The sequence below is a fragment of the Sorghum bicolor genome, chromosome 5 (assembly GCF_000003195.3).
Source record: "Sorghum bicolor cultivar BTx623 chromosome 5, Sorghum_bicolor_NCBIv3, whole genome shotgun sequence".
NCBI classification, from domain to species: domain Eukaryota; kingdom Viridiplantae; phylum Streptophyta; class Magnoliopsida; order Poales; family Poaceae; genus Sorghum; species Sorghum bicolor.
The window spans coordinates 71,484,013-71,555,507 of NC_012874.2; the positions used below are offsets into that span (position 1 = coordinate 71,484,013).

The 71,495-nt window shown below is 43.4% G+C and overlaps 6 protein-coding genes across 10 annotated transcripts; 2 read left to right on the forward strand and 4 right to left on the reverse strand.

The window, feature by feature from the left end:
* LOC8076367 (E3 ubiquitin-protein ligase EL5) lies at positions 25,789–26,460 on the forward strand. The gene has a single exon (XM_002450012.1). The coding sequence runs from the start codon at positions 25,789–25,791 to the stop codon at positions 26,458–26,460; it is 672 nt and encodes a 223-aa protein (XP_002450057.1).
* Positions 35,138–35,621, reverse strand: LOC8076368 (protein STIG1). The gene has a single exon (XM_002451268.2). The coding sequence runs from the start codon at positions 35,557–35,559 to the stop codon at positions 35,140–35,142; it is 420 nt and encodes a 139-aa protein (XP_002451313.1). The 5' UTR covers positions 35,560–35,621; the 3' UTR covers positions 35,138–35,139.
* On the reverse strand, positions 41,682–44,664 carry LOC8086026 (vacuolar protein sorting-associated protein 2 homolog 1). Its single transcript, XM_002451269.2, has 5 exons — positions 44,329–44,664; positions 43,513–43,643; positions 42,730–42,834; positions 42,263–42,523; positions 41,682–42,162 (listed from the first exon to the last, which is right to left on the reverse strand). Exons 1-5 carry the CDS (start codon positions 44,363–44,365, stop codon positions 42,022–42,024), a joined length of 675 nt encoding a protein of 224 aa, XP_002451314.1. The 5' UTR covers positions 44,366–44,664; the 3' UTR covers positions 41,682–42,021.
* Positions 45,452–48,341, reverse strand: LOC110435699. Its single transcript, XM_021461635.1, has 2 exons — positions 45,908–48,341; positions 45,452–45,811 (listed from the first exon to the last, which is right to left on the reverse strand). The coding sequence occupies exon 1, from the start codon at positions 48,318–48,320 to the stop codon at positions 46,242–46,244; it is 2,079 nt and encodes a 692-aa protein (XP_021317310.1). The 5' UTR covers positions 48,321–48,341; the 3' UTR covers positions 45,452–45,811; positions 45,908–46,241.
* LOC110435698 lies at positions 48,462–54,546 on the reverse strand. Of its 5 annotated transcripts, none has more exons than XM_021461632.1 (13): positions 54,393–54,546; positions 54,120–54,184; positions 53,621–53,740; positions 52,433–52,509; positions 52,164–52,343; positions 51,929–52,075; positions 51,753–51,857; positions 51,579–51,653; positions 50,828–51,433; positions 50,603–50,743; positions 50,446–50,514; positions 49,422–50,372; positions 48,462–49,339 (listed from the first exon to the last, which is right to left on the reverse strand). In XM_021461632.1, the coding sequence occupies exons 4-13, from the start codon at positions 52,497–52,499 to the stop codon at positions 48,477–48,479; spliced, it is 3,204 nt and encodes a 1,067-aa protein (XP_021317307.1). In that variant the 5' UTR covers positions 52,500–52,509; positions 53,621–53,740; positions 54,120–54,184; positions 54,393–54,546; the 3' UTR covers positions 48,462–48,476. The 5 variants fall into 5 exon arrangements, with proteins under 5 accessions (XP_021317307.1, XP_021317305.1, XP_021317306.1 ...); XM_021461630.1 differs by adding an exon at positions 52,921–53,032 and having other exon boundaries at positions 51,579–51,857; XM_021461631.1 differs by having other exon boundaries at positions 49,422–50,369; positions 51,579–51,857.
* Positions 58,511–60,618, forward strand: LOC8086027. The gene has a single exon (XM_002450013.2). It carries the CDS (start codon positions 59,210–59,212, stop codon positions 60,029–60,031), a length of 822 nt encoding a protein of 273 aa, XP_002450058.1. The 5' UTR covers positions 58,511–59,209; the 3' UTR covers positions 60,032–60,618.

The window sequence follows — 71,495 nt, forward strand, 5'->3', positions numbered from 1 at the left end:
CGAAAGTGTGGGGTTACCTATTATATGGATAAGTTCAGAAAAAACTATGCAACAATGTAGCATATTGCCTTGCATGTGACACATTCTACTTGTTTTATGCATCTCCCAAGGACCACTAGTCAAAACGATAATCAGCCCCGTGTGATAGAGCCAATGGGCCTGAGCCGATACTGCCTTGCATGGGACACCTATTATAGATTTTTTTTGCCCTCCATCTCCTGTTTGACGCACTAGGTGGGGAATGTGGAATGGATAACACTATATTGTATTGCTTCGTCTAGTTCTGTTCCTCCATTCTATTATTCTCAACAAAATAAAAAAGTTTATATTATCCTAGAAGGATTCTTGTTCAGAGTTTTATAAATGCATGGTATGCTTATACATTTATCTAAACTATGTTATTGATTGACTGATCAACCTTGCAGTTGCAAATGATGGCCAGAATGCCCTTGCTGTTTTGTAGTTGTGTCTGTGGCGGGAGGACGCCGGCGTCTCGTCGACCTGTGGGCAACCGCGCCCTCAGCGGTCAACTGGCAGGAGCCGCTGGGACAGGAAGGCATCCCACCATGGTCATCATGGTCGCATGACACCAAAAGCAAGGTGTTGTTCGACACCTCCTTGGTGTTCCTCGTCGTTTGCTTCTGTGTCCTCCACCTCTTCTGCCGCCACAAGTAGAATGCACATGGTAGCAGCCGGTTTGTTCTCAGACCCTGGAGCAACAACAATGATGGCGAAGCTGCCAGTGCTCCACCGCTGCCGCTAGAGGAGCAGCAGCCGCTGCCCGCAAGCGGTAATCGAAGTGCACCACAGAGCATCAGCGGTGAGGATGACAGACGCAGCAGCCGCCCGCTATGACAGGGGTCCCCGCAGCCGACGTGGAGTTAGCACTAGGCGAGGTGCAGTTGACCCTAAACTGTAGTGAATACACTGCTTTCCTTGTTTTTTCGTCTTCTTTTCCTGCTAACAAATCTTTTTTTCTCCTACGCGAAGTGTAGGGTTACCTATTAGAAGTGTGGTGTTACCTATTATATGGTTGAGTGCCCTGGGAAGGTCCATGGCCGTTGGATCGGGCACAGACAGCTCATGATTGGAGGGTTTTTCTTGGCCCTCCTTCTCCTATTTAGTGCACTAGGTGGGAATGTGGAATGGGTAGTAACACTATATTGCATTGATTCGTCCTGTTCTGTTACTCCCTTTTCTATAAATAAAAAAGTGTATGTAATCGTACAAATATTTTTATTTAGAGTTTCAGAAATGGTAAATTTATTCATCTAAATAAACAATGTTCTTGATTGATTGACCAAACTCGCAGTTGCAAGATTATCGTGGACCTCAATCTGTGTGATGTTGACGGTCCTTAAGTATCAAATTTAATTATCAAATAAACAAAGAAAAGGATCCAAATGAAATCAACATCTAGACTTAGGGTTTTATCTGACAGAATTCCACGAGTTTTGGTGTTTGTCTATTTCTGCAGGGGGTTATCAGGAAATACAGAAGAAAGGCCCACACGTCGGGATTACATAGAGATATTAACATGCTGCGCAATTATCTTACATCTAGAAGACTCCAGAAGCCACGGGAAGGAAGCGGAGACCAAACGGAGTCAGGGACAGGGCGCCCGCCCAAGTCCTTAGGGCGCCCGCCCACCTTTTTCGGCCAATCACGCTCAATCTCGCGGATTATGCTCCACCGACCTAAAGGATCAAGAATAACCGTTCAATCAATATCGGTTTGATCCGACGGCCCAGGTTCACTTGAGGGGATTATAAAACCAGACCCCCTGGCCCCTAGAGGAGGAACCCCCCTTGATCATTATTCATTATTCATAGACAGAGCAAAAGCTAGGGTTTAGAGATGAGAGCTCTCCTCTCTTCTCTAAACTAGAGTAGATCTAGATAGTAGCGAGATGGAGAGCGAAGGAGGATTAGAGGAGAGGCCGGCCTGTCGGTTCTTCCTCCGGTTGTACTTCGCCATGATCAAGCTCTAATCAAGCTTGCTCATGGGATGACTCTGGTAATCTACTTCTAATTCATTATTCAATTACTAATCATGTATGTTCTGGTTCACAACTCTTTTGTACTTCTAATATATAGGACCCTATAGGTTAGAGTTGTAGTATAGGTGTAAGCGTGGTGCTTAGACCTAGATTACTTGTGGATATCCCCTGACTAGCTGGATCGTGTGGTAGGCCGCGTAGGTGACAGTTACGTTGGTCCCCTGTAGTCCACCTCTCGTTAGCAGGACGGGTAGGGTTTATCGGCCTAAGGATAAGCATCCTTTGTGGTGTACTCTTATCACGTGGTTCGTCCCAGACATAGACATACCCCTTTGAAGTAGAGAAACCATAGTTATCCTCTCTATTCTGCTACCATCGCCCATATACTAGAATTGCTCTATTCTCTATTCCCATATTATCACTCACTGTTATCTTACCTTTAATATTGTTCTTATTCGATTCTATCATCTTTCCTATTTACACCTATCTATCTATCTTGGTTAAGTTAGAGCGTAGTTGGTTCTCCCGTTTCCCTGTGGATACGATAAAACCTTTAACCGGGTAAAAGCTTCAACGGTATCCGTGCGCTTGCGGATTATCTGTGTGCGTATAAATACCATAGTACACTCTAGTGCCATGCTGGGGATGACAACCTAGTATTCAAGTGGTGTTAGCAAGTGTCAACATGTGACAATCTCAATCTGCATCGCCGTTTCCTCTGCCTGATCAATTGATGGCCAGAATGCCCTTAGTGGCTGTGGCTGCCGCTGGAGGATGCTAGTGTCTCGTTGACCTGTGGCCAACTGGGACAGGACTCTGGCAATCCCACCATGGTCATCACGGCCGCGGCGGGGCCAAGGGACGGGAATAATACATTGTTTTTTTCTTATTTTTCTCTTTTCTTGCTAGACTACAAATTTGTTTTCTTCCTCCCGTGCGGAAGTGTGGGGTTACCTATTATATGGATAAGTTCATAAAAAAATTATGCGACAACGTCGCATATTGCCTTGCATGTGACACAGTCTGCTTGTTTTATGCATGTCCCAAGGACCACTAGTCCAAACAATAATCAGCCCCGCATGATAGAGCCGATGGGCCTGAGCCGATACTGCCTTGCATGGGACACCTATTATAGATTTTTCGCCCTCCATCTCGTGTTTGGCGCACTAGGTGGGGAATGTGGAATGGGTAACACTAAATTGGATTGTTTCGTCTGGTTCTTTTCATTCTATTATTCTACAAAATAAAAAAAAGTTTATATTATCGTAGAAAGATTCTTGTTCAGAGTTTTAGAAATGCATGGTATGCTTATACATTTATATTAAACTATGTTATTGATTGACTGATCAACCTCGCAGTTGCAAATGATGGCCAGAATGTCCTTGCTGACTGCAGTTGTGGCAGCGGTGGGAGGACGCCGGCGTCTCGTCGACCTGTGAGCAACCACGCTCTCAGCGGTCAACTGGCAGGAGCCGCAGGGACTGGAAGGCATCCCACCATGGTCATCATGGTTGCATGACACCAAAAGCAAGGTGTTGTTCGGCACCTCCTTGGTGTTCCTCGTCGTTTGCTTCTGTGTCCTCCGCCTGTTCTGCCGCCACAAGTAGGACAATGCGCATGATACCAGCCGGTTTGTTCTCAGACTATGGAGCAACAACAACGATGGCGAAGCTGCCAGTGCTCCACCGCTGCCGCTAGAGGAGCAGCTGCTGCTGCCCACAAGCAGTAATGGAAGACGCAGCAGCCGCTCGCTATGACGGAGGTCCCCACAGCTGACGTGGAGTTAGCACTAGGCGAGGTGGAGTTGACCATATACTGTAGTGAATACATTGCTTTCCTTGTTTTTTCGTCTTCTTTTCCTTCTAACAAATCTTTGTATTTCTCCTAAGTGTGGGATACCTATTAGAAGTGTGGTGTTACCTAATATATGGTTGAGTGCCCTGGGAAGGTCCATGCCGTTGGATCGGGCACGGACAGCTCATGATTGGATGGTTTTTCTTGGCCCTCCATCTCCTATTTAGTGCACTAGGTGGGAATGTGGAATGGGTAGTAACACTATATTGCATTGCTTCGTCTTGTTCGGTTCCTCCCTTTTCTATAAATAAAAAAGTGTATGTAATTGTACAAATATTTTTATTTGGAGTTTCAGAAATGGTAAATTTATTCATCTAAATAAACTATGTTCTTGATTGATTGACCAAACTCGCAGTTGCAAGATTATCGTGGACCTCAATATGTGTGACAATCTCAATCTGCATGGCCATTTCCTCTGCCTGATCAATTGATGGCCAGAATGCCCTTACTGGCTGTGGCTGCCGCTGGAGGATGCCAGTGTCTCGTTGACCTGTGGCCAACTGGGACAGGACTCCGGCAATCCCACCATGGTCATCACGGCCGCATGGGACCAAAATGTCATGTGTTGTTGGGTGCCTCCTTCGCGGCGATGGTCATCGTTTTCTGGGATGTCTACTGCCTTTTCTGCCACTACAAGGAGGACAACGAGCAGGATACCAGCAGGTTTGTTCTTTGAACCATGGAGCAACAACGACGATGCCAAAGGTGTCAGTGGTCTACTGCCGCCTTCGCTGCAGGAGCAGCAGCCACCCGAAGGTGGGGATGGCAGTGGACCGTTGAGCAACAGTGGTGAAGAAGGTGACAGAACTCCGCGGCGGTGGCGGCGGTGAGTGTGTGCGCGTGTGCATGTGGTGTGTGTGTGTGTGTGTGTGTGTGTGTGTGTGTGTGTGTGTGTGTGTGTTTGTGTGTGTGTGCATCAAACACGCATATTGTGTCACATGCAAGGCAATATGTGATGTTGTCGCATATATTTTTTTCTGCGCGCGTATGAAGTCCAGAAAAAAATATATGTGACAACATCGCATTTTGCCTTGCATGTGACAAAATCTGCGTGTTTGATGTATGTCCCGAGGACCACCAGTCAAAACGATAATCAGCCCCGCGTGATTGAGCCTATGGGCCGGAGCCGGCACTGCCTTGCATGAGAACACCTATTGTAGAATATTTCTTGTTTTTTGCCCCCCCCCCGTCCCTGTTTGGGGCACGACTAGGGTGGGGAATATGGAATAGGTAGCACTATATCATATTGCTTCGTCTGGTTTTGTTCCTCCCTTCTATTCTACAAAATAAAAAAGGTCATATAATCGTTAGAAATATTCTTGTTCAGAGTTTTAGAAATGCAAGGTATGCTTATACATATATCTAAACTATGCTATTGATGTTGATTGATCAACCTCGCAGTTGCAAATGATGGCCAGAATGCCCTTGCTGGCTGCAGCTGCGGCTGCGGCGTGAGGACGCCGGCGTATCATCCACCTGTGGGCAACGGCGCCCTCGGCGGTCAACTGGCAGGAGCCGCTGGGACAGGACGGCATCCCACCATGGTAATCATGGTCGCGTGACACCAAAATCAAGGTGTTGTTCGGCGCCTCCTTGGTGTGCCTCTTTGTTTGCTTTTGTGTCCTCCGCCTCTTCTGCCGCCACAAGGAGGACAACGAGCAGGATACCAGCTGGTTTGTTCTTGGACCGTGGAGTAACGACGACGGCGGCGGCGAAGCTGTCAGTGCTCCACCGCAGCCGCTGGAGGAGCAGGAGCCACTGCCCGCAAGCGGAATGGCAGTGCACCGCAGAGGAACAACAGCGAAGATGACATACCTCCACAGCGACGGCAGCGGCGGCGGAGGCAGCAGCCGCCCGCTGTGCCGGAGGTGCCCGCGGCCGACGTGGAGTTAGCGCTGGGCGAGGTGCAGTTGACGCAGGCCGGCGTGGAGTGGATGGTTGCAACTCCAGGGCCAGAGTCCGCAGAGCCAGCACCAACGCTGAAGTGCACGTTCAGTAAGGCTGAGGGGTGAGCGGAGGAGACATGCTCGGTGTGCCTGTCACAGCTGGTCGACGGCGAGAAGGTAAGGGTGCTGACGGCGTGCATGCACTACTTCCATGCCACCTGCGTCGAGGCATGGCTGCACAGGAAAGCCAACTGCCCAGTCTGCCGCACTCCCGCCATGGTCGTCGCGGTCTGAGGCCGCCGTCGCCGGCAGACCCAAAACTGAGCCTAGCCTAACTAGGAATCAGGTGGCTTGGACTTTGGACGAACCCCAATATCTCCTACTGTTTTCTTTGTCTCTCCCGAAGATGGAATGACAAATTTGTATGTACTTTGGTTAACATTATTAGTCCATCAACCCGTGCTCTCGCACAGCCTAGAATCTTATAAGAGACAAGAGATATTGGAATTAGCTATTGTTTAATTTCTCTGGATGATATGTAATACTTATATTAAATTTTACTTTTTTCTTTGTTCCTTTTCTAATAAAATAGGCACGCCTAATACTTTATAGTGTTTATTTAATTGCGGTAAACTTTATAGTGTTTATTTAATTGTGGTAAACTTATCAATTATTGATCGATATATTTTTCATCTATATATTACTATATCATGATCTATGTTTTGATTTTCACATTATTAGCCTTACTGATTGGTATACATAAGGATTTTAGGTCGTAGACTACACTCTTAAGTACAATGATAGCCTAAATAGTTATTTTAAACCGAGACCACATGTCCACATTGCTTAAGATTAGTTATGAGCTTGACGGGAGATCTAGAATGGATAGTTGTGCTAACTGCATGAGAATATTAAAGTTTAAGCTTTATAATGACTATTTGTACCAAAGAAAACTCAAAGAATAGGAAGATATAGATGCTTGTAGTTTAAGCTTTATAATGACTATTTGTACCAAAGAAAACTCAAAGAATAGGAAGATATAGATACTTGTTTTTGTGTGTGTGCGCGCGCATGTGCTTTTGGTTAGTCAATCAAAAACAGTTTATATATACGACTAAGCTTACCACAGGGATGCATGTGTTTGTGTGTGTGCACACATGCGTGCGTGTGTGTGTGTTTGTGTGCGCTTTTTTTAGTAGTGTTTGTTGCACCATTTGATAGGAGATTTGAACGTTGGTTGTTCCTTTCTCACCATGTTGTCTTTTGTCAAATAGTTTGTTTTTTACACCCTCCATCCCAAATTATAAAGGCATTCCAAGAATTTTAGAGAGTCAAATCATTTTAAGTTTGACCTCTAGAATTTTTTATATTTGAGGATAAATTTTGAAAGCCAGAATAAACTATATTACACGGCAAAGGAAGTAGTATTATATAATCGGAAAAGTTGCTTCGCAACAGGTCACAAGTCATCGCGACCGTATGACTCCCTCTCATGCCCGTGGCCTGTGTGAACCCTCCTCACCGACGCGCCTCCTCCCTCCATCCCACCCCCAAGCTGTGGAGGCGATGCTCCTCATTGATGTGGCTCCTCGCTTCCTCCCTCCCTCCGGAGTCGGCGACAGCGGTGCTAGGAATGTAGGGTGGTTCCTCCTCGTCCTCCTCCCAGATATGTGAGAACCAAAGACGAAGACGACGACAGTAGTGGCTAGGGTTCTGACAAGAAAGAGGTCGCCAGAGAGGGAGAAGAAGCCAACTTTGGCAGGCTATAGAAGGGCTCAGTCAGGGGAGTCAGGCAGGCTATACGGTGGGTAAGGAGATCAGGTGGTTCAATGGGCCTGGTGGTGGCAGCGGTGGTTGACCCAGGGAGGGTGGGGGCAGGAGCTCGGAGGTCGGCATCATCGGCGAACATGACCATGGTGGCACTCTAGCAAGAGGGGCGAGAGGGGAATAAGGCATCTGCCGTGGGTACTAGGGTTCACCGGAGCCCCCACAACGGGGTGGTGGCCGGCAGTAGGGCCAAGGGAGGGGTGGAGGTGGAATGGCACAAGGATGGAGAAGGGGCGAGGGATGAGGCCTGTCACGAGGTAGATGACGGGGTAACACTCTCCTAGAGCACGCGACTTGTCATGTGTTAACACGCTGCTTATAGAATATATACTCCTATCTGTCATCTACCTTTATCTACGTTTTTTATACCGTTTCTGCTCCCAAAGGGGACCATAATGCCTGTTTCTGTACGGGATACTGTATATAGTATCATTGTTCACTGTTGTATCGAATACTGCGTAGTAGTGTATACATTGTTTTTTTTTTCTTATTTTCCTCTTTTCTTGCAAGACTACAAATCTGCTTTCTTCCTCCCGTGCGAAAGTGTGGGGTTACCTATTATATGGATAAGTTTAGAAAAAAATTATGCGACAATGTCGCATATTGCCTTGCATAAGACACAATCTGCTTGTTTTATGCGTCCCAAGGACCACTAGTCAAAATGGTAATCAGCCCCACGTGATAGAGCCGATGGGCCTGAGCCGATACTGAGCCGATACTGCCTTGCATGGGACACCTATTATAGATTTTTTGCCTTCCGTCTCGTGTTTGGCGCACTAGGTGGGGAATGTGGAATGGGTAACACTATATTGTATTGCTTCGTCTGGTTCTGTTCATTTAATTCTATTATTCTACAAAATAAAAAAAGTTTATATTATCATGGAAAGATTCTTCTTCAGAGTTTTAGAAATGCATGGTATGCTTATACATTTATTTAAACTATGTTATTGATTGACTATGATCAACGTCGCAGTTGCAAATGATCGCCAGAATGTCCTTGCTGGCTGCAGTTGTGGCTGCGGTGGGAGGACGCCGGCGTCTCGTCGACCTGTGGGCAACCGCGCCCTCAGCGGTCAACTGGCAGGAGCCGCTGGGACAGGAAGGCATCCCACCATGGTCATCATGGTTGCATGACACCAAAAGCAAGGTGTTGTTCGGCACCTCCTTGGTGTTCCTCGTCGTTTGCTTCTGTGTCCTCCGCCTGTTCTGCCGCCACAGGTAGGACAATGCGCATGATACCAGCCAGTTTGTTCTCAGGCCGTGGAGCAACAACAACGATGGCGAAGCTGCCAGTGCTCCACCACTGCCGCTAGAGGAGCAGCAGCCGCTGCCCGCAAGCAGTAATGGAAGTGCACCGCAGAGCATCAGCTGTGAAGATGACAGACGCAGCAGCCGCTCGCTATGGCGGAGGACCCCGCAGCCGACGTGGAGTTAGCACTAGGCGAGGTGCAGTTGACCCTATACTGTAGTGAATACATTGCTTTCCTTGTTTTTTCGTCTTCTTTTCCTTCTAACAAATATTTATTTTATCCTACACGAAGTGTGGGGTTACGAAGTGTGGTGTTACCTAATATATGGTTGAGTGCCCTAGGAAGGTCCATGGCCGTTAGATCGGGCACGGACAGCTCATGATTGGAGTGTTTTTCTTGGCCCTCCGTCTCCTATTTAGTGTACTAGGTGGGAATGTGTAGTAACACTATATTGCATTGTTTCGTCCTATTCTGTTCCTCCCTTTTCTATAAATAAAAAAGTGTATGTAATCATACAAATATTTTTATTTAGAGTTTCAGAAATGGTAAATTTATTCATCTAAATAAACTATGTTCTTGATTGATTGACCAAACTCGTAGTTGCAAGATTATCGTGGACCTCAATCTGTGTGACAATCTGAATCTGCATGGCCGTTTCCTCTGCCTGATCAATTGATGGCCAGAATGCCCTTACTGGCTGTGGCTGCCGCTGGAGGATGCCAGTGTCTCGTTGACCTGTGGCCAACTGGGACAGGACTCCGGCAATCCCACCATGGTCATCATGGCCGCGTGGGACCAAAACGTCATGTGTTGTTGGGTGCCTCCCTCGCGACGATGGTCATCGTTTTCTGGGATGTCTACTGCCTTTTCTGCCACTACAAGGAGGACAATGAGCAGGATACCAGCAGGTTTGTTCTTTGAACCATGGAGCAACAACGACGATGCCAAAGGTGTCAGTGGTCTGCCGCCGCCTTCACTGCCGGAGCAGCAGCCACCCGAAGGTGGGGATGGTAGTGGACCGTTGAGCGACAGTGGTGAAGAAGGTGACAGACCTCCACGGCGGTGGCGGCGGTGTGTGTGTGCGCATGTGCATGTGTGGTGTGTGGGTGTGTGTGTGTGTGTGTGTGTGTGTGTGTGTGTGTGTGTGTGTGTGTGTGTGTGTGCGCGCGCGCGCACGCGCGCGTGAAGTCCAGAAAAAAATATATATGCGACAACATCGCATATTGCCTTGCATGTGACACCATCTGCGTGTTTGATGCATGTCCCGATGACCACCAGTCAAAACGATAACCAGCCCCGTGTGATTGAGCCGAAGGGCCAGAGCTGGTACTGCCTTGCATGAGAACCCAAATTGTAGGATATTTCTTGTTTTTTGAACCCCCCCGTCCCTGTTTGGGGGCACGGCTTGGTGGGGAATGTGGAATGGGTAGCACTATATCATATTGCTTGGTCTGGTTTTGTTCCTCTCTTCTATTCTACAAAATAAAAAAAGTTCATATAATCGTTAGAAATATTCTTGTTCAGAGTTTTAGAAATGCAAGGTATGCTTATACATATATCTAAACTATGTTATTGATGTTGATTGATCAACCTCGCAGTTGCAAATGATGGCCGGAATGCCCTTGCTGGCTGCAGCTGCGGCTGCGGCGGGAGGACGCCGGCGTCTCATCCACCTGTGGGCAACCGCGCCCTCGGCGGTAAACTGGCAGGAGCCGCTGGGACAGGACGGCATCCCACCATGGTCATCATGGTCGCGTGACACCAAAATCAAGGTGTTGTTCGGCGCCTCCTTGGTGTTCCTCATCGTTTGCTTTTGTGTCCTCCGCCCCTTCTGCCGCCACAAGGAGGACAACCAGCAGGATACCAGCCGGTTTGTTCTTGGACCTTGGAGCAACGACGACGACGGCGAAGCTGTCAGTGCTCCACCGCCGCCGCCGGAGGAGCAGGAGCCACTGCCCGCAAGTGGAATGGCAGTGCACCGCAGAGCAACAACAGCAAAGATGACAGACCTCCATAGCGATGGCAGCAGCAGGGGAGGCAGCAGCCGCCCGCTGTGGCGGAGGTGCCTGCGGCCAACGTGGAGTTAGCGCTGGGCGAGGTGCAGTTGACGCAGGCCGGCGTGGAGTGGATGGTTGCAACTCCAGTGCCAGAGCCCGTAGAGCCAACACCAACGCTAAAGTGCACGTTCAGTAAGGCTGAGGGGTGGGCGGAGGAGATATGCTCGGTGTGCCTGTCAGAGCTGGTCGACGGCGAGAAGGTAAGGGTGCTGACGGCGTGCATGCACTACTTCCATGCCACCTGCGTCAAGGCGTGGCTGCATTGGAAAGCCAACTGCCCACTCTGCCGCACTCCCGCCATGGCCGTCGCGGTCAGAGGCCGCCGTCGCCGGCAGACCCAAAACTTAGCCTAGCCTAACTAGGAATCTGGTGGCTTCGACTTTGGACGAATTCCAGTATCTCCAACTGTTTTTTTGTCTCTCGCGGAGATGGAATGACAAATTTGTATGTACTTTGGTTAACATTATTATTCCATCAACCCATGCTCTCGCACGGCCTAGAATCTTATGAGAGACAAGAGATATTGGAATTAGCTATTGTTTAATTTCTCTGGATGATAAGTGATAGTTATATTAAATTATACTTTCTTCTTTGCTCCTTTTCTAATAAAATAGGCACGCCAGATACTTTATAGTGTTTATTTAATTGTGGTAAACTTATCAATTATTGATCGTTATAGTTTTCAAAAATATATTACTATATCATGAATCTAAGTTTTGATTTTCAAATTATTAGCCTTACTTATTGCTATACATAAGGATTTTAGGTCGTAGACTACACTAGTAAGTACAATGATAGCCTAAATAGTCACTTTAAACCTAGACCACATTGCTTAAGATCAGTTTAGAGCTTGACAGGAGATCTAGGATTGATAGTTGTGCTAACCGCATGAGAATATTAAAGTTTAAGCTTTATAATGACTATTTGTACCAAAGAAAACTCAAAGAATAGGAAGATATAGATACTTGTAGTTTAAGGTTTATAATGACTATTTGTACCAAAGAAAACTCAAAGAATAAGAAGATATAGATACTTGTGTGTGTGTGCGCGCCTCACGCGCGCGCATGTGCTTTTTTAGTAGTGTTTGTTGCATTATTTGCTAGGAGATTTGAGCTTTTGTTGTTTATTTCTCAGGATGTTGTTTTTGCCAAACTGTTTGTTTCTTACAACTTATTCACTATATCATGTTACCCATCCATTTTTTCACAACACCCTGCATCTTTGTTTGACAAATTCACTTGTTCTCCTGGGACCAGGTGTGAGATCCGGATATACACAATCAGTTGAGCAGCTGTAGTTTAGGAGAACAAGTGTGAAATTTATATACTGTCCAAGATAGGGTCCAACGACACTGAGAGAAAGTACGGAGGTGGAAGGTATCATATGCAAATTTTAGCCACTGGAGAGAAACAATGTCTTGATGGAAGTATCAGCAGAAAATAAGTTCCAATTACTCCCTTCATTGTTGAACTCATATGGTATTTTGTGGAACATAGTCTGGTAGTTTTTGATGTTTACGTTAGAATTGAGGATCTCTGTTTATCATCTAACCAGAATAAAATCTATGCATCACCTATTTTTTTCTAGTATCACTGGTACTGCAGGTCCTTTGTCTTGGGTTGTTCTTTCACCTTTTTTGCATCAGAAGTAATGCTCTACACTGTTAGGAGGAAGCTTACATTATGTATTTATTTATCATACCATTTATGTGTATATGTTTCACAATTTCCTAACATGCTGTCTTTTTGCTTTTTTAACGAACTAGGGAGGAGAGCTGCCGATTATATGAAAAATGATATGAGCTCAAACTAGGTAAAAACAAGCAAATACAATAGAGCGAGACCCCAAAATGTTGTGCAACTACAACAAACATGGTGGGGGCCGCCGGGTAGACACTAGCACGTACTTGCCTAATAAGGATATATTATTATATGAAACACCACAAATAGCAATTCAGACATTTTTTAGATATCCACAAATTTCCTCAAATATTAAATACGAATTTGGATATTTTTTTCTAATACTCAACACTGTAGTGAATATATCCAACTACTAGCTGAAGTACGATCCAACTAAAAAAATTTATTTCGCCTATATTTATTAGGGCTGTTTGGAGGGCTCCGTTCGGTGTACTCCTATGCAAGAGTCAAAAGCCCTATTGAAGCCTAAAATCATGGGTCCACCTGGCATACGAGAAAATGGCTCCTCACATGTTCCATGACAGGAGAACTCCTCACCTATTCCATGCTAGAAGCACTCGTTGAGCTGACATTAATTGTTACTTAATTTGTTATTAGCAGCATTCTATGCCCGTCATACATTCCATGCTAGAACGCTCCTCCTGCATATAGTTTGGTGCAGGGCCCCCACAAATTAAAATAGACACTTGAGCCAGTTCACCTGGCATACGATAAAACCACTTCTCCTAGCCTCACCCATTCCATGGTAGGAGCACTCCTCATCTATTCCGTGCCAAAAGCATTCCTTGAGCCGGAACCACACCAAACAGGCACTTAATTATTGCTATATTTTTTTTATTATTTGCAACATTCTATGCCTCTCATACATATTCAATGCTACAACGCTCATGCCTATATGTATATAGTTTGCTGCCTATTCCATGTCAGAAGCACCAAATAGGCACTTAATTATTACTTTCTTTTATTATTAAACAAGCCAAACAGGCACTTAATTATGACATTTTTTATTATTGGCAACATTTTATGCCTGCCATACATTCCATGCATGCTACCAGCCTTAGCAGTGAACACGTACCAAACAGGCACTTAATATTATTTTAATATAATTAGTTATATTAAAATAATATTATTTCAGTAAAAATTTGGAGGTGTTGCCAACTGTGGAGTCACTAGCCGCCTGTAATTAACCTCATTTTACATTATAGGCAAGCTGTGTGTAGCAATACTTATTAGCCTTGGAGGGGTGGGCTTAAGCGACCTGCGCTGCTACTGTGCTGTTTTCTGGTCCTTCGTCTGTAGACTGTGGCTTGTTTCGGTAGCTACTTGTCCATGTGAAGCCGATCTGGGCTGGTTGTGATGTGCTCCACGTATAGGGAAAAAACATGCTAGCCACACAGCAGGACAGGTAGCTAATTAACGCTACATGTTGATTTTCATAAACTGTATTATTTTATTTTTTTTATATCTTTTTTTTTTGCTGATCCATATCATTAGTTTTCCAATTATTTTGTGAAAACTGAAAACATATGCTTATCTTAACAAAAATGTGTGAAACTAAATGTGGTAACAAGTAATGAATGGTTTGTGAAGAACAATTTCCCCATATAAAATGATCAGTAAAATTTATCGATGGTTCTATGCAACTTTATATATAAGACTAAAAACTCGAAAGTTGTAGATCTCATCAAACAGTAAACCTTTCTTAAATTAATTGTTGTGCTAGTATAGTAAGGTTAGAAAGTAGGATGTAAAAATTTTGTACAATCAGACAAGAACACATCTTTAGACACGTGAGTGATTCTAGCTAAGCGATAGGTCTAAATTTCACGAGAATTATAGATTAGACCAATTCATTTCAACTTGGATGCAGTATTTTGATGGACCAGTACAAATATTGATAAATACTGTTTAAAAGAGCTACAGCCAGCTATAACAACAACTTTGGCTGGATATTTGTTATCTTACATCTAGTACACGCGAAACAAAATTAATTAACTAGAGGGGTACACCAGCTAGCGAGCTACTTAGGTTCCCGTCGCCATGTTCAGGCCGCCTTTGGCAGTTGTGGGAGCACGGCAGAGCAGGCAGGTCGCATCACACAGCCATGGCTCGACTTCGATGCAGGTAGTATGGAAGCAATGCAGGCCAGCCGTCTCCGGACCAGTACGTGCACTTCAGCGCTGGTACGTACCTGAGCTGGTGCCAACACTTCTGTGCTCATAGCTGGGCAGATTCACATGAGGTTCACGGTGATCTACCAACTACAATGTCTATTAATTAAGAATGCAGGACATCAGTTTTTAAAAAAAAATCAGTGCATCTCTATCTCTATCAATATCTCCATCTCTATCTCTATCTCTACTTTATACATATACTGCTAAATAGAGGATTGTTTTCTTCTTTTATGGCTTCTAGAAGACTCGATCAAGCACTTATAGATTTTAAAGCTATCGAATTGATATCTGGGAAAAATGCTGCATCCTGAAAAACCAATGACTGCTACCTGCAAAATAGCACCATTCTAAGCTTATATAGTTTGACAAAAACATTTCTTTCACTACAACAGATTTCATTTTCGCAGCATCGGTTTCACCACCGGTTTTTATAGAACTGGTGGTGGCGAAGTTTCACCTCTGGGTTCAAAGGTTGGTGGGGTACTGTGAGGCGACAAACAATTGGCAGTGAAAATTGTTTTCATCACCGGTCACCATATAATCTGGTGGTCAAAATTGTTTTCACTGCCTGCCAGTTGTCATATGATCGGTGAAAATCATTGTGGTCATCGCAGTCGGATCATATGCCAAGCCCGTGGTGACGGTTATAGAGATATATACACTTTAAGAACAAATTGATGGTTTCATTATCGACCAAGTCTTGAATCTGAATGGAGACCATTGCGTTGATATAGGGATATATATTTGTGTTTTAGTTGACTTGTGTTTAAATTTATATCTCGTATTCCAAAAACACTGTGGTCAGATTTAATGTATGTACTCATGACTTGATCCAGATGTATATTTTGATGCATTGTGTAGGTCTTAGACTTGAGGTTATATTTAAATTAGTTTTCTAGGAATGTATTATTACCACCAGCACTAGACAACCCATTGGTCATATGGTAGAACATGCTGTGATGATCAAGCCATCACTGCTGAATTAAATGGTCCACGAGCGGTGATGAGCTCTTCATCATGGCCAGATCAAATGACGCACTAGTGGTGATGAGCTCTTCATCACCATCGGATAGTATACCTCAATGGCGTTAAAATCACTTCATCACCTCCAAAATAAACCACACGCCAGAGGTTATGAGCTATTCGTCAGTGCTTGATCATATTCCTGACCAACAGTGATGTCCAACTTCATCACCACTGGATGGTATGCCAGATATGTGATAATTAATGTCCAGTTCATCACTACTGGATTGAATGCTGGACCGGTGGTGATGGAAATAACATCACTATGGTGATGAAGTTTATGAGCGCTAGTTCTGAACCGGCAGTGATAAGCTTTGTTATCAGTAGCCACTTTTTACAGATGTCGGTGAAAACATGAAGAAGGTTATGAACTTGCAGTGATGAAGTTTATGTAGTATGTTTAAATTCAATACAACTAGCTCTATATACTTATTAGTTTTGAACACATCAGAATTTAATTTTTTGTGGCATTAAATTCTAAGACATCAAACATTTCTGACATATTATTAGGCGTGTGTAGCAAGAACCTACCCAAGTGATCAACACTTACTCAACATACATGCTCACATTTCTTTTGCAAGATTTATCCCAAAATGGTTACATAACAAGTTCTGGTGCATTCAGTGCTCAGCATATGCTTTGTGTGGCATATATGCACATATCCAACATTTTACTTTCAGAAAAGTGACTGTTTAGATGTCTTATGATGGATTTTTATTGGAAAAAGGCCATTTGGATTTTTAACTGTTGGATATGAAATTTATGGTCCAAATCTCCTTCTCCAACCTCACCTTTTTCCTTTTCTACATGTAAGCACAGAACCACCAAATCCACTATTGCCACTTCTTTCTCCATTTGTTGTGCGGCCCTGCCTCCAGCTTCAGTGGCACCAAGCCGCTGAATCCCCTGCCCTGCAACCACTCTCACAAGAAAATCCATCGAGAAACCATTGTGTCATGTTGCGCTCCACTGCCTCCACTACCTCCTTGTTCACCTGCAGCAGCACCGTCGACACCTAAACTGCTGCAAACCCTAACCACTCAAACAACGACTACCCCACCATGCCTTCTCCCCGGCTTTGCCTAACTTCCACCACATCTATGGCAGGCGGTGGTAGGTGGCGGCATCTCCATTCCTTCCACCACCCACCACACCTCTGCTGGGCCGATAGCCTCCCCTAGCATCACTCTACATCCGAAAAGCCACAAAATCCCCCAACGTCTCATCGTACCACCAAAACCCTAATGCCGCTAACCAGAACCAAGTCCTCTAGATTTGGTCCTTGTCAGAGAAAAAGAATAGCTCATTGCTCACTAGAGAAGGAATTCATTGGTAAGTAATTTGTCAGAATTCTTCCAACAAATTTCTATCAGCAGATATTTAGCATATTTCATCCAGTAGGACCAGTACTACATTAACCTTGATATTTTAGGAATTATACTATATTAAATAAGTAACAATTTTCAATTTGATTTCGTAGAATGCAAATCATCAGGACAAAAATAGTAGTAATAAACCAATAACTATGCATGCTAAAATGGATCACAATACTATTAATTTTGTAAATAAATGTTGCAACATGGAAAGTTTTTCTACTCTTTGGGCACTCTCTTCAACTATAAATTTGGTATGGCTACAACTTCCATCTACACACATAGTATTATATAATAGGAAACTTTACTTCGTGACAGGTCACGAGACATCGCGACCATACGACTCCCTCTCGCGCCCGAGGCCTGCGTGAACCCTCCTCGCCGACGCGGCTCCTCCATCCATCCCACCCCTCTGGCAGCGGTGGTGGCGCTCCTCACCGTCGAGGCCCCTCCCTCCCTCCCTTCCCTCTAGGGTCGGCAGCGACGGCGCTAGCAAGGTAGGCCGGTTCCTCTTCCTCCTCCTCCTCCTCCTCCTCCTAGATCTAGTAGTGGCTTGGGAGAAGAAGCCATCTCGCGGGCTATAGAAGGACTCGGTCATGGGAGTCAGGCAGGCTAGATGGTAGGGAAGGAGATCGAGTGGTTTATGGGGCTTGGTGGTGCCAACGGCGGCCGAGCCAAGGAAGGGTGGGGCTCGATGGCCGAAGCTCGGAGCTCAGCATCATCGGCGAACCTGACCATTGTGGTGCTCTAGCGAGAGGGGGGAGGGGAAGAATGCGTCTGCCGCAGGCGCTAGGGTTCACCGGAGCACCGGAGCATCCGCAGGGGGGACAGGGAGGAGGAGGGGCGTTGGCGAGGGTGCAGGAGGGGCAGAGGAGGAGGGGTACGGGGTTGGAGAAGGGGGACGGTTGGAAGCCAATCACGAGATAGATGACGGGGTAACGCTTTGTTGAAGCGCGTGACCCATCACACGTTAACGTGCTCCTTGTATAGAATTAATATATACTCCTATCTGTCATCTACCTTTATCTATGGTTCTTATACCATTTCTTGTCCCTAAAGGTACCATGATGTCTGTTTCTGTAGCAGGTACTGTATCGAGTACTGTGTCTACATTGCTTTTTTTCCCTTATTTTTCTCTTTTCTTGCTAGGCTACAAATCTGTTTTCTTGCTCCCGCATGACGTGTGGGGTTACCTATTAGAAGTGTGGGGTAACCTATTAGGCCTTGTTTACTTCCAAAATTTTTCGCGAAATGAACATTGTAGCACTTTCGTTTTTATTTGACAAATATTGTCTAATCATGGACTGATTAGGCTCAAAAGATTCGTCTCGCAAATTACAGGTAAACTGTGTAATTAGTTTTTATTTTTATTTATATTTAGTGCTCAATGCATACGTCTAAAGATTCGATGTGACGGAAAATCTAAAAATTTTGCAACTTCTTTTGGGAACTAAACAAGGCCATGGATGAGTCCAGAAAAAAAATATGCGACAACATCGCATATTGCCTTGCATGTGACACAATCTGCGTGTTTGATGCATGTCCCGAGACCACCAGTCAAAACGATAATCAGCCCCGCGTGATTGAGCCGATGGGCCGAAGCTAGTACTGCCTTGCATGAGAACCCCCGTCCCTGTTTGGAGCACGACTAGGTGGGAAATGTGGAATGGGTAGCACTATATCATATTGCTTCGTTTGGTTTTGTTCCTCCCTTCTAATCTACAAAATAGAAAAAGTTCATATAATCGTTAGAAATATTATTGTTCAGAGTTTTAGAAATGCAAGGTATGCTTATACATATATCTAAACTATGTTATTGATGTTGATTGATCAACCTCGCAGTGGCAAATGGTGGCCAGAATGCCCTTGCTGGCTGCAACTGCGGCTGCGGCGGGAGGACGTCGGCGTCTCATCCACCTGTGGGCAACCGCGCCCTCGGCGGTCAACTGGCAGGAGCCGCTGGGACAGGACGACATCCCACCATGGTCATCATGGTCGCGTGACACCAAAATCAAGGTGTTGTTCGGCGCCTCCTTGGTGTTCCTCATCGTTTGCTTTTGTGTCCTCCGTCTCTTCTGCCGCCACAAGGAGGACAACGAGCAGGATACCAGCCGGGTTGTTCTTGGACTGTGGAACAATGATGACGACGGCGAAGCTGTCAGTGCTCCACCGCTGCCGCTGGAGGAGCAGCAGCCACTGCCCACAAGCGGTAATGGCAGTGCACCGCAGAGCAACAACGGCGAAGATGACAGACCTCCACAGCGACGGCAGCGGCGGCGGAGGCAGCAGCCGCCCGCTGTCGCGGAGGTGCCCGCGGCCGACGTGGAGTTAGCGATGGGCGAGGTGCAGTTGACGCAGGCCAGCGTGGAGAGGATGGTTTCAACTCCAGCGCCAGAGCCCCCAGAGCCAGCACCAACGCTGAAGTGCACGTTCAGTAAGGCTGAGGGGTGGGTGGAGGAGACATGCTCGGTGTGCCTGTCAGAGCTGGTCGACGGCGAGAAGGTAAGGGTGCTGACGGCGTGCATGCACTACTTCCATGCCACCTGCGTCGAGGCGTGGCTGCACAGGAAAGCCAACTGCCCACTCTGCCGCACTCCCGCCATGGCCGTCGCGGTCAGAGGCCGCCGTCGCCGGCAGACCCAAAACTGAGCCTAGCCTAACTAGGAATCAGGTGGCTTGGACGAATTCCAGTATCTCCTACTGTTTTTTGTCTCTCGCGAAGATGGAATGACAAATTTGTATGTACTTTGGTTAACATTATTAGTCCATCAACCCGTGCTCTCGCACAGCCTAGAATCTTATAAGAGACAAGAGATATTGGAATTAGCTATTTCTATGGATGATAAGTAATACTTATATTAAATTATACTTTTTTTCTTTGTTCCTTTTCAAATAAAATAGGCACGCCTAATACTTTATAGTGTTTATTTAATTGTGGTAAACTTATCAATTATTGATCGATATATTTTTCATCTATATATTACTATATCATGAATCTAAGTTTTGATTTTCAAATTATTAACCTTACTTATAGTTATACATAAGGATTTTAGGTCGTAGACTACACTCTTAAGTACAATGATAGCCTAAATAGTTACTTTAAACCTAGACCACATTGCTTAAGATCAGTTTAGAGCTTGACGGGAGATCTAGGATGGATAGTTGTGCTAACCGCATGAGAATATTAAAGTTTAAGCTTTATAATGACTATTTGTACCAAAGAAAACTCAAAGAATAGGAAGATATAGATACTTGTAGTATGCACTATCCGCCCCATTTATCACAACATTTGAATTTTATTGCCAAAGAGTTATTTATGCAGTAGAGGTTATACTATTAATAAATATATGTGAAACGTTTTAGTTAAAGTGTATAGATTACCTAATAAATAATTTTTATAAATTACATGTCATGTTTTTAATAATTCTAAATAATTTGTTAGTATCATTAGTGTAGGAAATCTTTTTCCATGATTGCTGAAACCTAACATATATATTTATCTCTCACGTATGCGTAAGTAGTTTTGTTTGAACAAAAACCGCACCAAAGAACTGCAAAAACAAAACCAGAAACAGTTACCGAGAGAGGAGCCACCCAGGGTGTAGAGAAGAAGAAAACAAGAGAGAAAGGAAGAAGGAAACTATCTAAACTACACCCAGTGTGTTTTCAGGCTAAGCTGTAAACAAAACTACACAAAGAAACACAGTTAAGCCAAGAACGAAAAGAAGAGTGGATAGAAGGTTTTGATTCTGTCCAGATGGTCAGTGACTTCATGTCTAAATGCAGAGCTCAAGCTAGGAGCCTTTCCTTCGAAAATAAGAGCATTTTGTTCCACCCAAATGCAATTTGCCGAGATCATAAATATTTCTACGTAAAAGGATGGGGACAAGATTACCTTGCAATGATTAATTTTTGAAAACGATCAACTGAATCTGTCAAAGTGATGTCCAGACCAAACCATCTACTAGTAGCAGCTGGACATTCAAAAAACATCATGCAGACAAAGTAAACAATTGTATCCTTCTTGCATAAATTTATTCATTCTTCTGAGAATATTATGAGTGTGTGGAGTCAATATTCAACAAAGAATATGATGTGTGGGACACATTTGTATTTCCAAATCCATCGAATGGGCTTCGGAGTAACTATGCTGGAAAAATGGCGATGATAATACCTGTTAGCCGAGTTCTTTGCCCAGATAAAAGTCCAGTGATCCTTTTCATCACAGGAGTCAACAATTAGTGAGAATACGACCATCTTCCAACGCAAGCTGTCAGATTGTATCCCTTCTTGAAATCTCATCCTCTCCACACAAGCAATCTTTTCTATATTGATCAATAGCCTCAATAACAGTCACAAGGATCTTCAAGGAACATAGAAAATAGGTTGGGAGGGATGAGATTACTGAATTAATGAGCTGCAGCCTACCATCATAAGAAAGAAACAGAGAACTAGCAGAGAGCCTTATTTCTGTTCTGCACAAGAGAGGGGCATAATATTTGACCTGAGGTTTAATGATGCACAGTGGGAGGCCCAGATATGTAAAGGGAAGCTTCCAACCAGACAACCAAAGGCATCAGTTAGTTGAGTTGCTCTATCATTGCTGATATTAATGGGCACTAGATATTGTTTTCCATAATTAACTCTCAATCCAGTGGATTCTGAAAAAAAATGCAGATTTCACTGTGTAAATTTCATAGATTTGTATTCTTCCAGGTGATTTCAGAGTCTGGATATGTACCCTTCTTTTCTGGACATTCATGCTCTTCCAGAAAACACCACACAAAACTAAAAAAAAGTCAATGTGACGACAACAGTTTCAATTTGTGGTCTGGAGTCTGGATCCAACAATTTGCTTACCGTTAGGTCCTGCAGTACTTTGGATCTGTCAGAAACTTGAGAATCGCGGTCAGCCAATAAACTTGGTCTCATGGCTAGCAAAGAGCAGTTGCTCCCTTCATTGTTGAGCTCATAAGGTATTTGGTGAGCATTGTTTGGGAGTTTTTGGTGTTTATGTTAGAATTAGGGATCTTTCTTTACCACCTGACCTGAATAAAATATATGCATCACTAGTTTCTTCCTAGGATAACTGGTACTCCTGGTCTTTTGTCTTGGGTTGTTGTTTCACTTTTCTTTGCATCACAAGTAATGTTCTACACTGTTAGCATCTGTTTAGCATACTATGTTTTTTTAGCTTTTCTTAGCAAACCAGGGAGGAGACCTGCCGATTATATTAAAAATAAGATGAGCCCAAACAAGATTAAAACAACCAAATACAATAGAGCTACCATACCTCAAAACATCGAGCAGTTACAACAAACAAAAAGACAAAAGAGTTAAGCTAACAACTAAAAACAACAACACAAATACTGCACAAGCTTAGCCTCCCTCTTGCAGATGCTTTGCTGCTAGCAGCGTGTTGGCCCCATCCGCGGTTGCTTTGCCGCGTTGATGGTCGTGTTGCTTGCGTGGATGCTTTGCCGCCGGTGTGCTAGGGCAGATGTTGCCGCCAGAGTTTAGGCCCCCTCCTATGCAGATGCTTTGCTGCTGCGAGTGTGTCGGCCCCATCATGGATGCTTTGCCGCGTTGATGGTTTTCGTGTTTGGACGGATGCTTTGCCGCTTGGAGTTTCTAGCGGATGCTTTGCCGCTATTGTCATCTACGACTTCACTTCACTGCTGGCTTCCAAAGTGTTGAGTTCTTTTACATTTGGTTCAATTAGCGGGGTTGTCAGGTGGAGGGCCGCCTCCCTCATGGTTCTTGCTTTTCGTTTGTGTTGGGGACTTCGTTGTTAATCCATGGATTACTTGTGAATCCTTTGTATCAATTACTTTGCCGTTCCTTCATCTCTTCTTCTTAATGAAAAACACGTGAAGTCGCGATCTCGAAAAGACATCAAGATGAGTTGTACAACAAAGCCACACCACTAGTCCTTCAGCAAAAAACGACACTGAACTCCAAAAGCCATGTTACTTCACAAATAACCCAACAGCACACACCACCAACAAACTACCAAGTCGATGCACTGCCGTCACTGCTTGCACCATCAATAAAGACGAAGTCCCACACAAAGCAAACAACTACAATGCAAAGCAAGCCGGCACAAGCTATTTAGTTGCCAAACCAACGTTGCTGCTTGCACCATCTGTCGACGTTGTCTTGCACATCGCCGAAAGGTAGTTTCATGCATCCAAGTTGCCTTGCCAAAAATTTGAGAATCAAAACAAACCGCCTCCATGTGCTCCAACGTAAGCCAAAAGCAACAGTGCCCTTCTGTTGGCCATCATGTGTGCCCCAGAGGACCCTTGGCAACTCTGCGGGCACTCCTAGTTTATGATGCCACTCTGTTGCCGCACTGTAACTGCCCCTCAGAAGCTCTCCAGTATTCGTGCAATGCCATTATCAAGGCCCCCTCTAGTAGTGTGACTGGAAAAATAATCCCATATATCATTAGGCCAGTCTCAATGTATAGGCCTTGTTTAGTTCGCAAAAATTTTCAAGATTCCCCGTCACATCGAATCTTTAGTCGCATGCATGGAGCATTAAATATAGACGAAAATAAAAACTAACTACACAGTTTATCTGTAATTTGTAAGATGAATCTTTTGAGCCTAGTTACTCCATAATTGGACAATGTTTGTCAAATAAAAACAAAATATTACAGTACCCAAAAACAAAAAATTTTGCGAACTAAACAAGGCCATAGTTTCATGGCACAGTTACCAAGACTATAAACTAGGTAACCGAGCCACAGGAGTTTCATGGGGATGAAACTCCTCTCTCATCTGATGAAACTCCTTCATTTAATGACCCTGCCAAGTCAGCAATTTTGCTTATGTGGCACCATATTCAATGTGTATGACACTCTTATGAAACATGCATTGAGACTGACCTTAGAGTTTTGAGAAGGATGTTGGGAAATGCTGCCAGCACCCCGTAACAGCACGTTGAGTGAATGGCCTGCTCACACGCGGCAATGAGTGGCTCAATTGCAACAACCAACGGGCACTCTGCCCCAGAACAGTAGGTATCACAATAAATGACTTTCAATCTCCCTTTCTTTATGAGCATTTACACTCCCTTTATATAGGGCGTGGATATCGACTCAGATCTATTACACAAATGCCCCGTGATGGTGGCGGAATATCCTAGCATATTCCAGCACTGCAGTCTACCGCCTGTAGGGCCACTTGAGTAATTTTGAACCACGAGCTCCACACGCGCCGTCTACTCGGGACCCTGAACTTGCTGGGGCCTGAACCTCCGGTCCACCGGTGAACCTCCACCGCAGGGGCGCCGAAGGTTATCCGCCTCCTCCTTGACTCCCGCGTCGCTCCTGGACGCACTTCGGTTCATCCTCCGTCATGGGGAGTCCGAAGGATACGTCCTTCATTCTCCTTGATCACCGATGTTGGCCTGGCTCCTGCATGCATAACATGTCACATGAGCCACGTTAATGTCAGGTTCGCCCGGAACCTTGTCCTTCAACATCCGAAGGTCCGGGAAGCGGAGGTTTTTGGTGAAGGTAGATCTCTGACGCAGCTGGGTGGGGGAAGGCATGGCCAAGCCCCCAACAAAGGACAATGATGTCTTAACTTGTGGATTTGATAAAGCAGAAGTGACAGCCAATAGATTTAGAATAGAAGACATACACTTGTATGGCTTGGCAAATGACTAGAAAGCCTTGCAGCCATGGTTGTATTGCTACTCACTTCTACATATATTTGATATAATCATTACTAACCAACCTATTTTTATACTTCTCAGTCCAAGCTCTACCATAATATGGGAAGGCGAAGGGGCAAAGGAAGAGAGAGGGGAAGAGGAGGACGAACAGGAGTAACAACACGAAGGCTAGCTATTTTATAATCAAGTCACCATTTTAGTCTGCTCTGACCTTTAGCTGTTTGAAAACTTGCTTATAAATGTCCATAACAGGATATTTATTTGTTTTACAACACCACTTTGGTGGTTTAGTTGTTTCAGTCAGCAAATTTAAACTTTGTACGCATGCATGCATATCGATGTTACATTATGTGGGCAAAATATGGAAAAAAAAATTGAAGCCATGCTTTTACAAATATTTATAAATTTTTGAATCAGTATGTTGGCGCACATCGAGGCAGAGAGGAGGTGGCAGAGCAGAAGTATTCCACCATTCGTTATAATCAAAGGGTCTGAAAATTTCTGATTCAATCAAAAATGCAATTTCTTGGTTTCGATTCATTAAAACCTTTCTATCCTCATTATTTGAAGGCCGCAGAAATTGAATGTTTGGGTCGGGATTTACATGTCCCCAGAAATCATTAGAACTCTTCCAATGGTTTGGCCAGGATTTTTACTAAAGGAACCACGATAACACAAATTTGGAAAACGTCTCAAAATAGGGAAACTTTTTACATGCTTTTGGGCGCACATAGTATTATAGTAGGCATATTCAATGTAAATGAGTAGGACTTCCTTTTTAAGGAATATAGGTACAAAGTTTCTTCTTCAAGCATGCATCATCGTCTTATATATGTAGTACATGCATATACATATATATTTATTTGTTGTTGAATCATGGATACAAGTTCGTGATGATGGATGCAAGTTCGTCTCAATTTGCGTGGCCGTTTCCTGGTCTACTGATACTGGTTGCCACAATGCCCGTCGTAGTGGCTGCGGCAGGAGGACGCCGGCATCTCGTGGACCACATCCCGGCGACCCCGCCATCAGCCGGCTCGCACGATTCCGGCGGCGGCGTCTCATCGTCGGATGACGCTACAGAGAACGTGATGTTGATGGTCTTCTCCTTCCTCGTCACCCTCTGCGCTTGCTGCTTTATCCGCCACAAATTCTGCCGCGGCGAGGAGCACGAGCAGGGGACCGGCAGGGATAATGGCCGTGGACGGCCGAGCAACCAAAGCGAAGCACCGCGGCGGCAGCGGCAGCGGCCCGAGGAGCGGGAGCAGAGGACCGGCAGGGATAATGGCCGTGGACAGCGGAGCAACCGCGGCGAAGCACCGCGGCGGCAGCAGCGGCGGGCCCCCGTGGCGGCGGCGCCGGCGGCAGTACTGGACGTGGAGCTGACGCAGGAGCCCGTGCTGGAGTGCACGTTCCGGATGGCCGACGGGTGGGAGGAGACGATGTGCTCCGTGTGCCAGTCGGAGATGGCTGACGGCGAAAAAGTGAGGGTGCTGACGGCGTGCACGCACAGCTTCCACACCACCTGCGTCGAGCAGTGGCTGCGCGACCACGCCACCTGCCCGCTCTGCCGTGCCCCCACCAGTGCTGCACCGGCCAAAGATCGCCGGCACCGTCGTCCGACGACATGAGTAAGTTCAGGTACCTAGTACTGGGCTAGTCGCTAGTTCTGACTTTTTCCAGAGTGGGAAATCTATTGGAAAATAATTTGAATAACCATATAGTTCTTCATAGAGCTAGGGTTTCCATCCTTGAGTGTGCCTCCCCCATGCTTCCAAATTAACCCTTGGTACTTGTTCTTTTGGACGGAAGCACCTATATATATTCTTACAATATAATGGTATGTAACAATAAAGATTATTTTCTTAATTTACTACTGTTAGTGATAATAAGGAGTTTGCACAAGATTATAACTGACCGCCAAACTTGACTGCACGTAAGTATGTATGTCCTTTTACGATTTTATTAAAAACTGAGATAAGGAACCGGAAAGAGGAGGGAACATATCATGTGGAAACCACAACCTTCATAAAAACCCATGCAAACCACAGCAAAAAAGTCGCCTAAATTCAACAAACAAATCACACATGTAGATGATATGATGATACATAACCTTGTAAAATATCTTGTCCAAACTCGAATTGATATCTCACAAATGAATTCGAATTTGGACAAGATTTTTTACAAGATTGTGTATAATCATATCATCTACATGTGTGATTTTTTGATGAATTTAGACAACTTTTTTGTCATGGTTTACACGGGGTTTTACGAAGGTTGTGGTTTCCACTAGATATATTCACCTGGAAAGATCGTTCCAACCTACACACAGGGTTACCATCATGATGATGCAAGTCATCTCATCATCACCCCATGGCTATGGATCCATCAATGGCAACAAACTAGCAATAATCCTCGTAGTTGTCGTTAACCCAACCCAGCCCCTACTACAAAAAGACGACTGACCATATGGAGGCCTTGTTTAGTTCACCACAAAAACCAAAAAGTTTTCAAGATTCCCCGTCACATCAAATCTTACTGCACATGCATGAAGCATTAAATATAAACAAAAACAAAAACTAATTACATAGTTTAGCTGTAAATTACGAGACGAATCTTTTGATCCTAGTTATTAGTCCATGATTCGATAATATTCGTCACAAACAAACGAATTGCTACAGTAGCGAAATTCAAAAACTTTTCGCATCTAAACAAGGCCGGAGTAAAACCTTGATCATATCCCTGTAGGCATTAGTCTGTTAGGCTGTGACTGAACCTGAAGTGATCGATGAGTCGATGACCATGACCAGGGCCAACAAGAGAGTTGCCATCATGATGGAACAAGTCATCCCGTCATCACCCCATGGGGATCCATCAATGGCAACAAACAAAGAAAATCCTCGTAGTTGTCGCTAACGCACCCAGACCCTACAAAAACACGACTATCCATCTTGTAAAACCTTGATCCTTGCAGTCACTAGCTAGTCAGCAAAGCTGTGTGATTGAACCTGCAGTGATCAATGAGTTGACGATCCACCATGCTAACATACAACAACAATTATATAGCCCAACCTCTCTTGTACAATCAGATAGTTGGAACACCACCGCCCTGTAAATATACAAAGGGTAACGGTTCAATTGACAACACACAATCGAATCTATCAAAATACATCTATTTTCTATCTCTTGTCTTATTACTTTATAATTTACTATTTCTTCTTGTTCTTCATTGTTGATGATGTTCATTGCTTCAACGGTGGTGAAGCCCAAGATCAGTCAGGTCATCTACATCAGCCCACGCCCTGACGGATCCAGGCATATAGAGTTTCGGATCTCAAGAGACCTCGCTGGCATGTCTTGCATTCGCACTCTCGACGAGCTCCTCTGGCAACATGTCCTGTGTGTTGCACTCATCACCAGTAAGCCACAGGGACATATTCATGTGCGAACAATCTCCACATCAAAGTTATTATCTAAAAAAATGTCACCATCAGAGAATCGTTGAGAGCCACGAAATGGAAGCGACGACGTTGCCGTTCCTTTGAGAGCAAGTAAATATTATCGATGTCATCCTCTCGGTCGATATCGTACCAAGTAATTCAGCATCGAAACCTTCGTTTCTCGTCCCCTTAATAAGTACCATGCAAATACAAGTAAATTGTACTGCAAGCGCCCTACCCAGAAATTACCACAACTCATAATCGTCCATCCCTGGTCTGAAGTCACAACGACGACGATGCCCTCAAGTGGCGGCAGACCCGGCACGTACCGCAACCCCGGCAGCCATGCTTCCGCCTTGGCCGCCTCACAGACCAGCGTGACCTTGATCATCGTCTTCATTGTCCTATTCTTTGTCGTCTTGGCTCTGAGGGTGTTCTTCATCCTCCGCCGCAGGGAGATGGAGCAGCAAGGCCAAGGCAGCAGAGTGTGTGGTCCAAGACCCAGCGCAGGTGGGGGGTGTTGACGTTGCTGACGTGTATATCATCTGTTGTGCTACAGTAATCATGGCCACTGCATGCAGTTTTATCCCTACGAGGTTATTAGCTACACGGTCTGCTGTCTGTGAGATTTTTTTTACCTTATTAACAACACATAACAGCTCAACAGACAGCCTGTACAATGAGCTGTCTATTTGAGTTGCTGCAAATCGTCTAATGCTTGTTGTATGTAGCCATATGATCAAGTATAAATATAATTGATGATGAAACCAATGCAAAAAGAACGAGTCAAATCGGTCTCAAAACGACGAATTGAAACAAGAACGAGAGGGGTGAGAGCATGAACGCGAAGAACACAAATGCGGTAGGTTAAGGCCTCCATTCCGCAGCAAAAAACGAGTTCTTACACAAATCACACAATTTGTGGACCTCTCTCTCACTAGAAACCCTAAGGAGAGGGGAAACTAAGCAAGGAAGAAATAAAATGGAGGAGGTGAGAGAAATGAGGGGCTCCCTCTCCTTATTTATCGACAATATTACAATTCTCAAATGACTCTAGATATTTTTGAGCGAACTAGCTAGCCACAGGGGCATTCTAGTCTAACTCGACATGACCTAGATCCGACGGCCACCGCGCCTCCTCATCGGTAGCTTCAACTCAACGCGAACTCCCCGATGTCGCCACGTGTCGTCTGTTCCTCGGAACCTCTGCCCGGGTTTGGAGGCTCAAACCCGTGAAACCCGCCGCGAGTAGCGTACTCCATACGCATCCCCCGCTGCCGACTTGTGTCACCACCGTCCTCGATCGGCCGGCCTGCCAAGTTCTTCTGAGCCTCGCTCAACTCGCACGTCTGCCGTCTTGACTTGGTCAACACGGTTACATCTATGTACACTTACACTAGTCGATGTCCCATATGTCAGCCACCGCGGCTGGTCTTCCGGCCTCTGGGTCGGTTCTGCTCGCAATTCGGTTGCTAACTTGCTGCTCCTCCGCGCGTTCGCTGTAACTTCGTTGTGCTTTGTAACCTCGTTGTATTGTTGTATATATTGGGCCAATCCCGCGTGCGCCACGGTCTTCAAGTAGTTTCTCTGAATCTCAGGTTCCCGCGCTCCATTCCAAAATATGGTGTAAATAAACACCCATTGCCTCATGACCCCAGACTTGCCCTTGAGCACACCACGACGCTTGCATATGCCCCATTTTTTCTAGGCATCTCTAAAATATTTTCAATTTCCAAAATTCTGAATACTCATTACAGTGTATGCCCCATTTTTTCTAGAGAATATAACATGTTCGTCTCCAGCATGTTTCGATAATACATTGTACTGTCGGCTAATACTTCATCCATTCTATATTACAAATTGTTTGGCTTCTTCAAATACAGAGTTTTTACCATGTATCTTGATATAGCTAAAATATATAGCAAAAAAACCTAAAAAAACTATTTGTATAGGAGTTGATTTTCTACTTCTCCAGCATGATCATAACTTCTATGGTTACCCTAGATAAGTCTATTTGGTTTTACTATTACAAGAGCCAAAATTCGTACGTTCTAGAGACATCCACATTAGGTACTATATATGGTCATATATTTATGACTGTGGATAAGCAAGGTAGTAAATTTATGATTTTATGCTTGCGCTATTGGTTATTGTAACAAAATTACCTTTGGAGGTCTTACTGTAATTTAATACATCAGATAGACTAGTCCTGTTGGCGTATTGAAGGCTAGTACCCTCCAGATAGATGATAAATAAATAAATAGATAAATAAATAAATACATATATATGTAGAAAATAAATTGCTAGGTTGGTACCGATAGATAGAGATAGCACAGAGATATAGATATAAATTGATTTTTTTATTTTATTTTTTGGACAAATAAATAGATAGACAAACATACAGTAGATAGATAGATAGATAGATAGATAGATAGATAGATAGATAGATAGATAGATAGATAGATAGATAGATAGATAGATATATAGATAGATAGATAGATAGATAGATAGATAGATAGATAGATAGATAGATAGATAGATAGATAGATAATCATAACAAATAGTTAGGTAGGTACAGATAGATAAATGGATAGGGATAGAAATAAAAATTGAGATAAAGATAAAGTGAGAGATATAGATATAAAAATAAATATAGATAGAGATAGAGGTAGAAATAAATAAGTTGTGACAACAAATATTACTCGATGTTTTTGAGTACTCCTATATAAACACCTGCACACTAACGCAGAAATTAAATACATATACAAATGCAGACCACTCATTCCTAAACAAGGAGGAAAAAATTTCAGAGTAGTATTGTCCTCTAGCCTCAGTCACCAAGTGCTATACAATGAGGAATATATACCTTACAAGTGCTATTTTTCTGATACTTATGATCATTTGTTCAACCATTCCATCTGGCCAAGGTATATATATAGAGAGAGACGTAATTACTTATACTTTGCATTTGTTATATATTATCCCCTTTGTTCAAAGAATAGCTTGCTTTGGCTTCATGTTATAAGTCAAACGACTCTAATAACTTGATCCAAGTTTGTTATGAAAAAAATCTGAACTAGCACACATCCAAATAAAATACATAATAAAAACATATGTCTTGAAGAATTTAATAAAAGTAATATGAAGGTTTAGATGTTCAAGCATTTTTTTCTCTAAACTTAGTTAAAACTATAAAAAATTTACTGGAGTACCAATCAACATGTTTTGATTATTTTGTAATATGTTCATGCATTTGTAGGCCAAGACCAGCCTCAGGTGGCACGCGGTCCTCGTATCCCCAAGCCGGCCTCCTCCTGTTACGCCAGTGCCTCATCCCCCTAGTCCTCCTGATACGCCTGTGCCGCATCCACCCCCACAGTTGCAAGGAAGAAAGCAGCCCCAGGTGGTAGGAGGTTGGCCCGTCCCTAGGCCTCCTTTGCTGCCTCATCCACCTCGACCACCAGCCCCACACAGTTTGTTGGAGGCAGAGGCAAAGTCAGAGACGTGCTACCCTAACAATAACAAACTCTCTCCGACTAGCTGCGGGCAGATGTGCAAGAAAAATGGCTTCGAAACCAAATATAGCTACTACATCGAAAGACAGGATGCTAAATGGGAATGTTGTTGTCCACATTAAGAAATGTAACCACAAGCATCTGTTTGATGGCAACACACGTTCCTACTGGCTACTGCAGACAAACGTAAGGTCTATGGGTGCCATAGCTAGACAGTGAGCGAACTCATCGATTTCTAAAACTGAATGGGAATGGTGCTGGAAATAAAGGCTGCCATGCAACACACCACAATGTTACTTTGTCCTAGTAAAAACAATGGATGCATGTAACAACGAACTAAGGGCACTCCTCCTAGCTAGCACAAGTGGTTTTCTTTGCCGTTAATGAGGATATGCCATTACAGCAAGAGTGTCGACGCAAAAACGTGACGATCAGCGTTCAACACACAGCAAGCCGTGAGAAACTACGCAGAGCAGGTCCTAAGATATCTATCCACGACTTTGAACACAGGACCGGTTGGTCGTGACCAAGGGCATGCCTTGACCCTACACAATTGACAAGCAGAGAATAATAAGTTGTTTAAGCTGGAACATGTCACAGTTGCACCAGACAGTTCCAATGTGTGGCCAGATCAGGCCGATAAGTAATGCTCTCGCGCGACCAAAGAGTCGATATCCAGAATGCTCATAACAAAAAAGGGTGTAAATAACTAAGCATGATCGCACTACTGCAGACAGCGCCTTTGCCGAGCGCCTGGGACGCTCGGCAAAGAGCGATTTGCGCTCGGCAAAGTCTTTGCCGAGCGTGACGCTCGGCAAAGAGGTCCCGGCAAAGAAACGCTCGGCAAAGGCTTCTTTGCCGAGCGTCTTTTATCGGGCGCTCGGCAAATCCTTTGCCTAGCGCCAAAAAGGCCTTCGGCAAAGAAAAGCGATGGGCATGACCGTTATGCACCGTGACACTTTCTTTGCCGAGCGTCTTCACTTTGCGCTAGGCAAAGAGCAAAATATTTTTTTTTTGAAAAATTCTTTGCCTAGCGCCTACAAGACAACGCTCGGCAAAGAGGAAATGATTTTTTTTAAAAAAACTTCTTTGCCGAGCGCCTCCAACAACGCGCTCGGCAAAGAGGATAAAAATTGTTTTTTGAAAAAAGTCTTTGCCTACCGCCTCCAACCTGGCGCTCGGCAAAGCTAGGTAGGTTGCTGTTTTCCCGCGCCAAATATTCCAGCTTTGCCTAGCGCTGCGCTAGGCAAAGCTGGAATCCATTTTTTTTTTGCTTTCTTTCACTGCAAACACAGCAAATCATATGTATATATATCATATTGATATCCCCATGAACACAAGTAGCACCATTTATATCACAATTCCATCAATTTTATCACCACCGGCAAAGGATTTATCACAATAGCACATATATCTCATAATAACATCACTTATTCGGCGATAAAGTCCATACAACAACTTGATTCTAATGAAGTTCAACACAACAAGTCCAAGTCCATGACATGAAGTTCCACACAACAAGTCCAAGTCCATGACATGAAGTTCCACACAAGTCCAAGTCTATGACACGAAGAGAAGGAATACATGACAACTTCTTCGACGACGTTACTCACTGAGGCGGCGGTGGAGGTGCGTACTCGGGCCACCCATTTGATGGCGGCGACGGTCTCCCATGCTCGTTCGCCACTTGGTTCGAACCCACCGACTGAGGCTACACACAAGAGCAGCGATTGCATGAGACAAAGTTAAATAGCTAAATAACATGCATGTGTGATATATATTACTCACCGGAGTAGTGTGGAGAGCAACGAAGGGAGGAACGACGGGAGGAGGCTGAGGTGGACCCATCAAGTTGGGTGGCAAAGTAACACCCAAAGAACTCTGCAGAAACGCCAGCACATCTGACATCCTCTGGTCAGTTATCACATGAGAGATGTGTAGGTTTCTAACTAACTTCCGTGACAACATGCACGAAACTTTACCAAATTTTTACCATAGCATCCACATGTGTTCTAAAGACGTGTCGCTAAGTTATGTAATTTTTCGACTTCATTTGCATTTTATATAATTTAATAGCACTTCACGCGCAACTTGGTCGCCGTGTTCCGTGCGCGAGATGTTCGATATTTCATGCGTGCTCCTGGATATGGCCTTAACATACACTATGTAAAGCGAATATCAATTTTTGAACCGTCGAATTCGGAGATTCGATACACCTGCAGTTCAAACCCGCGTTTATCGTAGAAATTCAATTAAACCAAATTAACTAAAGATATATAATAAAATGATTTTAAAAACTACCAAAACCTTAACACATACTATTAAATAATGTGTAATACAAAACAAAATAGTTTGAAAGCAAATATCAAAAAAAAAAATCTTTGCCGAGCGCCAAAAGTCGGCGCTAGGCAAAGAGATGCCTTTGCCGAGCGCAAAAATTGAGCGCTAGGCAAAGAGATGCCTTTGCCAAGCGCCTAACGGAGGGCGCTCGGCAAAGGGTGACGGCAGGTACCCCATGTTACATGTGTTATCTCTTTGCCGAGTGCAAGCCTTTGCCGAGCGCTTGGCGCTTGGGAAAGATGTCCTTTGCCAAGAGCGGGCCTTTACCGAGCGTCTGGTGCTTGGCAAAGACGTTCTTTGCCGAGCGTCTCCGTTTGCCGAGGGTACTACCCTCGGCATCTTTGCCGAGCGCTGTCTTTGCCGAGGGCCCTGCGCTAGGCAAAGGTGGCCTTTGCCGAGCGCCCGATTAATAGCGCTCGGCAAATAACCAGGCGCTAGGCAAAGGCGCTGTCTGCCGTAGTGTCGGCAATTCCATAGATGTAAACAGTTATAAAATCGGCTAATAACTCGTGTGCATAAGCGATAAATGCAGACAACCGAGAAGTACTAGGAAAGCATAAACATGATAAGCATAAAGAATCGGCTAAATAGGCGATATAGACATGAGCAAGGTCATAACGTGTGTGAGCATTCAGCCATAATATATAAACGGGGCAATAAACCTATCAAATTTAACCTATTATCTCTAACAATGGGGTTCGATCGGATGGATGGCAGCCATAATAAAGATAATAGATTAACCTTCAAGGAATCGGATCTATTCATATTTAACAATAATGGGGTTCGAGGCGGATGTACTTGAATATACGCCCCTTACCCTCAGATTTCAATAACCACCGTGCATCACGGGGGCGTGCCATAATATTAATTTGTCATATAATTGGTGTATACATATACTACTATCAGATGGTCTAGTATGATCGCATATATATACTCGTATACATACACTTCGCTGGGCTATATTTTACAGCCAGGAGTAGAATATATATATATATATATATATGTCAGCACTGCATTACAGGGCGTAATCACAGAAGCCGTTGCTGCACTTGTTGTTGCACCGGTTCCCGCACGCGCCGCAGTTGTCCTCGTCGGAGAGCAGGTCGACGCACCGGCCGCCGCAGCACGTGCTACGATCGTGCTTACAGAGCTTGTTGCATCCGCCACAGTGGTCGACGCTGGCCGTCGTGTCCACGCACTGCCCGCCGCAGCACGTCGGGCCCGGGCTGCCCGGAGCCAAGCACACGGCGGCGGCCGACTTCTTGGAGCAACCGGCGGCGTACGACGGCGGCGGTGAGTTGTAGACCGCGCTGTTCGCAAGCAGGAACCGGCTCCTCCTGGTGGCTTGTTGGCGACCTGCTAGCATGGTCGTCGCAGTGGAGCCGGCGAGGAACGTGAGCAGCAGGACGATGACCGTGACGGCGAGTTTCGCCATGGTGGAGTGTGGAGACGACGACCTCTATTCTATACTTAGCTTGTCGCCGGTGATTAATTGACGGTGAGTTGTGTTTGTTGGAATGTCTCTGATCGAAAGAGGCGCTTATATAGAAGTAAAAGTGATGGTTGACTTCTGATGAGATTTGGAGTTCACTTCAGAGCAAGAGCTGACTTCTGATGATGAAATCTGGAGTTTGAATGAGATTTGCTGCGCTTGGGTGCGTGCAATTGTTTTCATGATGATGAATTTACGGCCGCGCCTTCACATGCATGCATGCATGCATGCCATATATGCTTCAAATCACGGGGATGCATGCATGTATCGAGAGAAAAATAGAAGAAAATATGAAGCTCAAGTGTACGTGGAATGCATCGAGTGATGCCTTCCATTCGACACCCAGAAATCACGTCAGGAGATAACCAAGTTATTACCTGATGCTGCAAGTGCAAGCATTTGCATACCTTTGATGCCTTGCTTTAACAGGAAACCGGAGCATATAAGTCCACCATACTTATAAAGAAAGATATTTCAGAAAAGATCTGGGTCAAATATTAGGAATATAAATCATGAATAACTTTGAAGTTGTGAAGTTTGAAAATATGAAAACCATATAAATATATTGGTCTTGAAAAATACTTTCATAAAAATATACATATACCATTTTTTAATAAATATTTTTATAAAAAACGAGGAGTCAAAGTTAAGCTTTGAATACCGTGTTGCTGTCCTAAATAATTTTCTTTATAGATATAAAGAGAGTATATATGCACATGATTCATTGTACATTTAGTGAGGATATTCCCCCAGATTCGTGGGGTCAACAAATGGCGTGGAAATCAATCAAGCAAACATATAGTATTATTTATAATAAACACGCTAGCAGCAAACCCTAATTTTAGGATATATTTGGACACTATGTAACATTACATACACGTGTTAAGGGTCATTATAGATGCGCATTTTGCTCACTGCACCCTCCTCTTCATCCTCCAGCGAACCTATAATTCGGCACCTCTCAAACCGTAGGTCTCCAATCCCTTCTCGATTTGCTTCCTTACGGGGTTGATTGGTTGCCCCAACGGGATGGTGCAAAGAAGGCCCATCCGGCTCCATTTGATGCACTCGGCCCGTGTTTGGTTGCTCGTCTCGTACGATTTGCTTGTGTCTTTTCGTTCCTTTCCCCTCCACCATCCAGGATGCCTCCATCTTCTCGATCTGAGCTTCCCTCGCGAGCCGGGACAGCGTGCTGCTTTGCGGGATGGGTTTCATTGAGCGCGGGAGATGGCCACATCTGAGCGCACAGGGATTCACAGTCACTGCTAGGGTTACCGCCCCCATATCCATACCTCTCCTTCGTCATTTGCTCTGGTGCGCCCTCTCCTCTTCATCCCCATAGACCTCGGTTGATCAACCGAGTCAACCTGCTCCGTCGGCTCATCCTCCAGAGATCGGACGACGCCTGAATCCTCTGGTCTCCTATGCAGCGATTTTGTTGATTTGTTTGTGGATTTTGTTTTTTGTGCCATGAACTTTAGGGTTCGTACCATGATCTTTCATATTTGTGCTCTGCTAGTGCTGATCTACTATATGTGCTTACTTTAGATCTGGATTTCGTTTCTTGATTTGTCTTCTTTCACCCTTGGATTTGTGCGATGCATTCCTCTTTTTAGCTGTACATATGTGGTCTTGCTTTATCTGGGAGGCTTACACTTGGTCCATTCTTACAACCAAACACAACTGGGAGGCTGATTTCGTTCCGGCAATCGGTCCAACGAGACAACCAAAAAAAACTCAGTCTCATCCTGTATAAGTCACTTTTGGGCAACCAAACGCATGTAAGTGTATGGTTTGGATGTGTATGAAACCAGCTGGTACAGGGACTCCATCCCGGCTCACCGACGAAGGAGCAACCAATCACCCCCTACAAGCAGGAGGACGACGAGTTGGAGTACCAACCAACATCCTGACCCTACCGTGGATCTTGCGGCTGCCGTGTAGCTTGCTGCCACCATGCTCGGTCTCTGGATCGAGAGAGAATAGGAAGTAGGTGTAGAGAAGAGCAGAGAGGGAGAGTCAAATATGAGGGAGAGAGAAGCGGAGGGCTGGGGGAGGCAGGAGTCGACTGAACTTTAGTTCCTATCCAGCAAATAAAGTTGATATTTTTTCTAGGTCCATGAATGATGATATGCAACATGGACACGATTCACGCGTCGGTCGTAACTATATATTAGTACAAATGCCCCTCAATCAATTATCACAAACGTGTTTTCTAAGTTGCATATGTGATATGTCATATAACTACAGACGTGTGATGTAATCACACATCCGTAGCCGTATTACAGTTGTTTGTTACCAATGTGCGTCTATAATAAGCGCTTATTACAGACGCGTGTTGACCCGCTGGACCGACAATCCCGATCGGCGACTTATTATACATACGCGTGTTGAGAACACGCGTCTGTAAACTCATATTATTACAGTTGTTTGTTAGCAATGTACGTCTGTAATAAGCGCTTATTACAGACGCGTGTTGACCCATTGGACTGACAATCCCAGTCGGGCGACTTATTACATACGCGTGTTGAGAACACGCGTCTGTAAACTCATATCAGATATTATAGTTTTTCTACATAGTGGGATTCACTATCTGATTGTTGTTTGCAGATATAGCTCATGTCTAATACTCTCTCTGTCCCAAAATAGAAGTCGTCATGAAATGTATCTATGTTAAAATTTCTCAACTTTGACTAGATTTATAGAAAATATGTGCAACATTTATATATATCTCCAATTAAGTTTATGAAAGTATTTTTAACTATTTATCTAATTATACTAATTATATATTATAAATATTAATACTATTTTGATATATATTTGGTCAAAGTTAAAAACGTTTAACTTCTCGAGAAGTGATCGAATTACTTCTATTTTAAGAAGGAGAGAGTATTAGCTAGCTAATAACTATTATCTACCTATTAGCTTAAGGGTGTTTGGATTCACTGTGTGCTAGTAATATCTATTATAGATAATATTATCTAAAAGTGTTTCAGACGCGGGTGGAGGAGGAGCGAGCGCAAGGGGACGTAAAGGAGGGTCTCTGGCGCGGCAGGCAGAGGGGCGCGTTGGTGCGGAGTCATGGTGGAGTCATGCAGTCTGTGCCTTTTGAGTTTATCTTCCAAATCTATCAGTCATTTACCAGTATATTTTTATCTCATTAAGAATTAGTAAATAATATTTTCAGTCATAGCTTATCCACCAAGTGATCCTAGCACCAAGGATGGCAAAAGAGTTGATGCCCTGCTTAGTCTGAGCATTATTTTTTTTAAGCCGCTTAATCTGAGCATTGATCCCCTCCTAAAATTTTCTCCCACAAGTCATCGAAGGACGCTTCTGCTGTATGTGGAGCAATGGACGACTGCATACCAAATTATTGCAGCAGTCTAAACCGAAATTCTCTAGCCAAAATACAGGATAGTGGAAGATGGCGGATGGTTTCTTCCTCTTCACCACAATGAGGCCATGTTTCTGGGTGAGGCAGTCCTCTTTTAGCAAGGCGATCAGCTGCCCAGCATCTATCATTTGCTACCAGCTACATAAAAAATTGTATTTAATTTGGAGCCCAAGATTTCCATGTTCTTTGCCAAGGCCGCAAAAGGACAGTGCCCTGAAGGAGGCCTCTATGAGCTGAATGTGCAGAATAAATACCATTCGAGGACAATCTTCAACCATGAGAATCCTCAACCCCAGGCTGCAAGTGTACTTCTATGAGTGTATTCCAAAGGTCAAGAAGCTCAGAAATGACTCCCACACAGTAGTACCCGCAAGCATTATTTGTGAGAACCTCAAAAATTATCCTCCTTTTAGAGACCAAGGCGAAAACTTGGGATGCAATATCAGTGACCCTTTGTCCATGAATCCAGTGTTCTGTCCAGAGCAAGGTGGTATGATTATGACCCTCCTGACCTCAGATACAACTGTTATGGAGAAAAAGGCCTCGACACATGGATGGACGAACATGAAAAAATACCCATGGACGACTAGGATCTGTTTTTTTCAGCCATAACCATCTTATTCTAATTTCTAAGCACACGTCCAAGGTTCAGAAGATTAGTGTTTTGGAGTTAGGTTTTATCATGCCAGTGATTTAGTCTATCATAGTTTACCAAGTTTTATTACACACTCATTGGAGACTTCACGATTCACATAATTATTGGATCGGAAGAACATTCAGTGTGCGAAGAAGTAATTTATTTCCTTGTACAAATTTAATTTCACCATTTTTATTTATTATCATCAAAACATACACACTTGCTATATGTCTAGGTGCCCTTCGTCTGCTAGGTTTTGGCGTGGTTTTCCCCTCCTTCACTCAGTTTTTGAGTTTTCATTAGCTAACTATCAAAAACCTATTGGACAAAGGGAAATAGAGCTCCATATTCAATTTGTTTGTTTGGCATAATCAAGGATCTGTTGCATATTTGTTAAGGTACTTTATATATGAAATTATTAGATTGCTTTTTAAGAAAAGCTTTGCATGAAACGAATTAGAGAATTGTTCTAAGGAGCCTTTGAGATGCCATGTTTGAATACAAAGTATTTTCAATGTATTGAGGAAATACCATGGTTTTCAAAAGATGTGTTATGTTTGGATACAATAAACTTTGTAGTCTCAAAAACTATGGTTTTGTTAAAGTCTTTTGGAGTTTTAGAAACTCCACTCGTGATCTCTTTTTCTCTAAACCATGGGTTCTTTTTTATCTGCTTACAGAACCGCAGTTTTATGAATACCATAGTTTCCGAAAACTAGTCACCCAGACAAACCCTTAATGTCTCATCTATTCGTTTAGCTGATTTATTATGAGAGAAGAGAAAAACATTGTTGTTGGCTAATAAATTAGCAAACTTCCTAGCTCCTCCAAAAAAGAGTCCTTTTGGTGGAGGGACATTGTAAAGCTCCTAACTAAATTTAAGGGTATCGCGGCTGTTGAAGTTGGAAATGGGTCCTCTTGCCTTCTGTGGGAAGATCTTTGGGAGAATGATATAATGAGCCAGAAATTTCCAGAGCTTTTCTCCTTTGCCAGAGACAAACATATAGTGCTCGCAGTGGCTAGGGCACAAACTCCTTTCCATAATCTCTTTCACCTTCCACTGTCTCAGCAAGCACACTCTCAGATGTTGCTTTTGCAGAACATGCTAAATGAAGTTGGTAGGAGTGAGGACCATGATAAGTGGAAATATATCTGGAACTCGAAAGTTTTCTCGGTGAAGAAAACCTACAAGCAACTAAGTGGAAACCAAAGAGTACACCCTGCCTTCAGGTGGTTGTGGGCATCGGCTTGTCAGTGCAAACATAAAGTATTTTTCTGGTTGCTCATGAAGGACAGAATAAGTACCAGGGAATTGCTCAAAAGGAAGAACATGGCCCTTCAAGATTTTACCTGCGTCCTGTGCAGCAACAATACAGAAGAGTCTTTGCACCACCTTTTCCTTGAGTGCCCATTTGCGGCCCAGTGTTGGGGTGCAATCAACATCCAGATAGCCCAATACTCAGACCCTTTCGAGTTTCTGCTGAGCTTCAGGAACCAACTTGGAGTGCCTTTCTTCATGGAAATCATAATTCTAATGGCTTGGTCAATTTGGAAGTCGAGGAATGATCAAATTTTTAGACAGCTGCAGCCATCCTTTCATGGGGCCAAGCAGTTTTTCAAAGAAGAGTTCCAGTTGCTGCTACTCAGGATATGGAAGGATTACTTACACCTTGCTGAACAATGGATAGCAAATCTAGCCTAGCTTTTCTTTTTGCAGTTTTAACACTGCTTTTCTTAGTAACCTTTTTTGTTTCTTGAGCACCTGGTGTTTGGGCTCACTGCTTTCTGTTTTCCTTCTTTCCTTCTCTCTTGTACTTTTCACAAAACATTTTTTTAATAAATGCTGTAGGGGTGAAAGCCCCTCCAGTTTAGTTCAAAAAAATAAATTAGCAAATAAGCTCAAACGAACAGAACCGCCAGAACACCGAAGCAGAGATTGTGGTAAGAGGAAAGTAGTCGCTACTTATCCGTGTCCCCATTATCTGCACGTCCCAATAAGGCTTCCGGAACACCATTGCACATGACATCAGGTGAAAGAGGGGCAGAATGTAGCTTTGGCAATGAATTTGGAAAATTCAATCCAAATTCATCGCTCCCCATGTAAGTCGAGCACAGCATTGTCATTTGTCAGTATTATCTGTAGAGCCTCACAACAACTGAATAATGACCAAAATGCACCCGATGGCATTGGAACTTTGGAACAGAACGCACAGCCTAGTGCATGGTGCTAGATATATATTCTATGTACAATGGGCAATGCCAAACACTCTGCAACTCAGATACGAAAAAGAATTTGCCATGATATGGCTATATTTTTATGGTACAAACCTACAAACAAAGCGTGTGGATAAACTTTGTTAGGCTCCAGTGATCACATCTTCCTTAGGTTGTCAAGCCGTGCCTGTAGGTCATCATCTATGCCACCATCTGGCCCACCTGCGGCTTCAGCTTGTGCAGCAACTTTCCCAGCTGCGACTGGCTTTGCAACTGCAGTCGCTGGAGCCTTGACAAGCTGGATATAGAGAAGAATCAACATTGCACATCAGTATCATTCGTCTAAAAGGCAGCATATTCTACATCAGGATCAACAGAAGAATGTGGCGAAGCTTTACCTCTGAGTTGACATCAATGCCAATTTCATCAAGGACTTGGTTGACAAGCTCCTCTGTTTCTTCCTCCTCCTCGTCACCCTCCAAGGCATCATCGATGGCATCGTTCATCACCTCACTAACCATCTCCATCTTCTCATTTTGCATCTCAAACTCCCGCATTATCTTCTGCAGGGCAGGCAGGTTCATCTGTCTGTTCATTTGTCCCATGGCTTTTGTCACACCCTTCATGGCTTCACCCATTGCTTGTGTTGATTTCAGAGTCTAAAAAATTGGGCACCAGTCAATACAAGACTTTTGAAGAGGGCTCTCATGAATAACAGGGACATCATAACTTTTTACAGTACAGTGAACTTTGCTAGGAAAGATTGGGTCAACTAAGTTTGTAATCATCGATCTCATCACAATTCGCACAAAGTTATCAACTGATTCTCTCAAAGTAAATATAATTCTTAAAGTTGTATAGTTACCTGAATACGAAGAGATACACCTTGTAGCTGGGACTTGAGGGCATAAAATTTTGTGATTTGGTGTCTTGTGCGGATAAGGTCCTTTGCCATAATTTTTACAGCTCCCTGTGAACAATTCACAGCATATCAAAATATATTCGTACATGAGCATGTAAAGCAATTGCAGCCAGAAAACAGCACGTTCTTTTCAACAGGTAAAGCAAAATATATAATACATGTTCACCTGAAAAGCAATTGCAGCCAAAAAACAGAGCATACCATAGATTCATTTAACAAAAAAACACACACGAGGTTTTGAGCAAGCGAAATCAGCCAGCTGATCCTATCTGGGGGTATAACCAGCTGCCTTTACACTGAACTAGACAGTTTGGACATGATTTAACTCGTGCCAAAAATCGGCACATTAAGACAAAAAATAACCCGGCAACACACCAACAATCAGATACAAATACAATGCCATATTTCCTCAAATTTCCAAAACTTGGTCAGATAAAAAATAAACACATTAAAGCAGAAACACAAGATAAAACCCTGGCAATAGGATACCCAGTGAAGAATGATATTCGTATGACCTCACTTTTTGCATTATTAACATATCACTGGGCATGTTCTTTTCTATAATATCACCTTACTTAAACTTAAAGCTTCCAAGTTGGAGCCGAACCCCACACAGTGACACAGTCAACAGATTCACTGTGACAAATTAACTAACATTCCCAAAGAAAATGGTATCAGATTGGATCAAACAAGAGAACAGGTGCTTCAACATTATTTCACACATACCATCTGTCCCTGCTTGGCCACCTTCTTGATCTCGTTGATGAGCTTCTTCTCCTGGGCCTGGAGGCCCTGCCTCTCCCTCTCGATCTCCCTGATGGACTTGTCCAGCATCCGTTTGTTCTCCCGCAGCAGCTCTGTTGTTAAACATCCGAGGAAATGTAAACGGACATCCTGACACGCAAGTTGTTCGCGGAAGAAAAAAAAAAAGAGTATACGGACATCCTGAGGATTAAATTAAACCAACAGAAGCACAGGACATTGCCAAGGTGAATGGGCAACAGCATCAATACAGCAGGGTTATTGACTACTCTCTGTGGTTTCTTAGGTGAGACAACTGGGCAGAACATACATTCCATGGTTGATTTGAACTTTTCCGAACATGACCCACTAGCAGGGCCATGGGGGAACAAACAAAGCAATAACCTTGTTGAAAAATTAGAGCAGAGAAACGCCTAGAAATCGAAAAATCTTGGGGTTTTCCTAGGTGTATGGATTGATAATGAATAATAGAACCGGGAAAACTACAGTAATATGATTGTGACAATTCTGGGAATAACAGGGGTGGAAGAAACCCCAACGAGATCAGCAGCAGGATATATAACAATTATATATTAAAAAAACACACAAAAAGGCATATGGAATTTGGCTCTCTCGTCGGCGGGGGAACCGAGAAAGGCGAGGAATTTCTCGATTGGCCACCAAGAGCGACCAGAAAGACGCCCAATTTCTCCCGGGGCCTGCCTATATGCAGGAGGGGAGGATCGGGGAGTGACTGGAATCAAACGAATCGCAAGCTAGAACAAGGAGAAGAGGCGCTACCTGCTGGGGTCTTCTTCTTGCCGAAGATGAAGCTCATGGCGGCGGGCGGGCGGGCGGTGGAGCAAGAAGACGACTGGTTTCCTTGGATCCGAGCAGCGGCTGCGATTCCGGGCCGGCGAGCCGCTGACGAATCCTACTGCCCTCCCTCCTCTCCGCTGCGCGTGAAATTGGGGATTGCGGGGTCTCTTTTTGGGATGGATGGGGGTTTGATTCGATGCGAAGGAAGGAAAGAAAAGGCTTTCGCTGTTGCTGCTCTTGTGGGTTCGTTTTGCCGTAAACGCGGTTTGGTTTGGCCAGCGGCAGCGGCGACGCGTCGTTCATCTGTCTTGGTCAACGCAGATTTTTCTTCCCACCAATAACCTTTACTTTTTAAATTTTGTGATTTTATTTAGGAAGTGTTTAATTCCCTTTTCATCTTAAAAAATTATGGGTTTTGTTTCATTATTTTACAAAATAAAATTAAACACTATGTTAAAATTTTGGCAAAATAGTTGTCATTTTTTATTTTGAATTTTGACCTCGAGACAAAAAAAATAAAGCCCAAAAGAGTTTCAAATAATCATAATGACAGTAATAACTTCTATATTTTGGATAGAATTAAATATAATCCTAAAAGTTTTAGTATTTTATATTTTTATCATTCTAAAATAGTTAGCATTTTGTATTGAAAACTAAACCCTTGCTCTAGTTTTAACAGCCATATTATTTTCTACATTCGATTTCAGCAATAGTCCTCAAATCAGGATGCTTGCTTCTTGTTTTTTTCTTTCTTTTCTCATTTTTTATATTTCCATATTTCAGGATGGAGAAAGTAGTAAATATCACTTTCTCACATAAGAAAAATCCGGTTATTATTTGAAAAGTTAATTCAAACTCGACGATCATTCAAAGAAACATATAGCCAGTGACCTTGCCGTATACAGTATGGGACAGCCCACGTAAATGTGGAAAGACCACGTGGTTTTGTACTGGGCCGGGAAGCAGCCAGGCAGCCAGCCCACATGGTGTTCTCCTCACGGCTTTTTTTTATATTTTAATCTTTTTTAATAAATACTAGGTAGCGTGTCCGTGCGTTGCTACGGGATAACTAACATTTTTTATTTAAAATTTATGGATCGCACAATAAGATAATAATATTATAATAAAACATAAATACCAACTATAAAGTTACATTTGACTTAAAGAAACAAAGTTCATGAAATCAAACACGGTCACGGAGATCTGTGCACACGTCCTTAGCCTGGTCTGATGCGAGATCGCTACCTAGTATAGTATTCGAATTTAAAGATACGTATGAAATGTATTTATATTTACTTGAACTTATATACATGAACATATCGGCCAGTGGTACAGATTTGAATTTTTTCTATTTGTATTTTCCACTTATTGATCAACGTAGTAACATAGGATAACTCAATGCGAGAAGCATCCTCATCACATAAGCATCATCTCCCTGTGGAGTCTGATCAATCATTGAGAATACCTAGGAACAACAACAAATATGGAGACAATGAGATATTATTTTGCAAAAACAATTGAATTAAAAAATTACAATTATCAGTCATTAAAGTTAGGTTACCTCGTCTATGGCGTTAGGACCTCCTTATAAACAATATTTTTTGTGAAAGTTCCATCTGTTGTTGGGGTCTTCTTATCCTTTTCTTTTTTATTTAACGCATTCTTAGGTTTTTTCACCACAGAATTCTTTTTATCATTTTTTTTCTCCATCTTTTTGGCATCCTCTTCTTGTGCCACCGCATCAGGTGGTAGGGCAAGGATCTTAATATTCGTTCTTGATGTGGCTCTGGACATCGCAACGTACAATTGGCCGTGAGAGAAGACCGGTGCGGGCAGGTACACACCCACGTTTGGGATAGTTTGGCCCTGTGACTTGTTGACCGTCATGGCAAAGCTCAGCCTGATAGGAAACTGCTTCCTCTTAAACTGGAAAGGGAACATTTCATCATCAGATGGGCATAGCGGTATTCGAGGAAGAAATACCCGCTTCCCAGCATGCTGCCCGACAACAATTTCAGCGTCGATTGTATTTCTTCGGAACCCTCGTACCACCAACCTTGTACCGTTGCATAGCCCATTGGCGGGTCAATATTCCTAAGCAATATGACAGGACACCCGAGCTTCAGCTTCAAGACATGTGGTGGCAGCCCGTTGGGGGTCAGGCTATTAAGAAACTCCGATGGATAGTAGTTATGTGGATCATCTACCGCGGTGTCAAAACTGTGATACACCGTCTCACCACCTTGGAACATATCAATCATTTTCATATTGATCATGTCCACCCAATCATTGCGTGTAGATAAAATCGCTCTGGTGGTGATGTAGTCTTTGTCTGCCATGTTTGCATTCAGATTTGGAAAGATGCTGTCAATCAAACTATGAAGATCTTTATCGGCATCACCAGAGTACGGGATACAGATCTCATCTGGAATACGAACATTGCCATCTCCGTTAACCTCTTCTGTTCCATCACCAATGCGCAACAAATAATCTGCAAACCACGGATCACTCTGAGCCCTCATGTTGCGAACAAGCTTAAGGTGGCGCATGGATTCCCAAAGATACGACCTTCGTAGAGAAGCACCAACTATTTGAGCCCTAGATCCTTTCCGCACAACAGGGAGTACTTGTCTGAAATCCCCACCAAGGACAACAGTCTTCCCACCAAAGGGTAGGTGTGACCGACCCATTATATCACGTAGGCTGTTGTCTAGTGCTTCTAAATTTTGCCTCTTTGTCATAGATGCCTCGTCCCAAATTATGAGAGCTGCTTGCTGCAACAACTTGGCAGTACCACTCTGTTTAGTGAAGCTACAGCAACCGCCCTCTTGAAGAGTTAGGGGTATCTTGAAACGCGAGTGGGCCGTCCTCCCACCTGGCATTATGGCCGCTGCGACCCCAGATGTAGCTGTGGCAACGGCAAGCTTATCCTGGCTACGTAGTTTTGCGAGAAGTGCCCTATACAAAAATGTCTTTCCCGTCCCACCAGGTCCATCCACAAAGAATAGCCCACCTTGTTTGCTGTAGACAGCTGTCATTATCTCATTGTAGGCAAACTTTTGCTCGGCGTTGAGTGAGTCACACAATAGCACATCTTCAGGATTCTGCTCAACGCTAGCTTCCTCAAATATCTCACGAGGTATATGGCTGGCATCATCATATGAGTGATCAATATCTGGAAGAGGAAATGACCTTATGTCCTTCCCCATAGACTGCAACATGTTTCTAATGTCTATCAAAACCATTTGTTGCACGAGATCCGGGGATGGATTATTACGGCTATAGTCCTCTGACATTGCATCGTAGTGTTTTATCCACAACCCCATCACATCATGAGGTTCGCAGAATACCAATATTGTTGCAAATAGTCTTCGTAGAGAGGTAGGCATCTGGAATAAAGTAGCTTCCGTTAGACATTCATCTAGGGTATTATCCTCTTCGATTAAACCCCTCCTTTCTGCAGCTTCACGAAACGAAGGTAGTAGCACCCCATCAACTGTCCTGAGGTGTTCATATGAGGTAACACCAGCAACATTGTTCAATAGAACACGAAGAAAGTAGCGTTCACCCTCGGTAGGATGGGCCGAGATGACTCTACCAATTTGGAAAACAGAGTTTTTCCTTTTCTGCCAGAATTTACCATCAGACTGCCATGTATAATACTCTGGGAAGTCTCGATATAAGATTTTGCGAGCTTCCTCATCATGCCTGTTTGCATCGAAGTATGCTGTCAGCATTGACTCTTCTACACCTGGTCTATTAACGATCTTTTCGACCTTGTCCCGTTTATGAAATGCCACCATGTGCATATCGGGTAGATGAAGTTGCAGCTGCTGAAGTGGCGGATGGTTCTTGCTCAAGTCAAAGCCATATATCCTCCATAGTGCTTCTGGAGGCGTCACCCAACGGGCGTCTCTATACTGTTTGATCTCATCAATGTTTCCTTTCCCGTCCTCTTTGTCGGTCTCCCTCATCACAACTGATGCCCTATCATGTCCCTTGTATATGTACTTGAACAAATACTTTACTGATTTAATGCTCCCACAAGCCTCAACGTTTATATGGCAATTGAAGGTACGAAGCAAGCAAGGGTTGTAAGGCACAACCCATTGATTGTCCAAGTAGTGGCCTCAAACTTTTAGCATGCGACCATCATTGCGTCGCCGATAGATGGGATATGAATCCTTTCCCTGTGATGTTGCCTCACAGAATGGCCGTGGGTAACGGTTCTTGCATGACCCACGGCCTGTCGTGCATGGACAGGATGGATTAAGCGTCCCGCAAGGACCATGCATCATATGCTTCGTGACCATCTTGTATAGCTCAGGGTATTTTTTCTTGTTTGGTAGCTCAGCACTAATGATCATGTCATATTGCTCGGGACATGTGAGCTTGTACTTTCGTTCCATTATTAGCAAGAAGTGTGCATGCGGCAATCCCCTCTTTTGGAACTCTACTACATATACGTAGGCCTTCACCTTACCAAGTATGTCTTTCTCCATCAACATTTTTCTCATTGCATCCAACTTTGCTCTGAAGACCCGTGTGACGAGATCTGGGCGGTCCTGTGGTGTCTGGCCTGGGTAAAGTTCATTCTTGATCTCATCCCAATTAGGGTTGCATGTCATTGTGAGGAAGATATCAGGTTTACCATACTTTCGAACCAGAGCCATTGCGTCCATGTATCGACGCCTCATGTCACGGGGTCCTCCGATGAATGACGAAGACAACACAGTACGCCGTCCAACATTCTCAGCAGACCCTTCACCCGAATGCATGCTATCCACGAGGCCTTGGTATAAGTCAGCCCTCAATGTATCCTGATTGTTCCTCATGTAGTCTAAACGTGAGCTCTCAATCTTGATGTAGGTGTCGACGGCAAACTGCTGGAAAAGGCGTCGGCCATAGAGTATTGGATTAAATATCCCTGGCCGCATCTGAAACTTGTAGCAATAGTAGTCGCGCACTGAGACACATGTATTTGAAACAGGTTCTACAGAGAGACATTGTTTGAATTAGTATCATGAGTTTGCAAAAAGAGTTTACTTTGCATAATTAAAAAAAGATCAATTTACCTCCATCGTCGTCACCATTCTCAGCACGCCTTTTACGGGTTGCTCGAGCTCGATCAATTTGAGCCATAGTTACACCCACTTTTGGAATGCAATTGTGCCACCCGAGCTCACCCTTTGGAAAGAACAACGGGTATGATAGTGAGTCGTAGCATGCATTATATGAGCGGATGCCATGTATAGACCGATCCTTCCCTTGGAGGAGAACACTATGCTCAAATTGGCCGTGACGCTCACTACCCTCAACCCATACGGCAGCCACCTCTGATGTCAACGGCACATTATATGTTCTTTGATCAAGGCGTTGGTCAAGTTTCAGCTCAACTCGGTAATCCTCGAGGTTTTCAACATGACCCATACTTCTTAGTTGCTGAGAGTAGGGATTCCCTTCAAGGATCCCTACCAATTGTTGTATAACTTCTCTGTCTTTTTGAGCACATTGCTCACGACACTTGCTCATGCGATGCTCGAGGGACGGGTCGTCATCATAAAAATAAAGTTCGAGGTGTCTTTTTTTGACACCTTCCTCTTTACCAAATGATCGTATGTTATGGTAAATCTGACCATGGGCACGAAATGTGCAGACACCACAGATTCGCATGTTAGTGGTGATACGATCTAGATGGCAGTACAAAGATGTGAAAGAGAAGTGGCCGTTGAAGTATCTGATGTTTGCACGAAAGTGCCTAGCATCAGCGTCCGAGCTTGACCACAACCTCATGAGCTCTGGTGGTGTCTCGGGACTTGAAAGATGAATCTTTCCACCCCTACAACAGAATCCAGGGGGTTCGCCATCGAATTTCTTTGCATTACAGTGTTTGCAGTTCGGCACCAAGGGTAACATGTGGGACTCTGACGGGACATTAGCATAGACCCGGTCATATGGATCTGGGACATGAGGCTCACTATTCTCTTGCTCATATGTGTCGACATCGGTTCCCTCCTCCTCGTCTTCTAAGAAAAAGTTCACGTGTCACGTGTTGAAACAAAATTTATGAATTAAACTTTTTACTATTACACAATGTACCTTGACCGACGAAAAAGTATGCCTCATCCTCTTCCTCGTCCTCCTCAAATATTACATCTTCGTCATAGTCTGTTTAACATGGCCACATATATGTTGAAAGAAATATTATGGCATATAATAAACACCAGAAAGAGATAAAATGTAATAAAGAAAATACCATCCTCGACCATAGAGTCTGATGTATGATCTTGTGCACTATATGGAGGCATTGAAGAGGTACCGTCAGCTACAGACGATTGTGTTTGTGTGCCTATACAATTATTAGATGCTTGAATTGGAGTTTGTTGGGTGACACCATCTGTAGTAAGAGAAAGTATGAGTTTTTGTAATATGTTAGCGAAGATAAAAATCTTCCTAATATATGATGAGGAAGGTTCATTACCGTTGCAAACAACACTCGGTTGAGTCAGTCCGTTCGAATCGTTGCATTTTCCATCTGCAGAACCTCTAGCGCTTCTTCCAATGTTTGCTTCAAAAACCCGATTGCGACGGGACAGAAGGGCATTTCTCTCGCCAGTGGTCACTTGATGTCTATGTATGGTCTGTGCCGCAACTAATTCAGGGGTCTGGACTTCTGGATTTTGAACTACAGTTGGTGCAATGTGGACAGGCGTGCCGCCGAATTCAGGTATTTCCATATCATCTAAAGATGCTTCAGACGATTGAGGTGAAGCAGGGAAAATAATTTGAGGGTTGAACTGAGGGCTCTCCATGGCAATTGAGTCCGGATGCAAATTGTTGGCTCGGTTTTCCCTCACCATCCTATTATAGTATTTCTTGCTCTCTTTCCGTTTCACTTTCTTTTCTTGTGGAGTCATTTGCAGTTTTCTTGCAGCATTTTTCTGTGCGTACAAGTCACGTCGTCTCTTATTTAATAACGCCTTTTGTTCAGGAGACATTGCAGCCCTTCGTGCTCTATGTAGCTCACGCATACGCTCTTTTGGACACATGACTAAATTATCGATGGAACTGGATGCATTTATAACACCTATATAATAAAAAAATATTGTCTCAAATAAAATAAATACGAACCCTAAATAACATTGATTCCTTATTATATTGTCATGAACCACAATTCCAACTACACTTTTTCTTCTCAAATAGATAACATTAATAAAAAGAAAACAATATACCTGTGGTTATATCAAGTGATGCATCAGTCATGTCAATCATGCCACTTTGATTTATACATGTATCAGAGTATTCATCTACATATATATAATAACATGATTTTAACTTTGGCCTCCATATTAAAAAACACAAGAAAAAAATACTTAGTAATATGAACAAAAAAATCAAAATGGTACATGTGTTATCTTTATCAATCTGCATGGGATTGTATGAGTCGTTTCGATGTAGCCAATCACTATCTTCATAGCCATCAGTGCTCTCTGTGGTTGTTTGAAATCCAACTGGAACAAAATATACTTTTAGAACATACAAATATGCAATATTGAATTCAGAAAAGCAAAATCAGGTTTACCTAATTTTTTCTGATGATATCGTTCACGACGCTTTCTATTTTTTTCATTTCTTTCTTCCTGAGTCATCGCCATATATCGCGCCTTTACCCTTTCCCTTTTTAGACTCATGGCATCTGTGTTTTCCTTGTTAGATTCAACCCCAACACCTATTTACATAATAATTAAAGATAAAGTAACTATATGAGAACAAATATTTATTCTATGTTTGGTTGTTAAAAATTGTTTGTGGTGGACCTATTGAGGCAACAGATATTTCAGTTTCTGTCTTTTTTTTATGATACTTTTCCCTTATTTTTTTATTTTTTTCATCCCTTTCTGTTTGAGTCATTGATGCATGCCGTGCTTTTTCTCTTTCCCTTTTACGTTGCACACGTTCATCAACTTGTGCCTGTGAATTTGATGTTGTCTTGTGACCTGTTTGAAAAATAGTTTGATAGATATTTACTTAACATCCAAAAATACTACAAGTGAAAGCGTCTGTAGACATGTGTATAAATATTTACCTAGATTGGTGGTGTTTGTCAAGTCTTCAAACGGTGAACGACCTTCATTATTTTGCATAGGATCCATTCTGATCAGACTGGACACAAAAGTTTGACACAGTTTCAATCAGGTCTAAGCTAGCAGGCATAATACATTAAGATATATGTAATTAGATCATATCCGAATACTAATATAACCAAATGGCGATCAATAGGACAAACAAGTAACTGTATATTCTTGTGTTCATTATCTATATTTTGTATGTGACACACATTTGTAGGTGATAGGTAAGTTGAACCAGAAAATAGAACCTATACTGCTAACTTGTTTATTGATATTCAAAAATACAATTTGGAGTATATATTTTTCTGCCTAATGTGCCTAATATTGAATATAGCTGACAAATGGTGAGAATGATTAACACTTGAAACCATATAGGGGTAGCAAATATAGACTATAGGATCAGATAACGTCTGGAAGAACTTGAGCCCTTGTTGCCATACATTACCGGGAAGAGCAAGATGGAACAGGGTGTGCTCTAACAAATTCTGGCCAACCTTGAAAGCACCAATCTAAAACTTAAGCTCTGATCCACCACCTCGCTGTTAGCCCCTGAGCCACTGAGGTGCTTACAGTTACAGTCTTCTTATGTCTCTCAAGCAACATATTTTACAATTGTAGTGCGAAATTTATTTTACATACATTAGGAAACTTTAAGTTAACTTGGTATTGACACATGTACAGTGTTGTCTTTTTTCCCAAAAAGGTAGCTTGCTACAGGATATATTGTACAAATGCTGAAATATAAATATTGTATCATATTTTGCACTGAATTTCTGCAGTAAACTACAGATCCAAAATACTCATGTTGTGAGCTATTCATTTTCCACCAACTCTTATATGAGTGTTGATGGCAAAGGTAAACTGATATCCTGAAACTTTTATTTTAACTGTTGCATAAACTGCTCCAATTACTGATCCACTGGAAATATCTAAACTCCATAAGTTTCAAAGACCAGAGCTATCATTCCAAGTTCAAACTTCACACTGATACTACTTTCAGCATATCGATGCCCATATTGATGCCATAATGTTTTGCCCTTACAAGAAAAAATATCTGAAATGCCCATATGTAGCTAGGATGCTGATGCTAATCCTCTGAACATGGGCACTCTCTAGGAAAACATAACTGCAAAGCTGGGCTATACCTTCCGGCAAATTGACGAGCAGTCACATAAAACTCAGCTCTTGTTTTCAGTAGTTTCTGCTGAAGTAGCAGATGTTGAAGCTGTGAGGTCCCTAGCGCACTGTGATATGTATGGCTTCAACTGCAATCATTCACACATGACATCGGATTGATGAGAAAATGCAGGCAAAAAATGAAACTCAACTCATCTTAGCCCCATAACAGGTTATATGTGATAATTGTCTGTCTTCAGGCCCTCTCCTTCCCGGTCCTAAACTCGACTTTTCTACGGTAAAAATTTCATAATATCAACTCAAAAATTTTTAATAACTATTCTGTGTTGGGTTTGGCATTTGCAAGTGCTCCAAGCTCCAAGTGCTGAAAGTAAATTGAATGAATGTCTTCCAATTTCGTCCAGCAAATTAAATTGTGGAGTGAAGAAGATAATTTTGGTAATTGATATTTGAATTAAACATGCTATATCTAAGTATCTAAACTGCAAATCAGAAAATGCCAATTACCTTGAAACCAGTCAAGTCAGGGACCACAAATCTAGGCAACTTTTCATCAACAATCACATATCCACCTGCAAAAAAGGTAAATTATGCTACTACAGTTTTATGATAATTATGTATAGTATGAAAGTGAATCAAGATATTGACTCAATGAAGTAACATCAAGAATCCAGTGGAAAGAATGACTTCTTACAGCATCTCTAGAGCTACAAAATCGATGGACAGAAAGACACAATATGTGGAGAAAGAGAAAGGGAGAAGTAGAGGCTTGTGGCGAACCTGTTGAAGCAACGCGGCCACCGTAGATCGGCGCGGGCTCTCGGCCACCGGAGATCGGCGCGGGCACGGCGCGGGCGCTCGGCTCGCTGCGGGCGCGGGGCGCCTCCACCGGGGTCCGCGTGGGCGAGCGCCGGCGCGGGGCGCGGGCGGGGCGCGTCCACCGGGCAGAGCTGTGGGGGGCGGGCGCCGGTGCGGGGCGCGGGGCGCGTCCACCGGGCGCAGGGCGCGTCGACCGGGGTACGCGTGGGCGAGCGCCGGCGCGTCCACCGGGGGGCGCGCGGTCGGGCTCGCTGCGGCGCGGGCGGACTCGCTGCGGGCGAGCGCCGGCACGGGGCGCGGGCGGGGCGCGTCCACCGGGCGCGGGGCAGAGCTGGCGCGGGGCAGAGCTGCGGGCGAGTCCACCGGGCGGGGCAGAGGAGCGTGGAGTGGAACGCAGGGACGGAGTCCAGAGGCGTCGAAAAGAAAGACCGGAGAAGAGAGGCAGGAAATCAGCGGGCTCCAGAAGGAAGGTGGAGATTGCGAAATTTCTGTTTCTGTTTTTGCGTGCGCGAGGGAAGGAGGAGGACTCGTTCGCAGGTATAGAGGCAGACGGAAGAACCAAACATTTTTTGCACCAAAAGATGTCCACGCTTTGGTCTTTTTAGTTGTAGGAGATTTCAATATTAATCCTTAAAAAATATTATATTACGTAGCTCTTTTGGTTACGTCAATCCCGCTAGCGTGACCAAATAATATAGTTGCGTCATATGCGTTGGCATGGCAAGATACAACGTTTTTGACGTGGAAAAACTTGTCACGCCATATGTGTTGACGCGACAATATTATCTTGTCGCACTACCGAGAATGGCGTGACAAAACTAAACTTTTAAAAAATTATAATTCTTCGGTACGATGTCGGATGAAGATGATTTTTATATGAAAATTATAGATCTCGACAACTTTCTAGTTTTGAGTTTTTTTATTTGACGACATTAAGGTGCTCAAAAAAATTATATAAACTTTTAGCACCATAATAATCACGTACTTTCGCTCTTCTTATTATAATATCTTTTTTATATGTTGTCAAATGAAGACATACTTTATACCAAACTTGTGACATTCAAACATATCTACATATTTATAGTTATGAGTTTTTACATTTGAAGTTATTACGATGTTCGAAAAAAAATATAACGTATCAGCAACTTAATACATTGCTAATACTTTATACTATTCTCTGGTTTGGCTTCTATTTTCATAACGTTTGGCTTCTTTTTTCATATTATTTATTTTGATCATAAGCATCTTCTTGATTATAATAAAACTGTACCAAAGAGACCAAAATAGTCTGGAGCTACATGGCTCAAGTCAAATCTCCTTAATTAATTAACCTTAGGATGAACTAGCCTTGTTGCTAAGGCCAGTCTCAGTGGTGGTTTCACTAGGATGTCATGCACATTTATTAGAGCGCCATGTCAGCAAAAGTGCACCTTTTGCATGAAACGAAGAGGAGAGAGAAGGAAGTAGTTTCACTATGGTGAAACTCCACGGGTGTTGTTTCCCACGCGGTGAAACAGGATGAAATCTCCACTGAGAGCCAAATCGTTTCACCATCTTGCATGTGATCCAATCATTTTGCAGCAATTAAATGCTTTACTTAGCCTTGGAAACAACAAAGTGAAATGCTCTATTGCTAGGGTTATTTCATAGATAGTTTCATTTCAATCTCGATGACGTGTTGGTATATGAAACCGTCTAGTGACACTGCCCATTGAGATTGGGCCTAATAACATCAATATTTCTGCTACACTAGGGGAAAAAACACGCTCCGTGGACGGTGGCGCCGTACCGTTGCCGTGACGCATGCATGTAATTCGGGAGGAGGAGGAGGAGGAGGACCGTTACCGTGACGGCAACGCATGTATGCAGAGTCGGTCTTGCTTTGGTCTCCGATCCGGCATTACCGTGACGCCACGGATGCATGCATGTAATTGCAATCGGCAATTGGCATGCATGATTTCATCAGCGCTGCATGTATGTATGCGTGGCCCGCCCACTCATGCATGGGGCCAACCTGTCGGCATGCATGTCCGTCGTCACAAGCAGTTAAACAACAAACACTACTATCTTGAGATACACCAACATTATTGTTGATGGGGTCACCTAATTGCATCTGTTCATCTGTCTGCAGATGGCCTGGAAATCTGGAATCGGCCGGTCTCCTCATTTCATCGATACATGCTGCACTGCCTTGCCCTTGCAGGGGAAATTGGAAGCTAACACACCAGTGAATTTGCTCTATCACTCTAGTCATAATCCAGTCCACTTAATTAGTCATCTGATTCAGCTGTCTCCCGTTTTAATGTCCAACCATGCCTGCCTGCCTGCCTGTACAGCTCCACCTGGTCCTACACTGTATCATCATGCTTCACCACTGCTAGCAATACCAGTGTTGGAATGAAAAGGGCTGCTCGTCAGTGCCCAGTGGAAATGAAATAACAACATTGATGTGCATATGCACTAATGCACTTATGTGGGTTCATTGTCAATGATGGGCCTGTAGATTAAAAACCCATGCCAAGCCAGCTTTTCGGTTTTATGTGTCTCATGGCCTGTTTGTGTACCCTCTTGCTCTGTTATGTCAGCCTGTCCCTCCCTCCCCTCTGGTGACATATAAAATGAATATTCCATATCCACTTGGGTCTTCATCATTCAGCTGATGATCATACAATTTTCAATTCAAGGTATATCCACTTAGCTTCTGAAAAGCTTTGTATATGACACCACCATCTCACTCCATAAATTCAAAGATATATATATTTACATATATCCATACTTATGATCATACAATTTTCAATTCAACACCCATCTTTGTATATGACACCACCATCTCACTCCATGAATATTTCCTCTCTTTTTCTTCAAAAAAAAGAATGAAAGAAAACCAACAGTCAACCAAATCATGTGATGGCGGAACGGATAAATAAATTCAGCACATGGTGAGTGAGTGAGTGATACATACACTTATAGTAATAAGCTGATCTTTCTAGCTGTAAGCAAATCTTAGAACCACACTACTACTTGCTAATAAGAAAACATTATGTACAGAGCTAGGCTGGATTCCAGAACTCATGCATAGTATCTACAAACTTGCACCTTTCCACACTGAAGGTTGGCATATACTTAAATTGACAAGGACCACAGTGCTGTGTGTACCATCCGTCCTGCTACACAGTACATACTCTTGTGTCCGTATGCGCGCCTGTACACATCCTGCATTTACACGGTTGGTGAGAAGCTGCTGAAGAATGAGCTGAACCAAATTGTTTGGTTGCGCAAGCATTTCAATTTTCAGCGTGTGAAGCTAGCGAGGTGCTCCCAAATGGAAGTTTGGGACCAGACAAGGACATGGCGTGTCCCAGCCCGCTCCTCACCTACAAATCAAACCCACTTCCTGAATTTTTGAAATGCCAACTAATCTTTTGGAAGGATGCATATACTTACTTTGATTAAGGGTCGGCAAGCGAATGCAATGGATTCACCCTACTATTAGTAGCACTAGTATATGCATGTTAGTGCAATGGATTATGTCTAGCATTGCATGTGTTTTTAAAGTGTGAAAATCATAGCCCTTGTCTCGAGGTGATTAAAGCTCTAAACACCCCTCCATGGACCATCATTTAGTGCACTACGCATTTTCAGTTCCAGCCTTTCAGGGTGACTGTAAGTCTGTAACAGCCTTTTTGCAACCTGCACATGAAAAACTAGTGGAACTTCATCAGAAAATGCATGCATAGCCCTTGTCTCGAGGTGATTAAAGCACTAAACCCCTTTCAAAAGCTAGATGGAGCACTATTAGTGCATTCAACTGAGACGAGTTGCTCAGTGATCTCAGTTTCAGGGGTGACTGACAGTAACGGCAAGGCACAGCCTAGAATCGGAGTTGGTTGTTCCAGAATATATAAACATATAGTAGCTCGGGTGGATCCCTGAACCCTGATTAATTAGGTCACCTAAGCGGCTAAGCTAATCCAATCATCGTGGTCATCAGCATCAGCGTCCGCAATCCAATCCAAGACTTGCTCCATATCCAGACACATCTATTTGTTTTATTTATTCAGATTTTTCCTCTCTCTCTCTCTCACAGAAACAATCTTTGTTTGGCTTTTGCAGAAGCAAACACCACTCATCTCTCTCTCGGGTCTCACTCAGCACCACCTCCCCCCATGTGATGTGAAGCCGCGTCCTCTCTCTCTCGTCTCCGTTGGACGCAGAGCCGTCGCCTTATCACCTCCAATTCACCACACGAGTAGTCAGTCACTGCTGCTGCATCTGTTTCGGTGCACTCTGTCCCTCCCTCCCTCTTGCTCTGGTTTGCCTTCTTGGTCCTCTGTCTTCCTCCTCCTCCTCCCCTCCTTCCCGGACGCTGCAGGCTTCGCTGGTTGGGTCAACTGTCTGTGCAGCTGTGCCCTCCCTCTTCTTCCTGCTCAGCCTCCTCTGCTCGATCTTTCATTGCTTCATTCCACTGCTGCAGCTCTTCTTGGCAGGTTTCCCTGTACTCTCTTCTGACTGGTCCTTGTTTCAGTTTCTAACGGTTCTTCCTTCTGACAGCCACAGCGCCCTGTAGATTCAGCTCCATTCCCTGCTGGCTGCAGCTCCCTGTCAATCTTTCGAGGCTGCAGAGCTTTCAGTTCTTGCTGCTCTGCTTTCTTGCTCCTCCTCTCAACTCTGCATTTCTCTCCTTCCTCTCACCTCTGCTAGCTAGCTAGTTTTCTCTCTGGCAAACGGACGGAGGAGACGCCGCCATTAGATACATTGGATAAGGAGCAAGAGCAAACATGAGACCTCTAAGCAGCGTCGGCGTCGGGCTGGCCGTGGTGTCGTCGCTGCTCCTGCTAGCGCTCACCGCGGAGCTCTACTACATCTTCGTGCACAAGCGCCGGCAGCGGCGGCGCGCGGCGGCCATCTCCGACGCGGCGTCGTCCCCGTCCTCGTCCTCCCGCGAGCTGCTCCAGCTCTTCTGCTTCAAGAAGCCGCCGCCGGCGGCGCTCGCGTCCACCTACGCCGTCCCCGAGCCAGCCGCCGCCGTGGCCGTGGCCGTCGGCGTCAGCGGCGACGGCGGCGGTGCCGACGACGACGAAGACGAGACGGTGGAGGCGCAGCTGATGCGGCTCGGCAGCCTCGTCGGGCCCACGCGGCTGCTGTTCACCATCAAGGAGGAGACCCGCGAGGACCTCGAGTCCGAGGACGGAGGGCGGCGCAGCCGGAACCGCAGCCGCAGCCGTAGCCTCGGCGAGCTGCTGCATTGCGCTGAGACGCCGCCGTTCCTCACGCCCAGAACCTCGCCGTCGCCGCTGCACACGGCCTCGATGGACAACTCCTACAACCCGCTCTTCGAGTCCCCCGCGGCCAGCCCGGGCCCGGGCGCTGCACCGGCGGTGTCGCCACCGCCCAAGTTCCAGTTCCTCCGGGATGCCGAGGAGAAGCTCTACCGCCGCGCGCTCGCCGAGGAGGAGGCCATGAGGGCGCGGAGGTCGCCAAGGTCGCCGGCGGCCACTGCCGAGGAGGATGGCGGGTACATCACCATCGTGGTGGCCAAGAACAACCGCGCCATCCCCATGCCGTCGCCACCCGCCTGCGCCGCCGCCGGCGGCCATTAGTGAGCGCGCGACTGATGAGCAGAGCTGTTCAGATGGACAGGAGGTTTTGATGGATTAACGACTTGCTTCATACTCCCTCCCTGTGCATTCTTCAGTGTGTTCTACTAGTGTAGTCGCTCTTGTGATGTAGTAAAACTCTCCCTTTTTTTTCTTTTGTTTTTGTTTGGTCTATGGTCTTGTGACCATATGCCAAATTTGAATCAGTGATTGGATGTATATAACATCGAACTGATGAGGAATTGACAATTTCAGTTCAAATCAATATGTTTCTCTCCATATCTTCTGTTTAGTACTCCTACATGCCAAATTTCTGTAGAAATGTTTGGTTCCAATTTGATATAGTGTGCTTCAGTGGAGCTTTTTTTTTGCTAGATCTTTTTTTTTCTTGGTGTTTGATTGTACTTGTAGATAGACATGTATGGAAGGATGTGTACAGCTGTTCGTGCACATGATATGAGCCTATGAGGATGGCTAGTGGATTATGATGTCTGAAAGCCCACACTGACATGTCTGAAAGTGCAACTTTCCACTTTCTCATACTCAATTTGTCAGATGTACATGTCCTAATACAGCTCTCTTGCAATTCCTGTCAAGTTTGTTGATTGCTTGCCTACAATTCAGGTAGTTCGGCATATCTGAACCTAAAAACCTTTTAGACTTGAATCTGTGCAGAACGCAAAATTTTTCCAAGTTTACTTCTCAGGCCCTTTGGCTTGCGGCACACCTTTGTTCAGACTTCAGACCGCCTCTAGAACACAGAGGGAGAACATGTGTCAAGAAATAAGCAGTGCCATCATCACTTTATGTGATGGTAGCAGACATTTTTCCAGGCCTTTGCCATCATCCACTGAAGTCCAAAGCATGAAGCCTTTTTTTATTAATTTGTACAGTGAAAGCATTCAGAAAAGTTCTTGCAGGGGAAAAAAGCATCAGGAAAAAGGCTCTGTATTCCCATTGCTGTCGATGATGCCTTCATGTGCAGTGCAGTTGCTCCTTCACGCCTGTGTCCTTTATCCACTTTAGAATTTAGTTACCATTCCCTTCCAGCTCTTTAAGTTTCTTTTTATTTTCAAAAAATAAAATAATAAGTTCAATAAACAAATAACCTCTTTGGGTTTTGTGACCCGAGTGCACAGGCCACAAGCCTGCCATATTTGTTTGTTCCCATGTATTCTTCTCTGATTACATTTCTGTGCACAGTCAAAGTTTATTTGGAGGATTCAGAGAAAAAGATTCCTGGACCAATATCAGACACATGCAGTGTTCTTTAACCTCACCCAATAGGGTGGGACAAGCTATTTCCATGGAAAAATGATTGCATAGTGGACTAGTAATCAACTAGCAGTGCACATTGCAAAGTTACATTACATCAGTGTCCGTCCTCCTGATGGTAGTGGTTGGGGAGGCTGGCTGAAAGATAGATTCACGATATAATGATCCACAAGTCAGGAACTGTCAAGTCCTGCTTGGAATTTTCAGAAGCGCATATATGGACAAATGCAGGCTGCAGCTGTCATTTTGGCAGTTATTAACAACCTTTTGACGTCACTTCAGAATGCTTATCTGGAATTAGGCACTTATAACAATCTTTTCCATTTTTTACTAGCTGAGTAATGACTTCAGTCTATCAGTCTCTGAGCCAGTAGTATTTCAGTCCACTGACTGAAGACCGGCAACACATCAGAGAATTGACACCGTGTCGATGACACATGTTAGCTTTTCTAGAGTAGACGAGTAGTGAGGAAGGCAACAAGAACATGGTAGTGGCGCTGCACGAAACGTCAACTGCATCCTCAGCTGTTCCTTTCCTCTACAGTAACTGAATATTAGCAACAACAAACCAGCAAGTCAATCATTGTTCATAATCTTGGCAACAAGTAGTTTGGTGCCAATTAATCTGGAGACAGATAGGTTTCGTAGATGCGTAGTGTGCTCTGCATTCGGCAAGACTGCAACAACATATCGAGAGTGCATGAAATGGACTGGTTGCCCTTTCTGTAGGCTTCAAGCGAGCGTAAGATTCGTCTGGTAGCCTAGCAGAGGAAGGGGATCAGGGGATGGCAAATGGCAAGACTATGCCACTCCAGGAGCTGCCTGCTGGCATCCTAGCGCCAATCCAAAGTAGAGGTGAAGATGACGACGTGTCGACATCCAAGCCAAAGCTTCTTCTCTTCTCACCCGACACAGATTGCGATCTGGGAATCATGCATGCATGCAAGTGAGCATGTGAAGCCGGCCGGCCTCTTGTTTATTCTGGAACAAGCAGGCGGCAAAAATTCGCAGTAGGTTAAATTAAACTAAATAAAGGTCCTTTTGTACTATGTACAAAGCTGAGATTTTTTTTTCTTATAAATAGTAGCAGTGTGCAGAGAAGCAGAGTTGTTCATGGAGTAAGTGGAATGAGTTGTGCTCCTCATGTGTATGCTGCCACTGTCCACTGTCCTCATCCACCATGGGAACTTGATGTGTCTTAACTTTCAGGGAAAGGAGTAGTCAGGGATTTGTTGTAGGTGATGTACGTTAACAGATACCTACAACTGCACCATCCATCACTGAATGACCTGACCTGAGAGACATGGCTTATGAGATACCTGATCTCTGAATTTCATATATCACCAAGCCACATCTCATCAGCCATCGCTTAGTTAATGATTTGTGTGATTTGAATTGGTCCTGTCTGCGTCCTACTATGCTATCCTACTAACAGTAGGGCTTCATAAATCTAAGCTCGATGATGATATATAGGTTACTGTTCCCTGCCTCTAGATTAGGGGCACGGAGCGCCTCATCTCATCAGTGAAGACTGAAGACTGATGATGAAGGAAGGGTCATTTCGTTTCAATGGACCATGCATCTGATTTTGGCAAGCACAAAATGTGTGTGTGACAGCTGAACCATATCTCTGAAGAAAGCTGATTCATCACTTGCAGATACGCTACACGTCACATGTTGTGCGAAAAGTCTAATCTTTTATCTGATCTCTTGCCATGTGTGCAAGATTTAGGTGGTACTGATGCAGACATGCCTATGTACTAACTAGCGTCACCAGTTATTGACAATAACTGAATTCACCATTCAGTAGTCCAGGTCTATTACTGTTAACTGCAGAGGTTACTATCTGAAGGTTGTTACGAAAATGTTTCAAACGTGTTGACCCCTTTCTCTGTCTGAATTGGAAACTGGAACGGATCTGGTCTGTGGCTGAACTCTGAACTCTGATAGTCTGATACCATGGAAGCTAGAAAGCCCAACGCTGAAGTCTGAAGCCATGGAAGGAAGCTAAGAAAGCAAGCACTGTATGTTGACCCAGTTATCGATCAGTTAAGATCAGAGCTGGTATGAGTATGTTCCTTGCAATGCCAAAAAGTGCAGGATATCATATATTAGCTGCATTTTGTCTTGGGAATGCACAAAAATTGCCCTTAAGAGCATATACCCCCGTTGGATGTAAATTCAATTATCTTAAGAATCTATGCAGAGCAAGCACACATTTTACCGTGATCTACTACTTTCATGTGCTGGTACTATTGGCAAGGCTGAAACATGGCTTATATATGCCACACTCTCTGAATTATATCTCCAAGCCATATCTGATCAGTCATAATAAAGCACTGGGCCTTGATGGCTTCCTGGTCGAATTCTTTCAAGCTTTTTGGTCTCTCATCAAAGATGACTTATTGGTCATGTTTCGGGAGTTCCATGTGGGTAGTTTGCCGCTCTTTAACCTGAATTTTGGCACAATCACTCTAATCCCAAAACAAAAGGAGAGGTCAAGCAAATCCAACAGTACAGGCCTATTTGTATGCTTAATGTGAGTTTTAAGATCTTTACTAAAGTCTTGGCTAATAGGCTTACGGCAGTAGCGGAAAAGGTAGTCAGACAATCACAAACAGCTTTTATGCCAGGGAGAAATATTCTGGAAGGGGCTGTAGTCTTACACGAAACCATTCACGAGTTGCATAAGAAGAAAAAGAATGGGGTAATCCTCAAATTGGACTTCGAGAAGGCCTATGACAAAGTCAATTGGTCTTTTGTGTAACAAACTCTTAGAATGAAGGGCTTCTCGTCAACATGGTGTAAGTGGATAGAGGAGGTAGTCAGTAGAGGGAGTGTTGGAATCAAAGTAAATGAGAAAGTCGGTCGTAACTTTCAGACTAGAAAAGGACTTAGACAGGGAGATCCTCTCTCACCTATCCTTTTCAATTTGGTTGCTGATATGTTAGCTGTTCTTGTTTCAAGAGCAAAAAATAACAGCCACTTTAGGGGGGTGGTTGAGAATCTGGTAGATGATGGGCTCTCCATCCTACAGTATGCAGACGATACGGTATTGTTTCTGAAGGACGATTTAGGGTCCCTTTGGTTGAGCTTTTGAATCTGCTTTTGCTTTTGTAAAAGCCAAAAGCCAACCAAAGGGCCCAAAAGCCACAAGTGCTTTTGCCCAAAAGCAGCTTTTCTCGTAGTACAAATCCAAAAGCACCTCACCTCCTGCTTTCACTGACTTTTGGATCCGTTCAATTTTTTTTTCAAAAGCCACGAGTGACCAACCAAATGACTTTTAGGTTTCTCAAAGCCCACATCCCACAGCAGCTTTTCAAAAGCTCAAAGCTCACAGTAGCTTTTTCAAAAGTCACAGTCCAACCAAACACACCCTTAGAGGAGGCGAGAAATTTAAAACTTGTGTTGATTGCCTTTGAAAAGCTCTCTGGGTTGAAAATAAATTTTCACAAAAGTGAACTCTTTTGTTTTGGTAATGCTAACAACCGAGGGCATGAGTATATGAATCTTTTTGGGTGTGTACAGGGAAGTTTTTCCTTTAGATACCTAGGAGTTCCAATGCATTTTCGGAAGCTTTCAAACAAACATTGGAGTGTAGTAGAAGAGCGATTCCAGAAAAAACTCAATAGTTGGAAGGGGAAACTTCTATCATCAGGAGGCAGATTAGTGTTGATTAATTCAGTTCTGTCTAGCCTTCCGATGTATATGATGTCATTTTTTGCTATTCCCAAAGGAGTGCTAAAAATATTGGACTACTACACGTCCAAGTTTTTTTGGCAGTGTGAGGAACATAGCAAAAAATATAGGCCGGCAAAATGGAGTATCCTTTGCAAGCCAAAGTGTATGGGGGGCTGGGGATTTTAAATTTGGAGACTCAGAACACGTGCTTGCTCAACAAATGGATATTCAAGCTTTTAAATGAGGATGGTATGTGGCAAAGGGTGCTGAAAAGGAAGTATGTCAAAAACAAATGTCTTTCTCAAATTGAAAGAAGATTAGGGGACTCTCATTTCTGGTCTGGTTTGATGGAGGTGAAGAATGCTTTTCTACGGTATGGAAGGTTCAAGGTGAACAGTGGTCACCAACCTAGATTCTGGGAAGACGTGTGGACGGGCCAGCAGCCGCTGACGTGGAGATTCCCGAACTTGTACAGTTTGGTCAGGAAAAAGAATGTCTTTGTAGCGGAAGTACTGAATTCAACCCCGCTAAACATTTCGTTTAGGCGGTCTTTAATAAGGGAGAGGTTGGAAGAGTGGATTAGGCTGGTTACTCTAGTGTTGCCGGTCTCTCTAAACAATAAAAAAGATAAATTCACCTGGTTACTAAAGAAAGATGGAAGTTTCACAACTTAGTCGCTATATAGAGAGTTAATGAAAGTGGAGAGAATTGGAGGGAAGGAGTTATTCTGGAAGGCGAAAATACCTTTGAAAATTAAAGTTTTTCTTTGGTACTTAAAAAGAGGAGTGGTGTTAACAAAGGATAACTTATTAAAGAGAAAGTGGAGGGGTGATTCTAGGTGCAGTTTTTGCAACTTTGAAGAATCCATTCAGCGCCTCTTTTTCGACTGTCGGGTAGCTCGTTTTGTTTGGAATTTGCTGCTTATTACGTTCAATATTCACGCACCACGTAGCATGTCTCATATGTTTGGTTCTTGGATAAGGAGCTTTGCTCGAGGGCTAAGAAATCAAATAATTGTGGGTGTAGCAGCATTGTGCTGAGTTTTATGGTTGAATAGAAACGATGCGGTATTCCAAAAATCATTTACTAACTCTTATGTGTAGGTAATTTTCAGGGGGCCTTATTGGATCAGGCAATGGTCCCAGTTGTCTAAAGAGGAAGAGAGAGGGCCTTTGATTGAAGGATGTAAACGTCTCGAAGGGATGGCGTTGTTTTTCTTTGGAGATCCTGTTTGGAAGCTTCAAAGGTTGGTAGCCCTGGTTGCTGTTCCCTATCTGAGGTGTGCAATCCTTAATTTTTTTGCGCGATGTGCTCTTTGTAAGGTTGCTTAGTGATGTGCTCCTGGTGCGGCTGCCATTAGCAGGCTGCTGTTTTTGTTTTGAACTGTGTTAGTGTCCGTATAGCGGAACTCTGGTCTAAGTACCTTTCTTGTATTGTTGGGCCAAGCATTCACGTGTGAATGTAAAGGCCGGATTGCTGATTATTCCGTAATCTAAAAAAAATCACTTTTAATTATAATGACGTGTGTGTTGTGATATGGTCATTGGTATCCTACTAACGATCCTTCAAGCTAAGGCTGGATGATGATATACTGCTAACTCCATTCCAAAATTTCAAAATAGTGGTTGGTCAAAAGCTTAACCAAATCTATATAAAATTATATTACTAATTATCATACTAAATAAGGATTCATCAGAATTGTCATTGAATATATCTTCATTAATATACCTGTTTGGAGTCTTAAATATTTTTTGACGTAATTTGGAGTCCTAAATATTGATACTATTTTTCATAAAATCGGTCAAATTGGGAGTATTTTGACTATGACCAAATCTAGAATTACATCTTTCTAGGACAGAGGTACGTAGTACCTCAGTAACATCCATAACACATACTGTTTCCTGCATTGTGATTAGGTGGTGTCTCTTTTTTCGCGACCGCGCTCAAATAAGCTCGTATTTCATTACAGATACACAACGCAAGCCACGGCTTGCAGCACGAGAAAGACCAAGAGAACTATTACAAAAGAACCAATTTGCGACCAAGTGGCAATCAGAGGGGCTAAACTCCTGAAGCTCGCTGCGATTAGGTGGTGTCTCATAGGCAACGTTGAAGAATGAAGGGGCCATGCTGCCCACGACTCCATGCATCTGATGTCGGTAAGCAAAAAAAAAGTATCTCAGATGAAACCTGATTCATGCCTGCCTTCCAGGTACAGTACATGTCACATATAGTCTACTCCACATGGGTTTAAGGGGACAGTCCAATTTTTTATCTGATGACCTACCAAGTGTGCAAAAATTCAGGTTGTGACAGACAGACAGGCCTAATATGATTCAGGCAAAGGAATCAGCAATGTCAAGCAATTACAGTAGTATGTTATAGTAACATAGTAATCCCAGTACTACTGAGTTTTAGAGGTTACTATTTAAAGGCTGTGACGAGCATGTTGCCAACTTGCCTTGTTGGAAGAAGACTCTCCTTGCTCTCCTTTGGAATTCTCTGTGAAGCCAAGGAAGCAGGCACTGTGGATCTCTGTCAAGAGCTGGTAAGACTAGAGCATGTTACTTGCGATAACAAAAAGTGCAGTAGATAGCTGCGTCATTTTGTCTTGAGAATCTATTAATCTGGACGTTGGAGTCGAGCTTGTCAGAATTCCCCTCCAGCTGCTACTGCTTTAGCTGTTGCAAGTAATCTATCCGCCTCCATTTCACTTTTGTCTTTTTTTTTTCGGCATTTTTGTTGAGAAAAAGAGCATATCCAAAACATCCTTAGAAGTCAATTGTTTTTGTTTACAAAATGAATAGGGAGTTCTATTTTAGTATTATTTTTAATGGTTTACAATAGTTACTCACTTTGTCACAAATTATAAGTCGCTCCAATTTTCTTGAAGAGTTGAAGCTTCTTAAGTTTGACCAAAATTATAGAGAGTATTACAAAGATTTATGATATCAAAAAGGTATAACTAACACATTTGCCCATGCGTTGTTACGGGTCAAAAAAAATCCTATATTTTTATATGGAGTAGATTTTGTTTTATTTATTTTTCTCTCAATACTGATCATAGCTGTTTTATTTGGGTCTTTAATTATTTAGTTATTCCTAGGATATTGTTTTTCATAACTGATCTTAGCATCAGTGTATGTGTTACGGTAACAAGGTATTGCAACTACATGTCTATATTAGTCTTATATGGTCTCTACATAATTGTTAGAAAACCATGTTGTAAGAATTTAGTTGGACATTTATAGGGAGCCTTATAGACATAATAAGAAAAAAAAAACAATGTGCTCGTCTATGGTGGGTTCCCAGATACGCAAGCGGCAGGGGTGCCGCGTCGCAGGCAGCTGCGCGAACACATGGTCTAATGATTTTGTCCCAGCGGTAAGTAAAGCCTCCGTATTGCTCCCAGTTGGGACAATTGCGTCCTGCCAAGGCCCAGCCCAGTAAACAGTCCAATCAAAAGTCAGAGCCGCTTCCTGGTCAGTGAAAGTCCACACGGACCGACACGGGCAGGCCCTACGCCCAAAGGGCTTGCTTACGAACTGTGCAAACTCCAAACCTATACGTGTCTACTAGGTATTTTGTGCCGACGGACGAAATTGTCTAAGTTTGTCTAGGTATCTAGTGAAACCGCAACCTTCTGAACAAACTATGACAAAAAAAAGTCGTCTAAATTCACCAAAAAATCATATATGTAGATGACAACCTTGTAAAATATCTTATCAAAATTCGAATTGTTAGAAATTTGTTATTTTTATATCTCACAAAAAAATTTGAGTTTTGACAAGATATTTTACAAGGTTGTGTATCATCATATCATCTACATGTGTGATTTTTTTGGGTGAATTTAGACGACTTTTTTGTCATGATTTGCATGGATTTTCACGAATATTGTGGTTTTCACCCGATACATTTCCTGTTAGCAGTGGCGGAGGGAAGGGGGGGTTGAAGGGGGGCTTGGCACCCCCCAACCTTCTCATAACTCTCTTAATACATCTTATAAATTAGATGTTTAATTATCTAATTAGCTAGTTGATGATATTATCTGTATCAAAATTTTTATTCTTATTTCATATTAATCTCTAATAGTTTCTTATAAAAATAGAATTTAGATCTTTCTAATATTTTCTTCATATCTTTTATTTTTATTATTGCCTATCAAACATCAGTTTGTCCCCTACCACACACTCTAATTAGCTAGTTAATTGAAAATGAACGTTTTTCTTGTTTAATCCTTCTGAATTGATCTCCAACAATGTGATCTATATTATTTAGCATTAGTCTTCCTATTATCTTTTCTTATCTCCTATGCTTCTATCATTATTCGTCTAAACTCTAAACGGTCATTTAGCCCGTTGTACTCAACTTCTAAACACTAACAGTGGTATGGTGTTTTTGTTTAACCTTCTATTTAAATGACCATTTTACCTGTTTAAGTGATCGTTTTGTCTAAAACTAAATGATATGTAACTGATTGTTTGTCATTTGATGTTAGGATCTAGTACTAATTAATTTTGCCCCCGTTTAACTACTTGTTTTTATTGTGATTCGGCAAAGAAATAGAATGATCAGGTGAAGGTTAGAGGCCTGAGACTAGTTAAATTTCTCTTTTTTTAGTTTTTCTGCTTTTTTTCATCGCAATGCAAACATTTATTTTGGTGCTATGTACAACTTTGTCATGTGATATTTAGACACATATGATTGTTCTTGGTTTGCACGGCCTCCCCTATATTCAAATCCTGGCTCCGCCCCTGCCTGTTAGTGAGATAGGATCGGAACTGAACCCACATAAATCCAGGATAAGCACATATTGTTTAATTAATGTACCCCTAACCACTCGTGTAGAACCAAACCAACCATTGGTTGCTAGTGTAGAAAATCATGTTAGCATTTCCATTAGGCAGTCGTCTCTAAATTAGAAACACTGAACAACTATATTAAAATCGATAGTTAAGAAAGAAAAGCGATAGTTAAGAAACAACATCAAAACAGCTATAATAGAATGCTACAGGTACTTGCTACAGGTGAATATAGTTGAATCCTATAACACACTACCACCACTGAATTGGACTAATATTAAGCATCAATCATTTTTCAATAAAATTTATGCTCCTGCAGACCAGGACAATGAAGAACTAAAAAAATAGTCTTTGAACATTGAGAAGCTTGGCTGATGTGTGGACCTGTTCGAATTCATGTTCCCCTGGCCCTTACGTCATGCTGACTGACCAAAGTCCAAATAAATCAATTCTAAAGAACTAGAATACAAGCCTAAGAAACAAATCACACCAAGCTCACCTATCCATTTATCTATCTATCTATTTACCCTAGTAATTTACCATCTTTTGGCCTTGTTTAGTTCCAAAAAATTTTGCAAAATCGACACTATAGCACTTTCGTTTGTATTTGACAAATATTGTCTAATCATAGACTAATTAGACTCAAAAGATTCATCTCGTCAATTTCGACCAAACTGTGTAATTAGTTTTTATTTTCGTCTATATTTAATACTCCATACATGCGTCTAAAGATTCGATGTGACGGGGAATCTGGAAAATTTTACAAAAATTTCTGGGAACTAAACAAGGCCATCAAAAAAACATCCCCCACTGAGAAGTTCCCCCTCTATCCATCCAAAAAAGTGTACTCAGAAAAACAGCATCATTAAAATGGACTGTCTAGATTTAGTCAAACCTTCTCTCTCCTTGCTCACTCAAATCCAACGGCCAAGATTGAGTGTGTTCACCACCTCATTCCTCCCATCTCACACGCCCGCACCGAACCCCCACACGCCAACGCCTAGCATTCCATCCCTCACGTTGAATCTTTTTCTGTCTAGCAACCGCTCTCGCGAAAAAAAATCACAGAAAGAAAAAACATCATGCGCCGCCACTCGTGCTTCCCAGACCATGGCACCACAGGCCACGGCACGGTAGTGCCGTGCTAAGATCTATTGCGCGGCAGAACCTTCCACTTCAGCACCCGTGGGCCAGTCACGTGCATACATGGCACAGCAGAGTTCATATAACGCGCCGTGTGGTGGCGCGGTCAAAAAAAGTTAGATTTAAAAATAAAAAGTTTCAATGTCAAATTTGAAATATGTTTTAAAAAAGTGCTAAAAAAATTCCCTCTCGTCAGGCTGTATCAACACTCAGTTTAATCGCCATATCGAATGATGTCTGGCTGTGCGTGTCTGTGGTGGAATGAAAGCTTTTCCTCCTGCTATTCACACAAGTATTTCATCGCATCAGTGATTGATGTATGGAGGTCAGATTATTGTGGTGTACGAGAAAAAGCAATAGCTACTAATCTGAGAACTCAATTTCAGCCCAGTGAAAAGAATGCAAATTATTACCTGTACGACATGAGCAATAATCATCGATGCAGCTTGGGCAGTCCTCAGTCTTCACCTATATATTTCAATCTTTGATGGAATGAAAGCTTTTCCTCCTGCTATTCACACAAGTATTTGATCGTATCAGTGATTGATGCATGGAGGTTAGACTAC

Bases quoted from the DNA above. Each gene is read 5' to 3' on its own strand.
- LOC110435698 (XM_021461629.1), bottom strand. From the start codon at position 52,499: ATGGATCCTATGCAAAATAATGAAGGTCGTTCACCGTTTGAAGACTTG. The intron at 50,515-50,602 runs GTATTTTCTTTA...CATGTTAAACAG, and splicing joins AGACTCTATGGTCGAGGATG to ACTATGACGAAGATGTAATA. The intron at 50,373-50,445 runs GTACATTGTGTA...ACTTTTTCTTAG, and splicing joins ATACTTTTTCGTCGGTCAAG to AAGACGAGGAGGAGGGAACC.
- LOC110435699 (XM_021461635.1), bottom strand. From the start codon at position 48,320: ATGAGGGAGACCGACAAAGAGGACGGGAAAGGAAACATTGATGAGATC.
- LOC8076367 (XM_002450012.1), top strand. From the start codon at position 25,789: ATGCCCGTCGTAGTGGCTGCGGCAGGAGGACGCCGGCATCTCGTGGAC.
- LOC8086026 (XM_002451269.2), bottom strand. From the start codon at position 44,365: ATGAGCTTCATCTTCGGCAAGAAGAAGACCCCAGCAG. The intron at 43,644-44,328 runs GTAGCGCCTCTT...GTTTAACAACAG, and splicing joins CAAGAAGAAGACCCCAGCAG to AGCTGCTGCGGGAGAACAAA. The intron at 42,524-42,729 runs GTAACTATACAA...CCAATTTTTTAG, and splicing joins GTGTATCTCTTCGTATTCAG to ACTCTGAAATCAACACAAGC.
- LOC8086027 (XM_002450013.2), top strand. From the start codon at position 59,210: ATGAGACCTCTAAGCAGCGTCGGCGTCGGGCTGGCCGTGGTGTCGTCG.
- LOC8076368 (XM_002451268.2), bottom strand. From the start codon at position 35,559: ATGGCGAAACTCGCCGTCACGGTCATCGTCCTGCTGCTCACGTTCCTC.